The sequence below is a fragment of the Apostichopus japonicus genome, chromosome 16 (genome assembly GCF_037975245.1).
Source record: "Apostichopus japonicus isolate 1M-3 chromosome 16, ASM3797524v1, whole genome shotgun sequence".
NCBI lineage: Eukaryota > Metazoa > Echinodermata > Holothuroidea > Aspidochirotida > Stichopodidae > Apostichopus > Apostichopus japonicus.
In genome coordinates this window covers 16,317,722-16,389,810 of record NC_092576.1, presented here as the reverse complement: position 1 = coordinate 16,389,810, position 72,089 = coordinate 16,317,722, and the positions used below count along the sequence as shown (strand labels likewise).

The 72,089-nt window shown below is 37.4% G+C and overlaps 1 long non-coding RNA gene across 1 annotated transcript; it reads left to right on the top strand.

Moving 5' to 3' along the window:
• The first annotated feature begins 23,878 nt into the window (after positions 1 to 23,878).
• On the top strand, positions 23,879 to 52,890 carry LOC139982967 (uncharacterized). The gene is made up of 9 exons (XR_011798448.1): positions 23,879 to 24,052; positions 30,899 to 31,078; positions 40,590 to 40,694; positions 41,393 to 41,538; positions 41,977 to 42,021; positions 47,325 to 47,434; positions 47,987 to 48,176; positions 49,247 to 49,598; positions 50,547 to 52,890. It is a non-coding gene; the product is annotated as an uncharacterized lncRNA (long non-coding RNA).
• The last annotated feature ends 19,199 nt before the right edge of the window (positions 52,891 to 72,089 follow it).

The window sequence follows — 72,089 nt, the reverse complement described above, 5'->3', positions numbered from 1 at the left end:
TTTCAAGGGTCATTCCAAAACACAAACAAAAATTAAGTAAATGTGATGCAACCTAGCAAGACAGAGAGTAGTGGTTTTTTAACGGTCCACGGCATATCAAAGTTAATTTTGTTGCTAAAGTTATCAAAACACAATACGGGGTATATTCTTTTGTGAATCTCAAACAAAGTTCTGAAGAATCACTCAGTTTCCGGAACTACCTACTATCCGGTATGAGAATTTGCTACAACACTGTTGCTTATAGTGGGACCATATTGACACTGGTATACTTTGGTTTTCTTGCAAAAGTGACATAGATTGAATTCTATATATATTAAAATTTTATCTCATGGTCTTGCCGGCTTTTATGTCTCTAGTATTGCAACGAATATAATGCTTGTTTTGGTGTAGGTTGTGTAAATCTTTACCAATACATTTATATCAAACAATGAGTTTAATTAAGTTCCTGCAAACCCTTGTGAACCACATTACTGTTTGAATGTGTTGCTTAGCTTACCACAAATAACCCATTACAATGAAATCCATATCCCCTTTCAGATTGACAAAAAAAGTCTTTTAATGAATTCGATGGCTCTAGTTTGAAACAGGGTGTTTTGTAATATAAAATAACTATATGGCACTTAAAGGCATCCGTAGATTTACTTTTAGGAGAACAGCGCCTCATCAGGCCACGTATTCAGTGGACGGTGGCTGCAAGCATGCCGGTCGCAGAGATGTTACCACCTCTGGCCAAAGGCAAGGATTCACGCACGCCACCTAGTACGCTTCTGGTCGATTTGACCGACCCTCTGCGAATCCCCCCGGGTTCTTTTGCGACAACAAGGGAGACATGGCACGGGATCCTAGGCCACAAAAAGCACCATACCTACAGCCAATGGTATTATCGCCAGAGGCCTGTTTTGAACCCTAGCCACGATTTACACGACCGACGAGGAATGAGTCTTTCGTCACCCTCTTAACCACATCGGCCACCACATCAGCTAGTAATTTAAATGGTTGAATTAATATATCAAGACTTCAGCGTCGACTACTGAAATAGAAAAAGAAAATTTAAACGTGTTTAACCAACCATTGATGGAGTCGAACTCGGTTCATCAGGGTTACCAGTCCACTGCTCTACCAACTGAGCCATTAGACGAGTTAACTTTCTACGAGCTTAATTTGGTATTGTTGGTTGGCTACAATATATTGGTAGCAGAGAATGACACTGGCTTCAACGAAATCTCTATCAGGGGCGGATCCAGGATTTTGAGAAAGGGGGGGCCGACATCCCGATGGTAGCACTTTAGTAATCTGCGTCCTGGGGGAGGGGTCTAGGGGAGGGGCCCCCTCCCCCTTGGAAATTTTTGGTTAATTGTGAGTGCTTAGATGCAAAATGGTGAAACATTTCGCCAGAAACTAGAAAAACCAGAAACGTTGCAGACACGCTTTTTTGTGCACATATTTTTTCTCGATAGACACATATTTAAGAACGCTCAACAGTGCATGTACAATGCATACACTATTATTGCGTCGATTCGTTTTTTCTTTTGCGCGAAAATTATGACGCCAGATTCACCCCAAGAAAAACATAAAACAAGATATGTTCAATGAGATAATTATGATATACTTATTAATGAAAGGGGGGTGTAGGCGGTTTTACACTATCTAACGCAACGTAGTCGCCAAGAACCTGAAGTATTTTTAAGGGAGGGCCCGATAATAAGCGGAAACGGATCACCGACCGAAAAAATATCGGAATTTGTGGACTATTTCTTGCTTCCTATTCAGGGGCGTAGCGGTTTTTGTTGGGGGGTGTGGAGAATTTGATTTGCCGACGGATCTGGAAGTGGTGACTGAAATGGGGGAGGGGTCTAAGGGGAGGGGGTGTCCCCCTCCCCTTTGGACAATTTTTAGTTTTGAAACGTCCTTAGATGCAATCTGGTGCATATTTTAAGTCAAATTTGATTTGCCGACGGATCTGGAAGTGGTGACTGAAATGGGGGAGGGGTCTAAGGGGAGGGGGTGTCCCCCTCCCCTTTGGAAAATTTTTAGTTTTGAAACGTCCTTAGATGCAATCTGGTGCATATTTTAAGTCAAATTTGGCACCGTAGAATTTCCATTTCGATATTATTTTTATGGCAGTCGGCAGAAGAAGAATTAATTGGGACCAATTATCGAACGTGTTTTCTCTTTCACCGATCGTTGAAATAGTGAAACTTCGTGATGAAAATGTTCAGAAAACTTTCCGGTAATGAGAAATAACAACATTCATTGATATACAAGCGAGAAACGTTAAAAATTGTGTACAATTCGTGAGCCGTGCCCTTAAGTTTTCCACGGAGAACGAATGACATCTGCGATGACGTCATTCTGAACAGAGGATAATAACAACACGTTGCACACGATAGCACGACTCATGGGCTACGGCCTATACGGAAGCCTTTAATTCCATTTCTTTCACTGAGTTGCCGGCGATTCTGGCACTCGCTTAGCTGAGCCTGGCTACAGTAGCTATACTGACGGCCGTGACATTATCAGTTATTTGCCGAGAGGTTTTTAACTTGCAGGCGTCGGGTGATTGGATTAGTGAATGAGTTTATCAGATGAAGAACTGGAAAATCGAAATAACCGATAAAGAAGCTCCGTTCTCCTTTTCTCTATTCAGCTTTCCTTCTTTCTTCCCCTTCCGCTCTCTTCACCTTTTCTCCTATTGCCGACAGACCCAAAATTTGCCGACAGCGACCAAATTATTATACACACTACCCACCCCCCCCCCCCCCCCGCTCGCTACGCCCCTGCACACGGAATTATCCAAACTGTTTCCAAAAGAACCGATTCTAGCCTATACAAAAGGGCCCAAAATCTCAAAGGTTTACTTGTTAACTCAAGGTTTCATACTAACGAAGAATCAGCTGACTCTCAAGGTTCACACGAAGCTCTTTTAGATGCTCTTATAGCTGCACTATGAGTCCATAAAAAATCGTGCACAGAAAATAGATGCATTTTGAGAACGAGACGCCCAGGCCGAATATAAAATATTCAAAGGCTACTACTGATGAAGCTCCTCCTATAAAGTTTGAGAGCAGAAACCGGTCTAGTTGGTCATAAGAACCTACACTAGTCTCTCCTACTATTAACAGTACACTCAATTCACCTAATAGGTGCAGTTATCAGGCGCGTATCCAGGATTTTCTAACCCGGGGGGCGCGAATTACTATCTAAGCGGAGCGCCACCATCGGTTGGCGCGCAGCGTACAAGAAAATTTCTGGTTTTGATACCCCCCAGATCACCGGAAATAGCACTTCTCGGGCTTGAAAATGACCAACCAGATATACACTTTTGCCTGAGAACCAAGTATTTCCCAAAAGTTTTTTCCATCCATAACCTTTTTGAAGATTGTCACCAGTCACACATCATGTTCGACCTGATTGCATGTCCTATGGATCATTGCTTTTGTAGGTGATTGTACGTCACGGCCCACAATATCCGAAAGCCCCACTTTTGAAGGTTTTAAGCCCATTATTTGTTGAGAATTTGAAAATTCACATTTCTCGTGAATAAAATCACTTGAAAACATACCCATAATGTTGCAGAAAATTCAATCTATGGACAAGCAATATAGAAAAACCTCCTTGAACCCCTAACAGACAGGTCAAAGTTGCACGAGTAGAGGAAAGTATGATGAAGAATGTTGGTGAGGAAATTTTGGAAAATTCCGACACAGTTAATTTATTGGTGTAGAAATATTGCAACCTCTTATAATGGCTATTATAAAACTTGGTTGAAGGAAATGCAAAATAGCAGATATTTCCGATATGAGGTATATCGAAACCGAACACTACACACATAGGCGTAGGTCCCGTAGGAGGCGGTGGCTGCAGCCCCCCTCCCCCCCCCCCCCCGCAACCAAATTTTTCCCCATCTTTTTCGGGCACCTACTGAAAGAAAAATAAATAGCAATGAATAGCTTAAAAATGATCTCCTTGGTAATTAAAATAAAGTTTTAAGCTTGGCCGACATGACTACTGTAAAAGAGAGTTTTGACATAAATGGATCTGTATGGTTTTTCTCCATCTACATAAGACATTTGGTTGTTTACATAGCATCCAGCGGTATACTGTGCAACTTTCACGGACCGTGCGGTACACGATGCCATGCACTGTAATGACCGATGCTTGCTTATAACATATATATATGATATGATATGATATTGGCATTAATATGTTGAACGCGCGCAGAGCGCGCGAAAAATTTTGGTTTTTTTTTCGGGCAAGTCATTACAGCCCCCCAAATCCAATTGGGCTCCTACGCCTTTAACTTCACACATAGACAGTTTTTGAGGCTGTTCATCGTGGAACATGCATTTCAATGCTCACTGATATGATGTTATATCTGCTCTTTGCTTTACAAATTCGAACAGGCGTGTAGCGAGTAATTGCCAAGGGAGGGGCGAAGCCTGTAGGCAAACTATCTAAGCGAAGCGCCACCATGAGTTGGCGCGAAGCGTACAAGAAAAATTTTGGCCGAAAATGCCTCCCAGATCGCTGGAAATGGCACTTCCCAGGCCTTGTAAGTTGCATCTAAGCATTGTCTATTTTGAAATTACTAGCGATGTCATAAAGAAAATTTGCTCGGGGGGGGGGGGGGCGGTCGCCCCTTCCCGAAATGCGTCATGTACCCCGACGACTCGGTCGAGTTCAAGACCAGCCACAGTTGGTTCCATATAGCACAATTGTACAATTGTTTAAGGCGTCCATACACACACACACGTTATGATAGACCATATATAGTATTTATATAGATACATTAGTGACAGAGGAAAAATGGAAACGTCAAAAATGGAGTTGTCGGTGTAAGGGGTAGGGTGAGGCGCACACCCCCTCCGTAATCCTTGATTTGTCACTGGCTACCCTGTGTATATTATAGGGATCAGCGCTTTAACTATGACTGTTCCTCTTTCTCTTCCCGAGGTCTTGGCTATCTTCTACTCCCTCCTTTTTTCCTTTTTCTCTCTTTTTTCTTTTTCTTTTCCCTTCCTTCCTCTCCTCCTTTTCTTTTTTCCCCCCTCCTTTTCCCTTTTTTCTTCTCTTTTTTTCTCTCCTCCTTTCCTTACCCGGGGGGCGCGCGCCCCCAACGCCCCCCCTGGATACGCACCTGGTTATGTTTCACCACGAGGAGCATGCTATAAGTTCATGTTCCTTGGGCCCTCCCTTAAAAATACTTCAGGTTCTTTGCGACTACGTTGCGTTAGATAGTGTAAAACCGCCTACACCCCGTTTCATTCAGATAATTATGATATACTTGCTAACTGTGCATTGATTTTCCCTAACAGTAATATTCAGCACTATAGTACTGAGCCGTATCTAATTAATATGTGATGTCGCGTAGGCCTGGTAATTGCCTTAGTTTCAAATTTGGAATAAAAACGATCGCGTTTCAGGGAAGAGCAGCTGGATATATATTAGGCTTTTCTTTCACCAAGTTATGCCTATTAGGAATTTGAAGTACTCCCACATAAAAAAACGCAACTGATTTCCAAAAAGGGGGGGCCGGGGCCGGGTCGGCCCCCCCCTGGATCCGCCCCTGTCTATTCATCCCGTTTTACTCTCATTAGAACAACGGATCTGCATATCTTTATTAACAAGAAGCTCACGCTTCAATGTCTTTGTTTACATTGCAGCAAGTAGTAAGAATGTCGTTTCCTCTCAAGACGTAAATATAAAATAGGCTTATGCCCCGATACTATCGATGACTTCGAAGCAGGCAGTAAAGAAAAGAAAAACGGATTTCGTGAAATCTTCTTATTCACAAAAGGTTGCTTAAGATTATGCTCACAAGAGATTTCTTGCTGTAAGTTGTTTCCCTTTACAACTATATTCAATGCAGGCCATCATGAACTGGGATTAAGCCTAAAATTTCAACAAACAATACCTATTCACATTTCAAGACCTTTATGAATGAGGAAGGGACAATTCTTATTAAGTCAAACACGTTAACTTCATGTGACTAATCTTATTTAAGGATATGATGGGCTGGAAATAACACAGTAATTCGAAACCCGAAACAGGATTCATAGGCCTTTGAGTTTATGCAAGTAGATTTGGGAAACACGGGGATGGGGAATTCGTCAACTACAAGACTTTGTTTAGTCTGCAGTGACTTGATGTGTTTATCGGTCCTCTGAAACTGCGGCATTTGCGTGTACACTGAAAAAATAAACTAGTCAATATTGCCACGGACTAACGTTAAATTAGTCTGTAACGTTAGTCAATGCACACGGACTAGCAAAAATCTTCGTTTCATCGCTGCTTCTTAGTTAGTTTACAATGACTAAGGAAAATATAATCGCAGCTTAGTCGGTGGCGACGGACTAAGGTATTTTAACCCATGGACTAAGAACGATACGGACACCCGATTTACGCCATAATAGTTGCTTAGTCGGTGTCGACAGACTAATGTATTTTAACCCAATTCGATTCACTTCAATTTGGAAACCGAGAGGCAACGGCAGCTTGCTGGGCTTGGCATAGTTTCATATGATCACTCTAAGCAACTTTCAACCGTAAATCACCCAAGAAGGTCTTTAGAAGAATGGAGGTATTAACTGCATCATCGGCCTACCTGTTATTCCTTTAATTTGAAGGTAAAATTAAAGTTAATTGTTAGGCCACTGGCACTAGTACTGTATTATGGTTAGTGTAACGCTACCGTTGTCACGTTGGCGTTTCGCAATACACAAGTGCAATGACAGTGAGTAGCCTATAGGCTTCTACTGGGTACTGCAGTGCATTCTCAACACTAAAGTGTGCATCCTAAACACCAATTAACAATGTGTTATGTGTGTATTGGGCTAGATTGAACAGTGGCACATAATCTTCTTATTTATTCCCAAACAAATGCTGGAACTATAAGGCTCAATAGTTTATTTGAAGTCTACACTCATTTGGTAAAGATTTCCTGTAATTTCCCATGTGAATCTAAATGGGTAGGCTTTGTGATATTGAATAAGCAAGGCTAGACCTTCAAACGTACAGTCACAGTAGGCTGAACAAACTATGTTGGCTAGTCAACGGTATTATATGTTGCGAGCAGTCAGGATGCACGCTTCAGTTCTATTTAACCTTTTCATTTATCATTTTTTAGTATTTAATTTCCGGTCGCGCCCAGGAAACAATTGCGACATTCCTTCACGGTCGACTTGCTTACTGTAAGAAGTATTAACCGTTTTTTCTCAGGAAAGCTTGATAGTCTGAAGTTATTATAACATGTGCTTTTAGTATACTGCCAAAAGAGTAAGTTGTTGTATTTGCATTGATATTTTATGTAGAAGTAACGGAAAATTGAGTATGTTTAGTTTGGTCTAATTGCACGTTTTTCTTCTGTCCAATGTAGTGCAGGGTTCACTTGCGCGAATTGAAATTATTCTGTTTATGTATATGTATATGCATCGATTCTTAGATTATGATGTTTTTTTGACATTTATTTGTAATTCAAGCATATCTGTTTAGTAGCAAAGTTTAAAGGTTAAGATTAATTAGTTTTCTCTTTTTGATCCTAGATTGAATGAAACACATTGGCGTAAATAATAGATCAGATGATACAGTTTAACGCAGTTGCTAAAACTCTGGGTATTCTCTAGTCTTTGCCGGTCCATTATATACTTTAGTACTACTAGTAAGACTATATCAAAACGACCGAAGACAAACTTAGTGTAACAAAGTACTGATTCTCCTCTAGCCTAGGTCTAAACAGGCTTGTTATATGAGCAAGCAAAATAACAACTAAAAACGATTAGGCCTATAAATAAGTTGGCTCAGTGCATTTCTGTTTCTAAAATTTTATATTTTTAAAGATCATAAAAACAAACAAAGATTTAGCCCATGTTTTATTATCTCTGTATTCTTGGCATTTGATTCTGGTTGCAATGGTGATGACACTCTCGTTCAAATTTTCAGCTTTATACAGTCTGCTTCAAACTTTGGGATTGTTTTTTGAGACTATAGTGGAAGCAAATCTCACATAACTTTGTGGTGACAACTTTATTATTTTTTTTTTCAAATGATGAATACTTTGCTATTTCTTTCTTCCAGCAGGAATTGAAAAGCCAAATATCTAAGTCAAGGGTGAGCTTTCCTGTGATGTACGACACCAGTGTGGAGGCAACAACAGAAGAGGAGAACTGTGTTATATATGGCTTAAAGACATGTTTTAAGATGATATATTGGTACCCTTCGCAGAACAAAAGAGTTTATCCAAGAGTCCAAAAAGCAAAGGAACAAGTACCATAGAGAAAAAAGATGGAAGAGTGAGTTTAACTATTGTACCCAACTGTTTAATGATATTTAAGATACTTTTCATAACCTGTTTTAAAAAAAAACCAGTCTAGTATATCATTTACGTGCAAGCTTCATAAGTTTGGTCAAATTTTCACTGATCTGTAGAGCGGGAGTCCAGAGGGTTTGGTTAGCTGGGAAGGTAACCAATTGCCTGGTACATCACAATGTTCACAATGCATTCCTGTATATGAAACCTGACGACTGGCAAACCGACTGTGGTGGATGTGGCTGGGAGAGCAATTTTAAAGTCACCTAATAGCTAACCTAGAGCAGCTTTCATGGTAACCACATCAAAGTAAGAACAATGTGTCAGGTATGGCCCCAAGAGCAACAAATGGCCATTGCCGGTAATTATTGGTTGTGGGGTACCCCTGCCAGTGATCTATAATTGACCCCTCACGGCTGACCTAGGTCAGCTCATGAGGTAACCACTTGAAACCTACTGGAAAATGTTGGTTAGGACTTCAGATACAAGGGATGGGCATTGCCAGTGATTTTTATTGGTGGGGTACCCCTGCTAGTAGACCCCCAATATGCCCATCCCCTCATTGACCTAGGTGAGCTCATGATTTGACCAGTTGAAACCTACAGGAAAATGATAGGTATCACTTCATATGTAAGGATGGGCATTTCCAGTATTTTATATTGGTGGGCCACCACTGCCAGAGTCCGCCCATCCCTTACATGAATCCTGTCAATAATTTTCCAGTAGTTTTCAACTGGTTAAATCATGAGCTGACCTAGATCAATGAGGGGGGGGGGCCTTTTTGGGGGCCTACTGGCAGGGGTACCCCACTAATATAAATTACTGAAAATGCCCATCCCTTACATATATATAAAGTCCTGCCAATCATTTTACAGTAGTTTTCAACTGGTTTCCTCATGAGCTAATCTAGGTCAATGGGGGATGGGCATTTTGGGGGTCTACTGACAGGGTTACCCCACCAATGTAAATGACTGGAAATGCCCATCCCTTACATATGAAGTGATACCTATCATTTTCCAGTAATTTTTCAACTGGTTATCTCATGAGCTGACCTAAGTCAATGAGGGAATGGGCATTTTGGGGGTCTACTGGCAGGGGTACCCCCCCCAATATAAATTACTGGAAATTCCCATCCCTTACATATGAAGTGATACCATTATCCAGTAGTTTTCAACTGGTTACATCATGAGCTCATCTAGGTCAATGGGGGATGGGCATTTTGGGGGTCTACTGGCAGGGGTACCCCACCAATAAAAATTACTGGCAATGCCCATCAGTTGTATCTGAAGCCCTAACCAACATTTTCCAGTAGGTTTCAAGTGGTTACCGCATGAGCTGACCTAGGTCAGCCTTGAGGGGTCAATTATAGATCACTGGCAGGGGTACCCCACCACCAATAATTACTGGCAATGGCCATTTGTTGCTCTTGGGGCCATACCTGACACATTGTACTTACTTTGATGTGTTACCATGAAAACTGATCTAGGTTAGCTATCAGGTGACTTTAAAATTGCTCTCCCAGCCACACCCACCACAGTCGGTTTGCCAGTCGTCTGGTTTCATATACAGGAATGCACTGTGAACATTGTGATGCACAAGGCAATTGGTTACCTTCCCAGCTAACCAAACCCTCTGGGATCCCGGTCTATTGGGATCATTATTAACATGATTAACATAATTATTAAGCTTTGAGAAATAACTTGGTGTTATGCTGTGCAAAGCTAATAATAATTTGGTAAAGCTGCTATTCCTGGCTTATAATTTGAGGGACCTAGATTTAAATGTATACCTCCCAATATGTCATAAAATTTTAATGTAAATGTATGTTTATGATAATGTGAGTTATCATGTGCTATATCTATATCTGTGCTTACACGTATATCATACTTTCTGTTCACAGGTCAATAATGGTGCAGATTTTGGCTTCCTGAAGACAATAGGGAGGCCATTTGTAGTTAAGAGAAACACTCTTTGCTCGTGAAGACTTAACTGGTGTCGATTTGGGGTACCACTTTAAAACGAAAGTCATGAGGAACCCTTGCCCAAGACTCAACTTTGCATTATTGTGCAGTGCTATACTTTTGCGATTCATGTTTGATCCATTAACTTGTCTTAACTTTGTTGGAAAAAAAATCAGATTTTCAGATTTTATTTACAGTGATTTCTTCTCTGTCTGTCGAAAGTCAGCCTTTTGTAGACAGAAGTTTTATCAGAAATAAATACTGCCAACGTACACATTATTTGTGTTTCTTCTGCTCTCTTTTCTTTCAGTGATACTAGTCAGTGAAACTAGTCGGGTTTAATTCTTTCAGTGAATCTAGTCAGTGCAACTAGTCAGTCGATACCGACTAAGAAAGGTTAGTCAGGAGAGGCACCATCCTGACTAATGTAAAACCTGCTATAAACTAGTCGGTGGCTCATATAAATTAGTCGGTAAAGACCGACTAATGTAACCAACTAATGTAACTGACTAATAAACATTTACCGACTAAAAAATTGTTGATCGACTAAGCTGACGGACTAAGATGACCGACTAAGAAATCCAACTGACTAAGGAATAAATTAGTCGGTATAGCAACTGACTAAGGCTATGTTAGTCGGGAGAGGCACCAGATGGACTAACGTTTTGTTAGTCGGTGAACCAATTTAAGTTTTCAGTGTATATGCCCCCTTCAATGACTGTGTTCTACACACATACAGCAGTGACATGGTCGACTCTATCAGCAGCTAAAATCTCTATAAAGTATAAGTTATTAAAATTAAGTTTCCTCCTCCTATTGATTTGAAAAGAGGTATTAGCGTCACCTCTCATAGAGTGTGGGTTTGAATTAATTGACATAATTCATCCTGAACTCTGCTTTAATTTATCATTTGTCTCTCATCCAGAACTCTGTTTTACTAATTTTTAACAAAAATGTTGTATATGTAATTAGACTAAGGGTCAACAGAGATCCCCCTCCCCCCAGCTATCTTTAACTTTATCACCTGACCCAAATTTATTCATGCAACAAATTTAATCTTGATAAAAAAGGACATCATTTTACAAATTATTGTAAGTGTTGCAAGTGTCAAAAGGTATGAAAAGCAATGAGAACAAGTGAACTATAGAAACTTTCTTTGTTATTCCGTTTCAAGTCATGGAGGATTAAAGATTACGTTGAAGCCAAGAACTAACCGCCATGAAAGGGAAGGAAAGCTAAAAGGGAATGCATTCTTATAAAACAAATCCCTCAGAAACTACACTTTATACAATCATAACAGAGCAATATGCTGCTTGGTCCTTTCTATGGATTTAAAACTAACGACATTAGATCGATAACTTTCATGCTTGTACCTGATTTTTGTCATGTCACGCCTATTTCAATGACACAACATCTTTGTTTTTCCCCTCAATATGGGCACTATACTTATAGCATATATCTTACAGTTCTCATTATTTAATTCAGTTGTGTCCGCTGACAGGCTACTGATTTGCTACATTCCACTACAAGAGAATATACAAAACATAAATAAATGGGAACAAACATAACAGAAAGTAAATTTGAATCAATGGTAAATAACATGAAAACAATTGACTGGACTTTACAATATTTCGCATATAGCCACTCATCGATCTTGTAGACATAATTATATCCTCTCACTCATACGCAAAATGGGGGCAGGGACATGTTTAACGTTTTTTCGGCATATCAAAATTGACTTTAACCTTTAATCAGGAAGTCCTACACCCAACCGTCGAAGCGGAAGATAAAAAATGCCATAGACAACACAAATAACAACAAGTACGGTAATTAATTCATAACATGGCATTCATTTCCGAAGAAATATTGCATGTTCCATCTATACCCGTTGATTATGATTGTATCCTGTGTTTTCCACCTCATTGATAATTTCTGATATTAGGGTTTATTTTGTTATTCTGCATTCCATTTTTTTTTATATATTCAATGTTAGCTCGTGATATTTGGATAAAACGTGATATTTGTCACTAATTGGTACTGTATAGTCCAGTGACGTCGATACTTGTGATGTCTTTTTCCAAGCTATTTACTTACTTAAGATTGTAATTGAGTTATCCTTGGTTAAGCTTTAAACAAAATTACACTACCCTTGTTGACACTGTTGAATTGGACGAGGGTTCAGTTTATATATTTATACTCACCGAGTGGACAGCACATCAACTTTACAACCTATCACATTGAAAGTTAAGTGATAGAATTAAAATTATTTCAAAAGGTTTAAAAGGGCAAACTAAATCAAACCTTCGTTAAAAACCCGCAAGGTAGTAGAAAAGAGGGAGAAAAAAGGAGGTAATGCATGCATATTCATGCATATTTGGATGTAGCTATGCTAACTCATTAGCAGAAGTTGATTGTTTTAACGCATTAATTACTGCAAACATGGATCTTCACCGTTTTGTCAGAGGGCGCTGTCATACCGTTCCTAATAGGGTGTGTCTAGGTTCTGGGTCCAAACAGAGCCGTAGATACGGCTCTTGTTCCTAATGCGCAAATCGATCTTTTTTTATTTTAAGTTCTAACGTTCTCAATCTATGAACTGGTTGTGAAAATATATTTAAAGAGATCTATTCTCCAATTAATTACGAGAAAAATCCCAGTTGTACGTCCAGTATATATTTCATTTCGGAGATTGGATACAATTTTAAAGCGGCTCAAATTTGGTTCAGCAGACGTGATTAAATTTATCTCAAAGAAGCCTTCTGATTGTTTGATTACTAGACGTGCAAGTATAAAAGTTGTCAAACAAACGATGGGCAACATTTTGTTAGGTAAACTGTGCTCGTTACATGAGTGGTTAAAAAACCACTTGTTAGTTCGAATATGTCCCACTATATGTGAAAAAGGGAATGCACTGGTACTTTGCCCAGGAGTGTTAGAAATTCCCCATAGACATTCTCAAATATTTCAAAGATTGCAGGTCGTCCACATTGGCGGAACTAGATAATACCGATATGACATCGCTTCACCGTTTATTCTAGGCATCTTTTGGCTAAACACGGGCAAGTATACTTAAAGATTATGATATCACAAAGATATGAATATTTTTTAATTTGGGAATAATATTTTTGAATGCATCTGGCAACAGCAGTGTGAATGATGTAATCATGAAAATTGTGTTAACGTTGTCTTTGTTCTCCTTTATGCATATTAAAAACATGTATTTACAGAGGAATTGCATATGCTTAGAAGAAGAAAGGAAAAAGTAACGTTGCACTTTGATGAATTTTTATATACAGACCAAACCAACTTTGCGAATGTATCACATTTCAATGGTAAATAGACAGAAGATGTAAATAGGAGAGTAATACTATATGGTAGCACAGCTATCGTGATAATATTTCAACACTTCTGACTGCTATTCACTTCCTCTCTGCCCTTCACCCTCCTACTACTTTTGCAACTTTTGTAATATGAAATTATGAATTTTCACGAACACATTCATGGACCCCCAATTTCGTACTCACGATCACTGTTGTTTGAGAAACTAATGTGCGTCACGATATTATGTACGTTGCACCTTTGTTGTTTGGTTGTTAATGCTTCCAATGTTTCTATATCTCTGTTTTAAAAGGCCATTATCATGCAGTTAAATTTATGTGGTTTCGCAACATCAGTTCAGTCTTCTGTTAATGTAAGTCCATAATTGTTTTTGGAATTTTAATTACTCAACCAAAGAACATTCTCATAAAAATAAGGATCACCCTCCCCCGCCCATTCCTTCCATGGATGATATCCGACACCATTTGCCCTTGAAAAATTGTTATTTGTTATTCTCATACTTAATTTGTTCGTTGAAGTTTGGGTTGCTTCTGATGAGCTAAGTAGTCCAGCCGTTTTGATAGATGAGACTTAAACAAGTTTCAGTGGTAATTAACCCAGTCCTCGCTGAGAGTAGTACGGAAGCAAATAGATTCTGGCGTTTGTTACAATCAATGAATTTTAGGTATGGGTAGTAGGTAAAACTATTTAATATACATTAGCGGGTCGACATGCATCCACCACATTTTTGACAGTCATTTTCATTTGTAGTTTGCCATGAATTATGCTTTATACTCCGAGTTTTCCGAGGGCGAAAACCAAGTACCCATAATTCCCAATTGCTCAGTCATTTTGTATCGCTTTGATTTGCCCTGTGCCCGGACTACTGGACACTTGATTGAAATTAAATTACTTGTATAATCCACCCCTGCTTCTCTGACTCTATCGTAGACTATATAGCCACATAACCCATTGGTTATTTTATTTATTACTTTATACACAGTACCCACTGTATGGAATGTGTATTAAGAAGCTCCATATAGACATTCTTCTCACTACTGACATTTGAAGGTGATGCGCGCCTGGCACTGTTTCATGTCGTGGTCCAGATTTCCTAATTACTGGCTGCTCAGTGTATAGAGGAGGTGAAAGCTTTACTGAGAATATTTGGGTTGGTGGTTGATCGATGTGTTAATCATTCTTAACGGGGTAACACATGCAAGCTATTGATCACTGCTTTGTAATTTCCTCGGCGTGTGCTCTCCACCGATAAATGAAGCAAAATCTTCATCTCTGATACAAATAAACACAGTGACCTACCATGCATGGACGCACACAGCATACTCATAGGTGATGTGTATGGGGGGGGGGCGGGGAATTTATCTGCTCTGCCGACAATCGACGTTAAATGAATGGTGTTGGAGGTGTGGGTAGATCGGGAGGGTGGGGTGAGAAAGAGGGCAAGCAAATCCCTCTTGAGGTTATAAAATGCAGTGCGGCGTGCTGTAAATACGGAGAGGACTTTGGAATGCCCTAGTTATGATTTTATAGAAGACATACCATTTAAAATATGTTAATCATGTGAAGGTCAACAAGGAGATTAATAAAGGAAATTGATTCGATCCTCCGCTCCATTCGCTCTCCCGATGACTCCAAAACACCAGTTACTCCCGTATAGAAACAATTCGGACCCTGGGCGATTATGTCAATTGTCCTCCTTTATGACTTTATCGATACACAGTACGTTCATGTTTGCTACGAGGATCGAAAACAAAAAAATCACGGTGGCTCGTAAAGTCCATTTCGTGTCCACCCCCTGCTAAATACTCTATGGCTATTTCGATCCCAATTTGGGTCTCATCAGCCAGACGCAAAATAAATAAATTATGTTGCGTTGTCATCACATTTACAACCAACTCTACGATCATCGTTTCACACGTTCAGTTTGGTTTGAACCAGCCCATTTAACTTCCCGAATCGGTTATTTTACACTTACCAGAAATGTTTAGCTGACACGGTTTATCTTCACTACTCGACGTAGCCTCTTCCATATGTAACCTGTGCAGAAGGGAACTATCTGACCCTGCAGCCAAAACTCTAATCATGAAAAGAAACAGGAACGCAACAAACATCGTTACTGCAAACGAGGTTCTAATGAAACAAAGATTGATTAGTTGTGACTGAAGCAGTACGGTTGGAAAATAATACGGTTGTGATAGGGCTTGAACTCTTTAAACTTTAATATATGGAATTCCTATTGGTTACAGGTACTAGATGAACCGTTAGTGGGTCTCCATATAATTACTTCCATGTGTTACTTCTATGTTCAGTGTTCACGACAAGGAAGTGACGTACATTTTATGCAGATCTATTGTGTCTCGCAGTTTGTAACTCATCTTCGAACGCCATCACCATGCATGGAGAGACCTCATTGGGGTGTTACATCCCAAGCATGCAGATGAGGCGTAGGGAGGTAGTGTGGGCGTAGAGGGGAGAGGGCGATGAGGCGGTTGGGCTTTATGCCGTGTATTGGGTGTTCCTCCCAGTAATCGGGTCCATACAGGCTCACGATTATGCAATTAGAAACAAAGTAAATCAAAGAATTAAAACCAATAGTGAGAATTTCTCCTAAGATCTAAGATTATCGACTGTGACATTAGTTGTACTAAAAAAAAACATAGAATAACAGGAAAACATGATCCAGTTTTGACCACGTTCTATAAACCAATTTGAGACTTACAGTGACACATTTCATTCATACGGACTGGACATGTAGTTATACCGCATTTTTGCAGGCTCGACGATGCTGTTGATGTTGAGTTGCTCACAACACAGTTTACTTTCAAACAGGAAATTTTATAGTGTCTTGAAAATAGATATTCTTGATATAAAGATCGCTCGTGATCTTATTTCATGACAACGTAATGACTAGACAGCGGAATAGTAGGCTTGAATAAAATTAGGGCAGAGGTCCACCGGTGTTAAGGGGACTTGTCAAGAAGAATTTTAACTTTTGTAATATATGCTTCGATTGCCCAAGAGTAAATTTGAAAATAAAGTGGAATATATTAGTAAGACAAACTACTTCTTATCTCAAAAAGGAATCATTATATCTAAAGGAGAGGAGGTTTTGTGGCTATTTCAAACTCGAAAGGGTTCATAGTTAACGAACGTTAATCCCCTTTCCTTAGCTGTTAAACTGGCCTCTGCTAAGATTCTTCGGTTGACAGCTATCTGACTGTATTGGTTTAGAGCTATGGAGCGCCAAAAGAAATAACTGTGGCATAAACTGTGAATTTTTATTAATAAAAAACGGCACAATCTGTGAAGCTGGGATCATTCATAAATTATGTGATATACACTTTTTAATTATCAGTATTTGCTATCCCTTATATGAGATTAAAATACGAATAATATATTTTTAGGTTTGTTTCGTCTTCATGTGAACTTTTTGATTCATGTAACAACCTTTATCCAGAATCCAATAATTTATAAATATGGGAGAATAACAGTAAATATTTGGTATGCTGTCAATTTAAAACTTAATAATGCTTCAAGTCACAAAATAGAGGGAGTAACTAAACCCCTTCCCCCACTTCAAAAAAGAATAAAAGTTTCAGGTTAGTCAACAACCGCTATATCCGAGGTCTTTTCAACCCCGGGAAGATAGGGAAGGAGCCAGGGGAAATATAAGACAAGAAAAGTGTAAGCAAATTTTCATAATAAAATAAATAAAAAATTCTCTGGCTCGTCGCAACAAATTGGATGAAATTTCTAATTTATGTCTTAAAATTGTTTTGTTATGCTTTGACAACAAAACACAGAAATTATGATTCCTATTTTTTTTTTTTTTGAATTACGCTACATCGTTTACTATTATGATTAATCCCACACTAATTGCAACCCTGTCTCGCTATAAACGGCAGAACTTAAAATCGTTTGCGTAGCGTGTAACATGTATACCAACAAGCAGGAACAATCATGGATATTTTAAACACAAATCTTAAAAGGAGGAACTACCTACCACGCACAGCAGTTTTATTAAAACGGTTGTATGTGTCAGTTCCAGCAGAGCGCTCTCTTTCTCCGTTTGGTATGTGTAATGTATAGAGATGTTTGTTATTCGCTCTCATTTGTTGAGTAGAAGAATAAACTGATCGACTGGGTTCTGGCATCATCATACAGACTCCGTGGTACAATAGGTTAAATATCAAAGCAATTTGAACTATACAACGAATTACTCAGAAATCTTGACGACTTTAAAATATATTTACCAAATTGTGAATAGAACTTTACTGATAGTGTGCTTGAATGGCCGTGCGATTCAACTCCACCGTTCTGATTTATATTGGTTGAAATTCTCTGCGGTTAACAACTCAAACACAGCTAGGTTCTTCTAACATTTCTATAACCACTGCAACAATATCATATAGTTACACACATTCCATTATGTATCAAACATCCTTGGACGATTTGTTCTGAGAGTTACAGGTCGCACGAGGTGCGCCTTCACCACATACTGTGTAAGTATCAGTACTCGCCTACACCATGAAGGTAAACTTCCTTACTGATGAAGACATGAAAAAAAGGAAAAACAAAAGAAAATTACAATTATAGCTGCATCTGATTATCGTTTGCTAAAGAACAAGAATAAGGATTTACAAAGCATCAAATAAAGATTCTTGAATTGTGATACTTAGAGAGAATGTTACGGGTGGGTTGGATTTAAGTAATAGCCGCCAACAGGCACCCTCAGATTGCTACGTTCGGCACCAAAGCGGGATCAGGTAAATGGTGGTAGATCAAATAACGACACGGATTTGGAGTAGGTTTGTGTAAAACTGATTAATAATTACAGCGTTTGAAAATATGTGGTCTGATTTCTGGTCAGGTTTTAACTATTTCGGTTTCACCAATGCAGACGTCGAGGATGACCAAGGTTTGGAAATACAACAATATAACGGCAACAGTCGTGGGGAGACTCAATGACGAATCCCACTTAACCACGTATAAAACCCGACATAAACATAGTTTTACGACAAACTACAACGGCTGTGGACACTTTGCTATACTTCTATCGTAATCGATGAAGCTATAGTCACGCCCATTACCCCTCACAAATATTTTTATAGTGACCCGGTTACCTGACCTCAAATACTATATATTCAGAACAACACACACCTGCTCACATAACGCACGCAGCTCAGTTATGCATGGTTACTGGATTGTGCAGTCGTACGTTGATTTGCTAAGCATATTTAAATAGTAATCAGGAATATATTAGTAGTTGCTTCGGTGTAAATTCTTTAAACTTATTATTTACAACACTTAATTGTTACACTCTGCAATTATTATAAAATTATGTTTTTGTTCTTCCTTCCCATTTTGATGTTGAATGACCGTCAATAAGTCAGCCAAAACTTACTTTCTCGTGTTAATCAATAAATCTTATTTCAGCCAAAATATCCTATTATTGAGAAGATACATCTTACTAGTTATAACGCTCATGTTTACATAAGATTCTTCAGGGGGTTTGCAAGAGATAAAGTAAGAAGTTTGTACTGTTCCCTTTTGTTTGTTTGTTGTTGCTGTTTCTCCATATTGTCTCACCATATTGCCCAAATTTTCACAAAAATATTTGCTTAGGGGCTATGTGTGTGGTGTTCGGTTTCGAAAATATCTGGTATTTTTTCATTTCCTTCAACGAAGTTTCATAGTAGCCGTTGTAAGAGGTTATAAGAGGTTGTAATATTTGTACACCAATGAATTATCTTTGTCTGCATTTTCGAAACATCCCTGACCAACATTTTTCATCATACTTCCCTCTACTCGTGCAATTTTGAACGGTCTGTTAGGGGTTGAAGGAGGATTTTGTATATTGGTAGTCCATAGATGAAATTTCGTGCAACATTATGGGTCTGTTTTGAAGTGGATTTATCCAGTTTTGAACAAAATATACGGTTAAACCTTCAAAAGTGGGGCTGACGGGTGTTGTAGGCCGCGGCGTATAGAATCACCAACAAAAGCAACGACCCACAGGAAATGCGATGAGGTCGAACATGACGTGTGACTGGTGACAATTTTCAACAAGGTTATGGATGAACAAAATAGTATTGGGAAATACTTGGTTCTTAGGCAAAATGGCTCACCTGGTTGGTCATTTTCAAGCCTGAGAAGTGCCTTTTCCGGTGATCTGGGGGTATCAAAACCAAAAAAAGGCATACGATCATGCACAGCATCGTTACCGATTGTTTTTATAGCATTATAAAAAGCTAGTGCAAAAACATATTATTTTATATTTCAGATTTTACTTTTTAAAGTCTTCTTCGTAACAATTACTGTAAATATGCATGAAGGAAACTCATTTCATTAGATGTACTGCCAACGTGGCAGGAAACATGGTTGTCTTGTTTTTGAAAGTACATACATTCAGAAAATGTTGTGCACAGGTTAAATTTAACTTGATTTTTATGTCAAAGAAGAACACTAAAACATTTAAGTAAATTTTACTTTACTGCTGTTTTGTAAAGTTTTACATGATCAGCATGTAACGAAACTACAAAATTATTATGTATTATTTTGCCAAGCGATTTCAACATAGAACCCGTTCATTAAGTGTTTTATAGATGTTTAAGGGTAATTATTAAAGGCACCTTGGTTCCTTTTTTTAAAAATTGATCACAAAAGAGAAGCACATTTAAGAGATAACAAAGAGGAATGACAACACAAATAATTCAGAATATTTGATGAATTCAACCTATCATTTCAACACTTAAGAGGGTTTCCTGAGCAGCTACAATCATGCATTAATAGTGAACTACAGTCGTAATATTTTAGATCATGTGTCCAGTTATGGATGGCAGTTTGCATCATATACATTGGGCGGCCGTAACCACATTGATATCATACTTTCAAACGGTTGAAATCTTTCAGTAAATCCCACTTTTACCTATAATAAACAAAAATACAATAACAGAAACATAAACAAAAGGCAAATAACAAAAACATGATCAAAAGGTATGATCTTAAAGATGCATGCTTACGAAAATTTAAATAATTTACTTTTTTAGTTTCCGAGATGCATGTACAAAAAGCATTGGTCGACTTAGGAGTTTTTACCCATCTCCCTCAACAAGTTGAAATAGTTGTAGGCTCCCAAAAAATAACAGAATCAACTGTCTGATTGCAAAATTTGACATATTCAACTCTACCCGCAGCATTAGCTAAAATCGCTTGCATTGATACGTAAAATGATCTGTTCATAGTAACTTTAGTATCAATAACAATAAATAAATCCATGAACATAATCAAGAAACATAATCTATTATATCATATGAGCTTTGCAAATTAAACATGCTGGTATATAATTGAGCATTATAGTACAGTCACAAAATATGAGGAGGTAACTAAATCTACCCTTCCCCCCTTTCTTTGAAAAAGGAGAAAAGGTTCAGATTAGTCAACAACCGCTATACCGAGGTCATTTCAACTCCCGGAAAAGTAGGGAAGGAGCCAGGGGAAATATAAGACAAGAACAATGTATGAAATTTTCATTATAAAATTAAGATAAAATTCTACGGCTCGTTGCAACACCTTGGATGAAATCTCAAATGTATGGCTTAAAACTGTTTTGTAATGCTTTTGACAAACACAGAAATTATGATTCTTAGACATATTTATTTTAAATTTTCGCTATATCGTTTACTATTATGATTAATCCCAGACACCAAGTGGAACCCTGTCTCGATATATAAACGGCAGAACTTAAAATCGTTTTCGTAGCGTGTAATATGTATACAAAGAGATACACCAGAAAGAAGGAACAAGCGTGGACATTTAGTTTATGGTTTGCGTGTGACATGTTTACCAGAAAGTAGGAAAAATCATGGTTAATTTGAACAAAAATCTTAAAAGGAGGAACTACCTATCACGCACAACAGTTCTATCAAAACGGTTGCATGTGCCATTTCTAGAGGAGCGTTCTCGTTGTCCTTTTGTTCTGTGTAATGTATAGATGTGTTTGGTATTTGCTCTCATTTGATGAGTAGAACAAATAAACTGATCGACACGGGTTCTGGCATCATCATACAGACTCCGTGGTACAATAGATTAAATATCAAAGCAATTTGAGCTATACAATGAATCACTCAGAAATCTTGACGACTTTAAAATATATTTACCAAATTGTGAATAGAACTTTACTGATAGTGTGCTTGAATGGCCGTGCGATTCAACTCCACCGTTCTGATTTATATTGTTTGAAGTTCTCTGCGCTTAACAGCTTAAACATTGGTGTATTCTTCTAACATTTCTATAACCACTGCAACAAAATCATATAGTTACACACATTTCATTATTTATCTAACATCATTGGACGATTTGTTCTGAGAGTTACAGGTCGCACGATGTGCGCCTTAGCCACATACTCTGTAATTATCAGTACTCGCCTACACCATGAAGGTAAAGTTCCATAGTGATGGAAACATGAAAACAAGAAAAAACAAAAGAAAATTACAATTATAGTTGCATCTGGTTTTCGTTTGCTAAAGAAAAAGAATAAAGATTTACAAAGCCATCAAATAATGATTCTTGTGACTTTTGATACTTAGAAAGAATGTCACGGGTGGGTTGGATTTTAGTAATAGCCGCCAACAGGCACCCTCAGATTGCTACGTTCGGCACCATAGCGAGATCAGGTAAATGGTGGTAGATCAAATAACGAAACGGATTTGGAGTAGGTTTGTGTAAAACTGCTTTTTAATTACAGCGTTTGAAAATAGGTGGTCTGATTTCTGGCCAGGTTTTAACTATTACAGTTTCTTCACTGCAAACGTCGAGGATGACAAAGGGTCGGAAATACAATATAACGGGAACAGTCGTGGGGAGACTTAAAGACGAATCCCACTGATAGTGCACGTATAAACCCCGACGAAAACATAGGTTTACGACAAACTAGTGATGGTGATTTTAAGGTCCTCCTGCAAGCAGGAACTCGCAAAGAAGCCATCAATGGCTTATCAAAGCCGCAAGCTGACCGAAGACAGTCTCTTAAATTCATATTTAACGTCCATGATTATGAATTGTCAATTGTCAACAACTCTGTAACTAGACGACATACATTAATCTTGGAGTGACTCGAACTCGGGACCTTATGATTGAAAGGCACCGGCGTTAACCACTGAGCTAACACACTGAGCTAAACTACAACGGCTGTGGAGACTGTGCTATACCTCTATGGTAATCGATGAAGCGATTGACACGCTCATTACCTCAAACAAAATATATTTATTGTGACCCGTTTACCTAACCTCAAATACTATTCAGAACAACACTCACCTGCTCACATAACGCACGCAGCTCAGTTATGCATGGTTACTGGGTTGTGTAGTCGTATGTTGATTCGTTAAACATAATCAAATAGTAATCAGGCATATATTAGTAGTTATTGTGTAAATTCTTTAACGTATCATTTACAACACTTAAATGCTACACTCTGCTATTATTATAAAATTGTGTTTTTGTTCTTACTCCCCATTTTGATGTTGAATGACCGTAAATAAGACAGCCAAAACTTACTTTATCGTGTTATTCAATTAATCTAATTTCAGCCACAATATAATACTATTGAGAGGGTCCATATTACTAGTTATAACGCTCGTGTTTACATAACTTCCTTCAGGGGGTCTGCCAGACATCTAGCAAGAAGTATATTCTGTTCCCTTAGGAAACATAAATACTTCAACAAGATATACGTTAGATTCTTCGGTGTACTGTTGAGGTGCCATTCTTTTACAAAGTTGAAGTTGTGAAGGAAAATGACATTATATACTATTGAAAAAAGGAGACATTATTGTTGGAAAAATGCAGCAAATAAATGTTCATTACTTTGTAAAAAAATGAGCACACAAACACAACTATTGAGTTAATTTTTTAGTACTACCTCTTGCAAACATTTACGTTAACATTATTGTGAAAAATTATTTGTTTATATAGCATCTTAAAAAAAGGCTGTTTTATAATTATATATTTACACAGTTTCATCGCATCCTAGTATCATTCACTGCATCGTTACCTCTTGCGAAGATTTATTTACACAGTTTCAATGTAGCATACTAGGCGGCGAGATTTTTTTCCCAGCGCGGTAAAGGCCATAATTTGCATACCTCGCTTCTCATTGGCTGGGTCTTGCACTTTTCATGCTGAATTGGGAAGTTCTTGCTTACGCTATGCATGTGTGTATGTACATGTACATACACATGCACGCAGTGGATCGTGATTCGCATACACGTTCTGTATGAACCGGCGACTGTCTTGAGACAACTTTGTTAAACAATTTGTTAACAAGTATTTCCTTGCTTTTGCGCGGATCTGCTTGTGTACATGTACATTCATAAATACGCAAAACAATACTGCGACTATCGACTGTGAGTGTACACGTCTAATTGTAGATACCTGTCCTTCATTCAAGGTAAGGATTACTTAGGTCTATGATCCAAATCGAAAAGCCAATATATTGAATAAGGTAGTTTTGTCTAGGGTGACTGCTTCGAAGTGATGGTGGAACTTGTTGTACAGAGTACTGCGATGGCAGATTAGTACCATGCGTTTGCTTGCTTCCAAACTGCATAAAAACATTGGACAGCTTGACCGTTTCTGGTTGACTATTTACTTGAGATGCTTTTACATTTTAAACTGATAGACTCTTATTTTTTAGCATATACATTGACTTGATTTTCAAAATTATGCCCCTTTGAAACGATAAATTATTACCCTTTGGCACGGTTTTCAGATAATATAAGACGAAAGATATAGGCCTTATATTTAACATAGATTTTAACATAGGAGCCGTTCATAAGTGTTTCATACATGTTCTAAGTTAATTATTAAAGGCAGCTTGATTCCTTGTTTTTTAAGTAGATCACAACAGAAAAGCACATATAAGAGACAACAAAGAGGAATGACAACACAAATAATTCAGAACATTTGATGAATTCAACCTTTTATTTCAACACTTAAGAGGGTTTCCTGAGCATCTACAATCATGCATGAATAGTGAACTACAGTCATGATATTTTAACTTTTGTGTCCAGTTATGGATGGCAAGGTATCAAGGTACTATCTCTTAAAGGTGCATGCTTACGAATATTTAAATAATTTCCTTTTTTAGTTCATGAGATGCATGTACAAATATCATAGTCGACTTAGGAATTTTTACACAACTCCATCAACATGTAAATATAGTTGAAGGCTTCCAAAAATTAACATAATCAACTGTCTGATTGCAAAATGTGACGAAGATTCAACTCTACCCGCAGCATTAGCTAAAATCTCTTGCAAGGGTACGTGAAATGAACTGTTCATAGTTACTTTAGTTTCAATAACAATAATTCAACCCATGAACATATTAAAAGAAACATGATAATCATTCTATGTCATATGAGCTTTGCAACTTAAACATGCTGGTATATAATTGAGCATTGTAGTGATGCGCCAACGAGTAAAACTGACTATCAACGCTTAGACAGGATTATGATATAATAGTATAAAGCACAATGGATCAATACTTCCTCAAGTAAGTTGAAGGATCTTGAATAATTGATGTCAGCCAGTTAAGAAATTAGTTTCCTTCACTTTACACATAAATACCCCACCTCTTCAACATTTATAGTAAATATCATTTTAAAGCTAAAGTTAAATCATAATCAACTGTCGGTTTTGAAGACAATGACAATGATACAACTATTCCTGTAGTCACCCATATATAAGAAGTATTTTCATAATCTGCTGCAGATAATTGTTTAAATTTAATAAAGAGTCAACAATCAACCAGTACCAAATAAAGAAAGGAAGAATGAAGTGATCCGACATCTTCTTCAAAGAAAATGGAAAAGTAGTGAACTTTGTGACATGAAACATATTTGCATTAAACTGACCATTAGCATTCTTGGGACACAAAATGCTATGACATTATATCAATTTAATGTTACTTTTTGTGAAATAAATGTTACATTCACCATGTTAAACACACAATCATCACATTGATTGGATTTATTATTGTACTGCTGAGTATTAAGTACAATGAATTTAACACTCTTAGTCCTCCGATGTGACGGGTCTAAATATGTAATTACACAGAAACAACTCTTCCTGAAGTCAATTTAAAACAAGCAACAACTTTAGATACACAGTGATTTGTTCATTATTAGTTTGATTTGAATTAGCATGCAAAACAATCAAAACAAGTAGTGGCGAAATGAAGGATATAATCTTGTTAACCGAACAACTGGAAGATTTACATCAAAGTGAAACTTAGAGATGTGAAAACATGTGGAATGCTGACTATGACGACTGCTACACTGCAGTTATATTGTCTTTGTTAGTTGCACGGTAAGCATATACAATCTCGAATCTGGTTGCACTCTACACTACCAGTCCAGATAACTCATAAACAACTTTTTTTGGAAAAATTCCCAGGCATAAAGGCATGCCTTTTTGTCTCCCAGATTATACACATATAATGATTTGAAGCACATATCAATAGCCTTCATAAATGTCCTCTTAGGTAGGGCATGTCTTTCGATGATCAAAAATAACTGCTGATGATGTTTTTTATTTGCTAACTCCAAGAAGTAACACATATGACTGAGGCTTTTCTGAAATAATTAGCAAAAACAAACTGCAATTTGGTGCTTTCCTAGGAAACCAACAGGGACTATCCTTAGGTTAATGGTTATATTTATATCTAGTATTAACTCAAACATAAATATACTTTTTTTTAAAGATTTTGTGCTTACATGCTAATTTGAAGTCTTGGAAAGCTGCACATGATTCCTTTACAGATAGGTTACCCCTTTGCGTCTCCTAGGAAAAGAATGTGGTATAACAAATGGATTTCAAGTGTGTTTTTCTCATCTAAGAAGCAAGTTAAATGAAGCATTACACTGTTTTTACATATGGTTATTGTTGAATATATTCTCAGATAGTACTGTCTACCAACTAGATGAATTATTTAAGCAATCAAAGAAAAAAAAAGAGACATCTGGTGTGCCAACTGCATACATCTAGGCTTACAACTTAAGTTGAAGTTAGACCTTAAGTACAGGTAGGCTTGGCTGCACTCACATTTACAATTATCTGGCTTGCTCCGATTATCACAGTGATAAAAATTCAGAATTTTTAAGCCTTTGTAAACTCATAAGATGATAATGCAATCAACCCATTTTTTTCATAGCACATCCTATAAACAAAAACTAATAAGAGTTTGGATGGGGGTGTCTCTTTTAATGTAATTTAGAATAGTTTGTACAGGAATTTATATAGCAATGGACAGGTGAGAAGTTCAGAATTTCATATCACATGACTCTTATTCATTCTGAGCTCATTCTGTATGCAAATATGCAAATTAGGTCCCAACATGGCATCTCTTCTGTCTATGAACAGTTAACTAGAACTCAATGAATTGGATTGTCATCTGAATTTATGTTATTTTATGATATTTCTATAACATTTCCTTCCTATTAATACCAATAGTGGTGAAATTAGATGATAAATGGCAGAGATATGAGTTGTTTTTTTGCTTTTAGGAGAGTGTATCCTGTGACTGTATAATATATAAATACTAAGTACTTTTGCCGGTAATTTGCAAGATTTTGACAAATATTTCAGGAATGTTGGGGAAATTTCGGTCATAATTTCTGCCACACTATATTGAACTATGCTTGTAAAGGTATCTTTGTAATGTATTTAACTTCTTCTGGAAGATTAGTGACGTTGCTGGGCTGATCTATATTTCAACTGATATGAGGAAAATGAATAGGTCAAAGGTAAAAGTTCAAAGAATTTTAAACGTAACAAAGTTTCAACTGAAGTGTCTGCAATTGCATACACTTTAATGATAAGGGCTAGATCACTATTAAATTATAGCCTTAGTTTGGTTTATCAGTATCACCAATCCACACCAGCCTTGGCCTACTTGTAACCTGCTAAAATGTCAAACCAGTTATTATAAATTGCATTACATGAATACGTTTACTCTAAAAAAATGGTATCAGCGGTACGATAATCCGATGCTCAGGCCATTTTAAAATGTACTGCCTAGTATAGCCTAGGTAAGCCCTACTACGTAAAAAGGACTAAAAGGATACACTAAGTTATGATTAGGCGTAACTGAACTTACGAATAGAATACACTAAGTAACAGTATGAAAAACAGCAGCTAGCCTATTATGTAACTTAATGTATACATTTAACGTTATATCTATGTAACGCAAGCGAATTAAAATCAGTCGTCTACCCGATTTAGTCGTGAGTCTAGAAGCATTTCTCAGTGTTGTCACGTTCAATTATATAATAACTAAACGTCCACGCCACGAGTGGTCGCTAACTGCATGTAGCTTGCGCGCGTATGGCGGTGGATTACAAGTATATTTGGTAACGATACATTTATTTTACAAAATGGTACAAGTTAGGTTGCAATATCTAACTCTGCATCCGTTTATTAACGCTTTGGCAAAAATTACTTGTAATCCTGTTAAATTACTAAGTGGACTTTTACTATAATTTTCGGCAATACGTGATCGCATGCATACGCATACTTTTACTGAATGTTGTGTAATATTTACAAAATGCCATGTATTTTTTTACAACCCGTGATTTACATTATTTTACATATTGTTTTCTGTGTGTAAGATCAACAGTTATTTTACTATTCCCAATAATAATTTTACGACATGTTATCTTAATATTCAAGTACAACATCAATTTTACTAGCTAGTTCTGTATAAATTTCCTTAAGTTTCCTGTCTGTGATTAATAACTCCTAATTGTACTCGCACTACAACATAGTTACATGTAGGCTACTCGCAACATAAATCCGATCTCTGTTTATTACTTGTAATCGTACTCACACCAAGGGAAATTCCTACTTTTACTCGTACTAATGTTGTTTAACTACTATAACACAAGTCTAATCTATGTTTAGAATTTGTAATCTTACTCATACCTAGGAAAAACTCTACTTGTAACCGCAGTCACGTTGTTGTACTCGTAAAATATAAATCTGATCTCTGTTTCCTTTTTTGTAATCGTACTCATACCGACTCACACCAATCTTAGTTAAATACGTTCATACAAATCCGGTCTCTGTTAAGTCATATACAAGTAAGTTAACACTGCAACACACATGAAGAGCTGGTACATGTAATCAACTGTGAGTAAATACTCGTATAGATAGCCTTCATTTGTGTACTCGGGGTCACCTTTTCGTCGTTACATTAACTCTACCCGGGCTTTGCAAAGAAATATCAGGAAATGTCGCACGCAAACATTTGTCTCGTTATCTATAAAAAAAATTATAAATGTACATTTGTATGTGCTAATGACATAACGAAATACGGTATGTCAGGTGATTGTATTCTTAAAAAATGGTCGAATGATGGCGTTAGCAATCAGTTGATAGTACAGTTCTTGATCCTCAAAGTGATTAACGTGTGGTCATCTTGGTTGCAAAATTACGCGATGATTCCGTGCATACCCTTTGGGTGAAAGGAGAGAGAGAGACAAAGTAAGAATCAGTCAGGTAAATTAATCAATCTCTAGTAAGATTTTACCAAACCTTCATCACAAGGAAAAAAAAAATAAGGTTTAAAATCTTAGTACAGGAACACAGATCTTACTCGCACAATATGGCTTATTTGATAAAGTAGTTGCCACTATTTCTCTCCACACCCGCTTTTCGAATTATTTTGTGTCTCACATCACATAACGAGAGTGGGTAGGGCTTGGTTAGGAACCCGGCAAGAGAGCTTGTGAGTAAATTTCCGGAAGAAAGTTCACTTTCCTAGCTACTAGTCTCTTCCCGGGAGGGTGGGATTTTCAGGTCTGGGACAGCCTCCCAATTATGTTTAAGTATCATAGCTTCCTTTCTGAATATTTGCTTGTCTGCCTATTATCATAACAACATTATTTAAAAAAACAATAGAAACGTCTGATTTGATAAAAAAAAAAGTTTTATTTTGCTAACCTGCAGGAGCCGATCAAGCATCGATCATGCATGACACACTTTGATCATCCACGCGGCGGCTGATTATCTGTTTTATTAACAAACCTGCCACGTCGCAGTTATAAACAACCGATACATTAATGCATTACACCACCGGACCAACGGATACTGGAAATGACGTGACGTCATTTATGTCGTTAATTATTCAAGATGAAGGTCTTCGACACCATTATTCAAGAAACTGAGTTGTATACACTAAATGATTGACTAACGCACACCCTTTGCCTCCTGACAAAGATTTAAATACGTTCAATCTACATTTTCTTACTCTTATTAAAGAATCAAGTTTAGAGATATCAATTTTATACATCCGATTATCTACATAATAAACATAATACAATGTACAACATGCAGGGTGTACTTTGTTGTTTAATATGTTTCGATAGTGATAGACTAAGTTCAAAATTCCCCGACTGATTTAAGTTAGGGTCTCAACTCTTATTAAAGGGCATCGAGCGAATGAACCATTTTATAAAGGATGTTTCCATATGGCCATTGAAGCCGACTGCTTTGTGAGGATCTTGTGATCCTTCCCGTATTTATCTAGATATCAAATGATACATTCTTAGGCATAGTTAAATTACTTTCAGTTTCTGATGTTCTCGGCGTCTGTCGTCCATTATACTTGACGTATTATATATAACCTTGAACAATACCTCCACGGTGTGTGACGGGACTTAATTGTAAGGTACTATCCAATTAAATTCATAGAAAATTAAATTGATATTAATTATGATTTTCCTGTATTGTGGTCCTAAATGTAACAGTGAAAACCAATGAGCACCATTATTTTACATATTTTCCATATTTGACTTCAATCATTTATTTTAAACCAGACAATATTAATTTCAAATTTTAATTTATTAGCAACGGAACTAGCTATATAAAGGGAGTGTGTCATCAATGTTTTCCTGTTAATTTATTTTTGTGTTATTTGTAGTCGTCGCTATCCCGTAAAATCCTGAAAGTTCTCAACTAGTTGAGCTGCAAGATCTACTTATAGTTATTCATATTGTTAATTCTGTGCAAGGTTGTTGAAAATGAGTTATATTAATAATTGGAAAAAATCTGAACCCGACTCGAATTTAACTTAGTCTCGGGTTTCACATTTACGTACAATGCAGTTTACGTAGAGGTCAAGTTGCAAACGTGGCGAATCCCTGCCGTAATTCACGTTTTATCAGTATTGCAACATCGTTGATTATATGCAAATTACCCGCATTGCGTTTCACTTTAAATTGCCACATCTCCTCAGTATAAGAGACATTTACACGGTGAAGTCCAATCCAGTTAGCTTTGTTCGGCACCACTTTTCCTGGTCTACTTGTAGTGTGACATGAAACTGCTGTTTTGGGAATCACGTTTCTTGTAAATACTTACGGTCAGCCTTGAAGCTTGAGCCTCACTCAACGGATTAAATCGGTATAAACTAAAGGTAGGCCTATTGTTGACTTTTTTTGTTCCTATAGCATAACCAAACAGGTGTACAATCACTGGCGCTCCCAACGTACTGTTTGACTCTTTGAACAGAATTACATTCTTGAATAAGTAATACATATTGTCATTAATTTACATGAATAAAGTTAATCATCATTTCAAGACGTGAACCATATTACATTGTTATACCAATCAATATTTACATTAGAAGATTCATTTCTTTGGCACCCGGACCTTCTCCATTCCTTCTGGCTACAACTGATTAAGCCCCAGCAAATAGTAAATGGCATAGAATATATATGAAATTTACCTTTAAAGCGATTTATACGTTAGAGGCTTACCCTCGTTGACAAAAAGATCACTTACGACCTTTATATATTTATTAAACAAATGATCATACATTAGAGTACTGTTGATAATACGAATGAAGGAGTTGGTCCAGATTATTTGGTTTCCAAAACTTTGCAATATGTTCTTATCCATGTAGAAATTAGCAGTTCATAGAGCTATGGACGTGGGTAATCTTAAGCCATCCGTCGCTAATCTAATCAATAACAACTGAACTTTTAATTTGTTCGTGATTATCCGACCAAGTAAAGTCAAACATGACTTTTTCTAATAACCTCTCTAGGAGAATTTGGCAAAACTAGAAAGAGAAATAATATTGGGACAGAGCAAAAGTCTTGCCAATTACATTACGAGACGTATAGGCGAATATACATTAAGGCAACTTTTAAGTCTGAGAGCTTCGGCACGTAGTTTAAGCGAAACAAGTCATTTCCATCGCATTAATTTATAGACCGGACGCAAGTTCCAGTCTGTTGAAGGGATACGCAGAGTTTTGTCAATAGATTCTTTGCTACCATCAAGGGAAAACGTAGTATCGTCGGCTTATAGCATAATTGTTACTTCTCTTTTGTTAGTAGTGGTACCTTTAATGATGTTATTATTCTAAATCCTAAAAAGCTAACATCTCAACAACTAGAATAAACAAGTACGGACTTACTGGGCAGCCTTGCCTGAACCCTCTTTGAACAGTGAAGAAACCTGTTAGTGCAAGACAAGTATTTGTATAAACTAGGAAATAATCAAGCCTACAATGAATACCGGGAGCGACATTAAAACTCCAAGTGAAATTTGTAACAGGTGGGATTTTTCTCTCCAAATATCAACAAGATCATGAGTGGCCATGAAATTGAAACACTCTCCCTTGCTTAAAGTTGGTTCTAGGGTTTTCCTCTTCGTTGTCGAGCTCCAAGTTGAGAACTAAGTTTCCCCCACAAATATAATGTTATCACCCTGAAACCTACCTAAGATAATAGACGCTTCCGTTAAAAAGCCGTGATTGTCAGTATTAGGGGCATAAATGAATGCAAGCGTAAAAATACGATTATGAACTTGAATACCTGCTATTATAAATCTACCGAATGGACTACGTTCCTGCTTTATAATGTTAAAAGTTAAACTAGGATTAATAAGAGATACAAACTCTACGACTTACATTAGTCACAGGCAAGAATAGATTATTTCCACCCTATTTCATTTCCAAGTATTTTTCATCAGTAAGACAGATGTGTGTTTCATGTAAGAGAATTATGTCCGATTTTCGCCTGTGGAGGTATGTAAATAGTTGTCTCCGTTTTCTTGCTTGCCTAAGCCCTCTTACATTAAAAGTGATAAACTTAAAATTGGTCCCCATGAATGATAGATAAAATGTCTGTAGTGAGTTTGTAGGGCTCAGCATTATAGAACACGCAAGATACAAAAAAAGAGAGAAAACACTGAGTATCTGTTAAAAAGTTCAAACGGAGGGTGAAAAGTGAATGAATAAAGAATCAATCCAACTTGTATGAATAGCAAAGCAACGAAGGACACGAATCAATGTTGTCACAACTAACAGTTAAAAAAGTACGACGCCATGTTGTGGCGCGAAAAAAGGAGCACATTAGTGGCGACTGGAAATGCGCAGGTGGGAATGTTAAGCGAGGAAATATCTCAGTACAGCAGTAACAGCAAGAGCAAACACACAGGAAACTGTTCACACTTTAATCTAAACTAAGAGAAGAACCTCGGTAAATTTTGAGCTAAACCGTGGGTGGAAGAGGCTTCTACTATTCAAATTCGAGAGGTTTTACATTCGCCTTTCTCTAGCCACCTCCGCTAAAACGTAACATGATCCCCTGGTGGAACATATCACTCACCTTCACTGTTCCACCTTCTCTTTTCCTTTAAATCCATTTTTGTTAAATTGTTAACTATATAGTAGCTCTCAGATTCCAGCGATTGTCTAGCATTTCGAAGAATAACAATTTGACAATGACAACACTTTATTTCTAGCAATTGTACACAGCACATGAATGATTAGCAAAGTATAAATTAATATTTGTTGATATTCAATACAATCTAGAGAGACAGGTACAAAGAAAATATCTTCATGTTAATTGATATACAGTATTTAAGCTATACAAATGCATGAAAAAGGAGAAAAAAGAGCGGAATGCTTATGGAATATTTTTCCTATTTGAATATATAAATTTATACATATACTGGAGAAAACTTGGTGAAAGGGAAAAAAAAAACTCCATAACAAAAATTAGATAATATAAAACAAGCAAAGGAAAGAAATATAAGAAAATGAATTTGTCGCAAATCAATACAGTAAAAACTAAAAGTTAGGAATTAGATTTGGCAAGTTGACAATATTTTTTGGGGTATCTTTTTTAAAAGAGTGCAGTGTTGAGGCTGACTTAATTATAATATCTAATGAGTTCCAGAGTTTAACCAAAATATGGATATGAAAACTGTTTATCACTTGTCCTTGCATAATTTACATAGAAATTATATTTAAATCGCTTATTTTAAACTAAGGAAAAATAATTTTGTAGAGTTGAAGTTAAAACCATGTGAAAAACTTTGAACATAAAAACACCCGTGCTGAATTCTGTAACATGATGTTACTTTAATGCTCTTAATTTGAAAAAAAAGCTCAGAGGTTTGGCCCAGAAATTTAGCATGCGAACGATACGAATAACCCTCTCATGTGTCAATATAAGGGGGAAATGTTGGTTTTATATGTATTTCCCCATGCTTCAACGCAATAATTCAGGTAGGGGAGACAAATAGCACAATATATAGAATATAAGGCATTGGTATTTAACACGTGGTTAGCTTTATGAATAACTGCAATACTTTTAGAGAGTTTTTTTTTTAAATATGAGTATCATGATCATTCCAAGTAAGTTGATGGTCTATAAATACACCAAGAAAAGGTGTATTGTACACTCTTTCTATATTGGAATCATTTATGGAGATGTTTAAGCTATTTTACTCTCTACGGTTTGGGAATATTATAAACTTTGTTTTATATACGTTGAGAGATAATTTATTTAACAAACCATTTACTTAAATAATGAAGTTCGTTGCTCACCAGATTACATAAAACATTGATATTTTCATGACAACAGAAACTATTTGTGTCGTCTGCAAATTCTACAAAATTCAAAATATGTGAAGCACTACAAATATCAATTAAGTAGAGAACAAACAACTTAGGTCTAAGGATTGTTCCCTGGGGTACCCCGCATGAGACATCAAGTAAACCGGACTTGGAATTCTTTATTTGGACATATTATTTTCTATTAGAGAGATGACTTGGGAGCCAATCATGGACTACACCACGGAAGCAATAATTATCCAGTTTCTTGAGTAAAATTTGGTGATCTATTGTATCATCAAAAGCTTTTTTTAGATCCATGAATACCCCCACGGTTATTTTTTTTACTGTCCAGAGATGTTGTCATTACTTCAACCAACTGTAGTATAGCCATTGATGAAGCCCTGCCAGTCCTAAAACCGCATTGGCTCTCTGCAAGAATGTTCTTGTTAGTGATGAAAACATCTAACCGTTTTACAAAAAGTTTTTTCGAGAACCTTGGAAAACTGAGGGAGCAATGAAATTAGCCTGTGGTTATTAAATGCAATTTTATCACCAGTTTTGAAAATAGGAATAATTTTTGCGACCTTCATAGCATCAGGAAATAGTACCATCGGAGAACGACTTTATTACAAATTAAGGTAAAAGGTTTAACTATATATCACATCATATTTTAAACAATAACATGTTCATATCATTACAACCAATTGATGTTTTACTGGAAAAAATCTTAACAACTTGAAGTACTTCATTAACCTCAGTATTTGCGTAAAATATAAGTAATGTTACTTTTGGCAAGATAGTCAAGAATAGACCCAGTTTGTTCAAGAAAATTAGTTGCTAAATTTTGTCCAATGTTTGTGAAGAAATGATTAAAGCCATCAACGATATCAACCTCTTTAACTTCCAAATTATTAGCTAAAAAAGAGTCAGGATAATTACTTTAACTCGATTGTGTTTATTTATGATACTGTTCAAAACCTTCCATGTTTCTTTCAAATTATTTTTGTTCTTATCAATAACTTTTGAAAAGTATTAAGTTTTACAGGATTTGAGAACTGAATTCAATCTATTTTTATAGTTTTTATACCTTTTTTCGGCTTATGCTGTTCTGGTTTTAAGGAATCTTATATATATATAGCCTTTTTCTTTTTACAAGCATTTTGCAATCCTTTGGTCATCCATGGTTTGTCAGTAACCTTCTTTTTATTGATACCAGATGATTCTAATTGAACAATTTTCTGTTTAAAACTTAGCAATTATTTTAATGAAATTACCATATGACACATTGACGTTAGCAGCTCTATAAGCCGTGTCCCATGATTCCTGGCTTAACTTATCATAAAAAAAGTTTCATGGATTCATCATCGCTTTACCTCATGTAAATACAACCCTCACTCGGTATGTGACTATCTCTTGCATTGGGCCCATAATTACATACCAAAAAGACTGGAAGGTGGACACTAACATCATTTATGAGATAACTCTTTCAATGCTAATATTTCTTCCGGGAAGCCTTCAAAGACACCAATTCTTTGTGATGTTCCTCCAATATTCTGGAATAGTCCTTGCGGATTTTCACGAGCTGGAACTCTGATTCTGTGCACTCTTCCTCAATGGTAGGTTGATTTCAACTGCGTAGGCTAGTGGCTTGTTGTTGTTCAGCCAGCTCATTATTCTTTCCCAAATGTTCTGCTGGTCTACCCCTTTGCATTGTAATCGATAAATGGTGTTGATATAGCCAAAATTGACAACAGGAGATCAAAATCACTCTATAATATATGTACTAATGTCGACAAAAGACGTTTATCTAGAGCCCCAAAACGAAAGAACTGCTTAGTCCAGCATCACATATCTGTCCAATGATGCCAATGATACTGCTGCATCATGCAACATTTCTATGAGCTCTATTGAAATACGCTGCTTGATACTGTTATAATATTTATTCCTTTTATCTAAATTTAGCAAACACTTTGTATTTTTGTTCCCATTTTCAAACCAACGGGCCGTAGATCTAATAACAATGCCTTTTAATCTGTAGTCATAGATATCATCCAACGTAGTCCTTAATTCCTCAAGTTGATTTTCAAGATGAACAGATTGAAAATATGGTGTTCAGCTGTTAAGGAAATGCAATCTTAAAAATTAACCTCTTTTCATCAATTTTTCGTTGTTTAGCTGCAGCTTTAGAATAGGCAATTGACACGGATCCTGTGATAATTTTACATGCTTCCCATAGCAGGCTAGGGTTGTGATTGTGATGGTTACTGATTGTCTGCTCAATAGTGTCCTTGACTGAACTGATGTTATTTTGGTCTTCCAACAGCAAAATGTTAAGTTTCCAAAAACCTTAATACCACAGGCATTACCAACGACTGTTTCCATGGTTGTAAGGTATTTATGCCATCTTGATTAAAAAACGCGATCAAGAAATGACGAAAGTAGAATAATTACATTTTCGAGGATATTTTTGTGGATGGTAACACGAAATGTTTAGCAACTGATATGCAGTCTTGGTAAAGAGTTATCATATACAGCCCCATTTGACTGCAAGCACGGCATTAAAACCCTCGCACGGTGTTAAATTTGTAATGTAAAACGGCAGCTCGGGATTGACTCGGGCTCAGTGATGACCAATAACTTTCGTTGTTGACTTGTTACGTGCGTTATTTGTTCAGGGACGCAGCCACCAAATATGTAAGTAGATACCGATAATTATGACGTGCGGGTAAACTGGTAAATGGAGGGTGCTTGCATCCAAAAGTAGTTTGAATTTATCATCAGTACTGGACATCAAAAGGCTTTTGGTTTCGCGGATTGTTTTTCTATTATGAAAACTTGCAATGCAGTTCGATGATCACTGGTGCTTACACCGAGCAAGTTGTCTAATGTAGAAAGTTGTAGAAGTTGTCTAATGTTGCGAAAGCCTGTCCTACTCAATTCAGATAGATCTAAATACTGAACTTTTCCTTTTAGATGTTAAGAGTTCAAATGGTCATACTTAGAACAACTTCAACTAGGGCATCACAATTAAGCCTTCAAATGGGTCCCATCAGTGCATAACGACATACAAGCAGTTGAACCATCTCTAGAAACATGTTATATCTGAAGAACGGTCGCCATGGTAGAAAGTGCTGTCAGTACATCAAAGTCGCTGTTGACAGAGTAAATACAGGGATAGATTCGGTACAATTAGCAGTTGAACCCACTGAACAATTTCTAGCGCTTGTTCAAGTCGAAACAAATGCATACTGCTATAAGCAAGTTCAGAGTTACGAGTGCGCATGCCCGATTCTCACTTGGGGTCAGGTCAACTGAGAATGAAATCCTCGGAAAACGTAAACAATGACAGCTTTTCATAACGATAATCGCACTAAGAATGGGTTACTGCGACATTCGGAATTTATTTCAAGTGCATATTTCGGTGAGTTTAAGACCTAAAAACGTGTATAAAGGAAAAAGTAGGTAACACGGGAACCCCGTTCCCGGGAAATTTTAGTCACTCGCGGGAAATTTTGGAGCAGAGATAAAAAAAATAAAAAAAACAGACAGCTAAAACATGAAGAGGGAGGAAGAAAGAAAGAAAGGGAAAAATGAAAAGAAATAAGACGTGTCCGACAATAAAACATCATAGGTGAACCATTAAATTAGCACATTAACCTCTAGTATTACCGATTTACCGTCAGTCACTATCTGCGGGTCAATATAGGCCTATGTGTACTACGTGACCTAGGCTACACCAAATATCGAACGTTACTTGGGCTCAGCATGTTACGGGACTTCAAAGTTATTCTGAAATTTTCGTTATTTATTTTTCTTCAAACGACGATTGTGAAGGTTCCCATGTACAAAATCTTACCCTTATGCATTTCACCTCATTTTGTTATAATAATTATAACGATTTAATAAATTTTTAGCCAAAACCGCAGGGAGTATATCCAGTTTAAATCCATCTTCGCACGGGACTGTATATTATGATAGCCTATGGTACGGTACTGGTACACACTGCTGTGCGGTACTTGAGAGTAGATGCTGTAATGAATTGGATTCGTTTATTAATGCGGGGGGTTCCACGATGTCAATTATAGTTATCTTTCTCCACTTTTTTAATTTTTTAGATTTTTTGTACGAAAAAATTGATATTGTACGTATTGAAAGTATATTTTCTGGAGTAAACAATAGCCGATTAACGATAGAAATAAATTTGTACTATTCCTATGTATGTAGTTTATAATCCCGTGTTTACGTAGCCCCTATGATACATTCTTATTATCTGAAGTTCCAAACACGTGGTGACGTGTTGATAGTTAAAAACTTTTCATTGTGAACTTTTGAACTTGAAGGGGTTGCCCTATTCCAATATCATGGAATAGTGGGGAACTCCCAATTTCTTTTTGTGTACGGATTACTAGTTTAATCCATGTGCGAACGTGATAATCTAACATCTTACGTCGAGTATGAATGAAGGATGGTGTGGGTTGCTTTTTCCACGGTTTGTGCTTTTCTTTTGGAAGTGTAAAAAACAAAGGTCCTAATATAGCGTGTCATTTTTTATATTTTTTATAACCGTGCGTGTAAGAGTGTATATACTGTAGCCTAGGCTATGCCTATTGAATTTATGACATTGACAGTCTCGTCACTAAGTGCTTTGAACCATAGATGGAAGTTGAGGAAAATACCGGTTGTAGTTACGATACCGGGATTCATGTTGCACCAAAACGACTCATGTGCTACCGTGACATGGTTTAACACATGTGTAGTACACTGGCAATCACTGTAAAAATGGGCCACCAAATCGCGTCATTTGGGTCTTCAATTTTCAAAAAGCTTTAGCTTCTGGTGGGGGACCCCCCCCCCCTACAATGCGTTCCGCGGCGGGAAATCCGAAGTCTAAGTCGGATTTATGTTCCAGGGAAAAAACATTTTTTCTGGCCGTGATAGTCTGCATAGTAGAGGCATTGATATCTTGTAGTTGGCTTTTCATGTTAAGAAATATTAGTTCTTTTCATTTTTATGCGTGATTTAAAATAAACTTAGTCTTATTCTTGGCATATTCCTACTACTTATAGGGTGGGTTCAATTTGTTCAAACAGAAAAAAAAAAATATTTGGTAAGAACATTATAAAAAATATTCAGCGGGTGGGGGAATTTCCAGGCGTTATTCCAAGGAATATTATTAATACGCTGCGATGGTGTACACTCTGCCTTTAGAAAGCACAACATTGACTCGGCAGAAATAGCATTGTAAAAAATTTCCCCGAGCCACCAATACTCCAAATAGCTGAAGGCTTTACCATCTTTATAGTCCGTCATCAGTCTTTGCTTCAGTTCAATGTTATCAATACTGGTAAAATAATGCGCAATATCAATGAACATGCAAGTCGGCTATTTTTCCATTGCAAATTCGCCTTCCCATGCAAGTGGCAAATCCGAAAAAGGATCGACAGGGTCTCTCCTTCAACCTGAAGTACCGATGTGTAGTCATCTGCCTTTTCATTTCGCGCATCTGCTATGTTAACTTCAGCAATGTTCATCTGAACGGCAGCATACGCTAAACCAACCAACTCTTCTTTTCGGCCACTCATCTTCAACTTTCGTTTCTTTAAAATTCCTTCAGTCTGTCAACTTTCCAAAGTTTAAACTGTTCCAAACTTGTAGAAATATCCATCCCGAAGCGAAAAAAAAACAGAGTAAATTTAGACGTAAGTTATGCGATTTCTAATGTTTACTGTAGGTGCTCATTAAGTTAGCGTGGTTACGCGAACAGACAACTCTCGTCTCAACGAGAGTATTCTTATTTGACCTGTTGACCTCGATTGCGCAATGCAACTCTGAACTCGCTTATTGCAATGTCATCTTCGAGTGGGTACATACAGCGTTGGCAGATTGAAGTTGAAACCACTAAACGACTTGAATGTTATCAAAAGCATTTTAACAGTCGTTTGCTGAGAGACACCTACGTAGGTGTTGTTTCCATATATGTTGATTATTCCTGATAAAGTATGACACCAGCATATAAAAGAAAGCTATATAAATCGAAACATAGCCTATCTTCTTTCATTCTTGATTAATATAGTTTTGGGTTTGGATGAGCTGTGGCATCTTCATAATCGGAGCATCATGTTTTTCTCTCACTGCTTGCTGCTTACGTTGATGTTAAATGCATATCCCTCATATTTCGGTGAGTATGTTGATTAATTTAGCCGAATTTAATGGAAAGACTTATATTTTATGATAAATACATGTTAGCCCTGGTAGAGAATTTCGATTTGAATTTGTAATGCATAGAACGCTCAGCTCTTTGGTAAAACAGAAGTTGTAATATTTTCGTTAGGAAACATTTGATAAAGGTTTGCGTAGATAATATGAGTATTTTTCATTAAAGTTGAACAAAAACGTTAACATAATTATTAGTATACGTAATAAAGATAACTGTAATGAAAACTTCCCCAACCAGCTAAAAAATAGCTTATTCCATGTGGAAGATATCACAGATTTGATGTTTGATGTTTGGTCATACATAAGACTTAAGACAACATATTCTAAATATGACGTCATCGAGTCACTTGTGCTACAATTGAAATCATTTTGATTAATAAATGACTATGTTTATTGTGGCTCTTATAATGACAAAATATTGGTGTTTGTTTCAGTGTTAACACTATTACCATACAACCTTCAACATATTATCATCGAGTGTGTTTCCAATTTGAATATATGATGTATTCATCAACGTTTCTGGAATAAACCTATTTGTCCCTAACATGTTAGTTCCATCTTAAATATCCAACAAATAAAGGAGAGAAAAAAGGCAATACAAGCAAACCTTAAATCGTGTGATAATTATGACCGTACTTCATTTGACGTATCCTTCTAAAGTGGAGAGTGCTAACATGAACGCTCGAAATTGGTTGTATCGCAACCTCACCTACACAACAGAGTATGTAAAATACTTGAGACCTGTGAAAGATTCATACCAAACAGTAGAAGTTGGACTCCGATTTGAGCCGTTTATACATTATTTGGTAATGTACACCTTATTTATCTATCCATCCAACAATCCATCCTATCTCTCTTTCCGTCCATCTATCTGTCTACACATGTATATATATATATATATATATATATATATATATATATATATATATATATATATATATATATATATATATACAGGAGAACTGGTAAAACATTCCGCCTTTGATTGAAGCCAAGAAGAAATACCGAATTCTTAATGTAAAATTCAATCAACCAAAACATTGTACAACGAAGAGGATAATTTTGTTTTGCTGATAATGAAAGTATCTGTAAAAATATTTATCATCGTTGATACATTTATTCTTTGCTAGATGAAGCTGATATCGGTACGATACAATAAATTAAAAGTAAAGCTGACTTTGGTGCGTATACTTAACATGTGATTACGGAATGTTTACGGTATTTGTGTTGCTTATTTCTTTCAGGATTACTCCAGTCAGGAATTGCAGTTAAGAGGAACCATGGTCCTGGTTTGTTTGTTTTCATTTCTATGTTAAAACTAAGCAATATTCTTATTTATTTATTTATATATATATATATATATATATATATATATATATATATATATATATATATATATATATATATATATATATATATATATATATATATATATATATATAATCAATAAAGAATGATACACCAGAACAATTCTACTTGACGACCGGTTCTGTCCTTTTGGGACTCATCAGGCGAAGGTAGGAATCGAACCCCGGATCTTCGTTTCACGAAACTAAGCCCGTACAACTAGACCACAGTGATTCTACTGGTATGTTATTCTTAATTGATTTACTATATATCTGTCATACCACTTGCTACACATTCAATTCCTATTTATGACTTATCTTGCCTATAAAGAGTGGTTATTCTGTGTTAAATTGTGTAAAGATTGTCAGATTCAAAGCGCCAGGGGTGAACTCTGTACAATCTTAATACTTGGGTTATACGCCCTTAATGACAGTTATTCATCATACGCTTTAACATATGGAACGCGAAAAGGATCACAACATATGATGATGTTACTTCTGCTTACTGGTCCCGTAACCCGCCGGGGTCGTAGGGGCGCTGCAATGGAGAACTCGTCAGCCGCTTCCATTCCTGTCGGTCGTGGGCAAGAGCTTGGGTTGTAGCAAGGTTCATGCCAGTCCACTCCTTGATGTTGTCGGCCCATCTCTTCCTCTGTCTGCCCCGTCTTCTCTTCCCCCGTACCGTGCCTTGGAGGATGGTTTTCGACAGCCTGTCAGTTCTTGTCACATGCCCATACCATCTCAGTTTTCTTTTCTTGACTGTTGTAAGTAGGTTTTCGTAGTTGGCGATGTGTTGCTTGACGGTTCTGCGTACTTCCTCATTAGTGATGTGGTCAATGTATCAGATGCCAAGGACTCTTCTGGTGCATCTCATTTCTACTGCTTGGATCTTCTTTTGCAGCTCTGCAGTAAGGGTCCATGACTCACATGCATACAGGAAGATCGACAGTACACGTGCATGCAAGAGCTTCAACTTGGACCTGAGGGAGATGTTCCTGTCGTTGCAGATTAGTTTGAGCTTTGCCAATGCTGCGGCTGTCTGTGCAGCTCTTGCCAGGACCTCTGCCTTTGAGCCTTCCTCACTGATGATGGTTCCAAGATACTTGAACTGATTTACTGTCTCCAGTTGTTGTCTACTGGCCACGATATTCCTTGTGAATGGAATTGTGCTGTTTGTCATCAGCTTGGTCATCCCGGCACTGATCTCCATGCCATACTTTCTTGATGTGTCATCCAGGCAGTTCACAAGGTTGGCTAGTTCGTCCTCGTTACCAGCAAGCCCGTCAATGTCGTCGGCAAACCGGAGATTTGTGATGTTTCTTCCTCCAATACTGACTGTGCCATTATGATTTTTAAAGGCATCTGTGATGATACGTTCTAAGAAGATGTTGAACAGTGTGGGTGACAGTAGGCAGCCATGGCTGACTCCGACCGATGTATGGAACCAGTCTCGAACTACGCCTTGTAGAAGTACTGCACTGCTTGCTTTGGTGTATAGCTGCTTGATAGTTTGGATCAGCTTCTGGCCCATATTGTATTTCTTCATTGTGGCCCATAACGACTCATGCAATACCCTGTCAAATGCTTTTTTGAGGTCGATAAAGACATGATAGATGTCTTGTTGATGCTGGCTAAGTTTTTCACACAGGACTCGTATGTTGAAAATCTGCTCTGTGGTGCTCCTTCAAATACGGAAATCAGCTTGCTCTTCGGCGATGATTTCTTCAGCTTGGGCTTTCAGCCTATGTAATAGGACTTTTAGCATCACTTTGCTAGCATTGCATATGAGGTTGATGGTTCTGTAGTTCAGGCATTGTTTTAAGTTTCCCTTCTTGTGGAGAGTGATAATAAGTGATTTAGTCCACAATGTAGGCCAATCTCCTGTCTGCCAGATCTTGTTGCAGATACGAGTAAGGACAACAGTTACTGTGTCTCCTCCATGCTTTGTCAACTCTGCGGGGATGTTGTGTTCGCCTGCGGCCTTCCCATCTTTCAGTGATGGTATGGCAGTTTCAACTTCTCAATTCAATTTCAGAATTAGGTCGTCGTCATCGTTCGAAGATTCCTGTGTTATTAGTACATCTACATCTCCATGAAGCTCGTGGTTGTATAGTTCTGAACAGTATTCAGTCCATCTGTTTAGGATTTCTTTTTCTTCCATGAGGCAATTCCCTTCCTTGTCTTGTAAAGTGTTGCCTCTTTGCTGTTTTTGTTTTGTGAGATCCTTCACAAGTTGGTAAGATCGCCTAGTGTTGTTGTTGCTCAGGCTCTTTTCTATCTCTGAACATTGGTTCTCGATCCATCCTTCTTTAGCCTTGTTCATGTCTTTCCTGATCTTCTATGCCTGTAAGCGTCTGCTCCGGCTCTGGTGGTTTTTCCATTTTTGAGGGCCCTCCTTGTGCCACACATCTCCAGGATCTCATCAGTGACCCAAGGTTGAGTTTTCCGGCGGTGTTTGCCAAGGATGTCGCCTGCTGTTTCTGTCACAACCTCATTGAACCTGGTGGTGAGTGCTTCAGCATCATCATCAAGTGTCAGCAGTGGTGCAAATTTCCCGCCAATAGTTTTTTTGAAGGTCTCCGAGATGGATGGGTCCTTCAGTCTGTCCAAGTTGAACTTCAGTCTGCTGTATTTTGGTTTGGTGATTATCTTCAGTTTGACCTTGAAGTTCATGATGACCAAGTCGTGATCGCTCCCTATATCAGCCACTGGGTAAGTCCTAGTTGCAGCTGTCCCGATGCCTGCTCGAAACCGGTTTTGCACAAGGATATAGTCAATTTGGTTGTGGTGCTTTCCGTTTGCCTTGTGCTTTCCAAGGGTATTTGCGAGCACCATGTCATTGTAGCTGGTGAATTCAAGCAGGCGAAGACCTCGCTCATTGGTATGAGCATCACAGGAGGGTCCGCAGAATTCCTTCCAATCTCGCCATACATCGATGCCCACCTTGACATTCCAGTCGCCCTGAATGATAAGGATATCTTTCTTATCGACCCCATCAATGATGTCCTGGAGCTGATTGTAGAATTCCTCCACTCAGTCATCGTCGTAGTCAGTTGTTGGTGCATAGGCTTGAATTACTGTGATGTCGAATGGCGAAGCTCGAAGGCGGATATTAATAAGCCTGCTGGATGTTGGGCAGTACCCCATTACATAGTTCTTGCTCTTCTTGTTGACAAGGAAGACAACACCATGAATGCGTTTATCGGGGTCGCCACTGTAGTATAGCACATGACCTTCATCTGTAAGGTGCACCCCGCTATTTTCCCATCTCACTTCACAGAGTCCCATAATATGCCAGGTGTAACTCTCCAGTTCGTGCGTGAGTTCCTGATTCTTACCAGTCTAGGCAAATGTTCTGACATTCCAGGTGGCGAATGTTATTATCTCTCTTCCACGGATCTTATGTCGTAAAGTCCCACCAGTAGTAAACGTTTTGCCTCCGCCCTGGTGTATGACGGAAGACGCGGTCCTTTTTATCCCGGGCGGTATGAAAGCAGGTGAATTGTTCATTATACAGTGTGTCTTGGGCATAAAAGCCTGGCAGTGCCCAATCCTCTCGAGGCTTAACCACAGCCGACTTCCTCCAACTTGGTGGCTCGCCTTGGTCATGAACACAAGGCCGTTGATGTTCTACAAGGAACTCTTCCGCACTGGCCGGTAACTTTTACGTGGGAAGTCTTTCGCCCAGTGGTGCCGTGATAACACCACCCTCTCACGTGGTTTAGCCCGCCAGCTGAAGCGGTGTACCGGGGTGTGGCGCTAGGAGCCACACGTGAGAGAAATGGTAGATGGATGAGGTCCAGTGTTGCCAGTCCACACCACCAGGATAAGAAGCAGGATGCAGCATGCCAGACAACAAAGGTGCTACCTCTACCCAGACCCCCCTACACCTACTGATGATGTTCATGATGATCTAATTGTATACGATCTTGTACTGAAAACTTACGATTATGTACTAAAAGTACACGATCATGTTCTAAAAATATACGATCATGTACTACAAACGTACGATGTACATCAAAACAAATACGATAATGTACTAATAATGTTATGTTCAAAAATATAGCGTCTGCATACGCGTATGTATATTCATATTTGGCGTATGCATACGAGTATATATACTCAGTGTAAACTCAATTAAGAACCATAAGGGGCGGGGCTTCGGTATCAACTTTGATATTCCTAGGGACACTTATTTATGGGTATTCATACGCTTATTCAAACGACAATAACGGATATTCATACGACACTTTTTTGTAACTTGCGCTTTTTCATCATCATCACAAGTTTTCAGTACATGATCGTATATGTTTGATGTACATCATACGTTTTTAGTACATCATCGCATGTTTTGATGTACATCTTAGTTTTTAGTACATCATCGTATATGTTTAGTACATGATCGTAAGTTTTTAGTACATGAACGTATAAAATTAGATCATCATTAACATCATCATAGGTTGTGGTCCTTTTCATATTAACACACCAGTAGAATCACTGTGGTCGATTGGTACGGACTTAGGTTCGTGACACGAAGATCCGGGGTTAGATTCCTTCCTTCGCCTGATGAGTCCCAAGAGGACGAAACCGGTCGTGCAGTAGAATTTTTCTGGTGTGTTATTCTTTATTGATTTACTATTTATCTTTCATACCACTTGCTACACATTCTGATGAGCTCCTTTGGTGGTCAGAAAGGCGCTATTAACCTTCATTGTACTGCCCATAAACATCACCTGCCTACTTTTGTTGACCATTGTGCCACCATTGGTAATGAACCCCAGTGGTTCAGGAGGAAGATTAAAGAGAGTCTCCTAGTAAAAGACTTAAATGCTGACCTAAATAGAAATGTAGCGAGCTACGGGTTGAAGCTATTCTAATCCCTATGTATTTTTTATTGCTGGTTGTTCTATTCATTCCTAAGTTAAAAATATTCCCTAAAAAAATGCTGGTTGTTCTAATCATTCCTAGTTTAAAAATCACTCATGCTTATCACTATTGTCGTCTTTGGATGTATATTAGCCCTTGTACAATTGCCTGACGATGGAGTGGTAACCACTCCGAAATATAGCAGTATGTCGTTGTTAAAAATATTCGCTTGTTTATATATTATATATATATATATATATATATATATATAGATATATATATATATATATATATATATATATATATATATATATATATATATATATATATATATATATATATATATATATATATATATATATATATATATATATATACAGACTTGGTATGACTTCCGCCTTTCCTGGAATCCTGATGATTAAGATGATTTAAACTACATAGAACTTCCCCTCACTGAAATATGGCGACCGGAACTGATTTTGTATGAAAGGTAAGACGCCGTGTGGAATACGACTTCTTTCATTTTCTATTCGTGTTGGTCTTCATTAATTCAATGACTGTTATATACCATGCGACATACGTTTCACAATTGGTCAAACATATATCAAGGAATTATGAAGACATAATCTGACAAACTTAATTCTTCACTGTCATCCTTTGAGGCTTGACTCAAACTCTTTCATCAAAATCAACTTATACGTGTGCCTCTATTCTCTTTGAATTACCCTCGGAGGTTATTAAATACTCGCTGACCACGAATCATAATCCGTAGACGTTTTCGTCCGTCTCTTTTTCGTTCTTCTTTTTCATTTTTGAACGTGTGAAATCTTCAAAGCTAAGCATAATTGAAACAAGTACAATTCGTGTACTTTCTCCCAATGCACACAGATAATTGTGCGTGATAAAAAGTTACTCAGCAGGAATGAACAAATATACAGTATACTTTATCAAATCGACCCAGTTTGCTTCAATGAAGTCATTTCTTGTATGCTTATATTTTTGTATCATGAAAGTGTTACCTGTTGCTGTTGTTTGTTCTCAGACTATCAAAACATAGCGATGAAAGTTTCGAAACAGAGACCGATGTTGTAAAAGTATATAACACTGGTAAAGTAGACTGGGTAACCATAGCGTCAACGAGATCGTTTTGCTCGATAAACGTGGAGAACTTTCCAAAAGACAAACACACTTGTGACGTTACGTTTACAACTTGGCTGCACCGGGACAATGAGGTAAACATTGAATTACAAGCGTAATGAACACAAAGAAAGCAATTTGATTGTAAACAATACATAAAAATGTATTACTAGTTGACTAAAATGAGGTACGGTTGCGTAATTCTTCTAGAAATCATGAATATCGCTTTCATTATTTTGCTTTTGCCTTATTGGGTACAATTATTTTTGTTTCATTTGGAACTGTTATTTTTGTTTGCTTCATGAGGAAGAATATTGATACGGATATCAAAATCAACACTAAAGGATCTTATTACTAGAAACACATCTGTAAAACTTGTCTCGTAACATCCTTTTCCGTCGTTGAGATAAAACGTTCCAACTTTTTTTGAAACCTGTTTTAATTCATAGTCGTTTTTTACGCACTAACTGAGAAGTTGGGGGAATAATGTGGTTACACAAACATAATTTGTAGTTCAGTATTGTAGCAATTTGGTTTACAACGTTGTTAAACGTCAAAGTTAATCGGATATTTGCTGATTTTTCCCCGTCCTCTCTTCCCGCCCCCCCTTTTCCCTTCTTCTTTTACTGTTCCAGTTCCTATTCCTATCCCTATTCCTATTTGTATTCCTATACCCATCCCTATTCCTATACATATTCTTGTTCCTATTCCTATTCATATTCCTGTTCCTATTCCTATTCCAATTCCAATTCCTATTCCTTTTCCAATTCCTATTCCTCTTTTCACTCCTATTCCTTTTCCTATAATCATTCTATTCCTCTCTTCACTCCTATTCCTATTCCTATTATCATTCCTATTCCTATTTCTATTCCTGTACCTGTTCTTGTTCCTATCCCTATTCCTATTCCTACTCCTATTCCTGCTCCTGTTCCTATTCCAATTCCTATTCCAATTCCTATTCCTATTCCTATTCTCATTCCTATTCCTATTCTCATTCCTATTCCTATTCCTTTTCCTATAGCTATTCCTATTACTATTCCTATTCCTATTCCTATTCCTGTTCCTGTTCCTGTTACTGCAACTGTTCCTATTCCTATTCCAACATTTATTCCTATTCCTATTCCTATTCGAACTCATTTTGGTCTTTCACACTTTAACTATGCAGCAAAAACTACACATTTTGGGCAAGATGGATTCATGTGAAATTGAGCATCTTACTTGGCGTTTAACATTTACTGGTCTTGGAGGTAATGACTCACTCTACAGATGCCACCAATACCTTCAAAACCAATCATATGTTCGGTACATCGCCACTTTGGAAAGACTTGACACAAAATTCGGCATGTACACCTTAGTGGCCCCAAACATATTGGTATCAGCTTTGAGTTTTTTTACTATCTGCTGTCGAACGGGAGACAACACCGGACCAGAGTTTGGTATGATGTGCCTTCTGGCTCTAATTGTTCAACTTGGGACGCTATACCAAGTGCTTCCTGATACTGCTTTCTCTAAAGTGGGTAAGTACATTCCCCCAATGCACTGTTAACGGTTCCACCTTTATGTGTATCGTATATATAAGGATATTTATATCAGAAATATACATCTACAAAATATATTAACGCATTACATTTTTTTTTAAATTGCTCAAGTTAGACGTTAAATGCTAATGTTTGGAGCAACTTTGAGATCAAGCCATTACATCCGTGGAATAGCACTTGACCACTTCGGAATCTATCATACTACGCTGGATTTGAACATACAATTTAACATAATATATGGCTTCAATAAAATGACCACACTTAAGTTAAAGTGTGTATATTGGGGTTGAGACATTGTGCTCGTTCATCAACTGATAAATAAAGTATCAACAATTCTTCCCACCTTTTCATTGGTAGCACTGACATGAAACTTGACGAATTAATGCGCAGTATTGGGTGTAACAGGTGGTAATGCAGTGAGTGTGCTTACCCGTGCGGAGGTATAGGGTAAAATAAGTTATGTTAGTAAATGTGTTGTGAGCAAAAATTATTTCACGAAGTCTTCTTAAGCCCTAAGACCAAGGGACTTGATTGTTGCGTGTCTGTGACATGATTAACTTCAGACAAAATAGGTACAATTGCATTTTGGTCATTACTCGAAAACCAAATAACAAAATATCGAAACCATTGCGCCTTTCAAAGATATATTTTAAGATAGCCCTTGTTTCCCTTGTTTCGTTTGTGAAAATATAATTTTGACGGTATTTCTCTGATTTTTTCTCGGTTTTTTTGATATATTTTGGCTTGTAATTTTTTTTCTCGAGATATACATTTTGGTGTCTCAAAAATATTCCTACTAAATAAGAAAATGGTTGATTCAGTGTGTATGTCAAGAAAAACGAGAAGATAAAATTTACAAACAAATATGCATATAGCACATGTTTTAACCTTAAATATTATGTATGTATTTTTCTATGACTTTTTCAGGTCAATCCATTGCGAATTTAACTATTGTAGTAGCTTTGGAAACAATTTTTTCTGTAATAAATATGGACATAGAAGATGTCAATAACATTCCCGACAAGGTGAAGAATTGTTGCTGCTCAATCCTCAAAAAGATGTGCTCCTGGCCCAATAAGATTTACACCTGGCTCAATGAGATGTACTCCTGGCTCAACAGGGTGTGGAGAGAAAGATATGAACGCATACCTGATAGTACGAACTTACAAGAGGCAAATTCCGTCGGAGACACCCAAAGCGCAAATCCTACCATACAAAGTGCTGATGATTGTGTAAATGGCTCAGACATTCCTGAAACCGATGTGGTGGGAGACGGATGTACATGCCCTCTAAACTTGATAAAAAACCTATCGTGGTTCAATACCAAGACATTTGTAGCATTTGGCTTGCTCGTAGCCTTAGTATGGATCTACGTTAATATGGTTATAAGTTTGAGCAATTAATAACCATTGTGCATCCAATTAAGATATACAATATGCACCTGCTAGAAAGTGTGAGAGCTTACAAGGCAACTGTTCACAATCTGTTAAAAAAGAACTCAACTTTTTGAAACATTTGCTTTTTTTAAATGTAATTAAAAATAACGAGCCAACAATGTAACTTTCTGTTGTGTTGTGTTGTGTATTTGATGAACAGAGACGTTACACCGCACACTGAATCAAGTAGAATATAAGACCAAGACCTATTATATGTAATATGCATTTAAATTATAAATGGGTGACACTGCATATGTTCATCGGCTAGAAAATGTATTAAATATGTTAGAAAATGACTAATGATTACTTAAGCAGGAAGGTTTGTATTAAGAATAACTTTGTTTTCTTTCTCAGCGTTATATAATTCAGAGTATGCAAATTACTTTATGAGCTACTTGTTATATTTGGCCATAGTCTTTGAAATCAATCAAAACGTACATTAGGAAGTGAAAAGTATCTCATTTATGATTTTCCAGCAATACTTAAATCTTTCCACTTTATAGAACATGAAATATTTTTTGCTTCCTTGAAAATATTCCTTTGTAAATATCATTAATATTTGTTTATTAAATATATTGCTACATTAGTCTACTAAAGAGAAATATCACATTGTTACGAGGGCCCATTGCAGCCTAACGCTAGTCACTGCTAGTGAGGAACCTAATGTTATAATACAGAAAGCATTTGAAATTGCCTACGTGATAAATCAATATTTGAGAAATTAGGTCGGGTTACCGTGTCAGAATGTTAAAATACACGATTGTTCTGGTATATTCCTTATGATGACACGCTGGTCTTGGGACACCGTCGGTTTACGTGAAGTCCTGTTGAACGTTGTACACGCCTCTTCGTGGATTCTCTGGAATGTTTGCGATATATGCAAAGGACTTCCGCGAAATGTAGAAAATGGGTCGAATCGTTACTCATGTGTATCGAGAAAGATCTAGATGATTCTTGACATGACGAATCGTATAAAAAGCCGCCCCAGATCGGAAAGTTTCTCAGTTTCTGAACTAATACAAGCGACGACACATATTATACCATTCTACTATATATCGTCAGTGCTCAACTACCAGTAGTTTCTGAAGGATTGAGATATTGATACCGAGATTGATTCTACACTTCCATTCAGAAGTTTGAAGAGGACTTTTCTTTTAAACATACAGTTTTTCCAGTCTCTATTTCGGAGAAGGTGAAGAAATTCTGTCTCCGTTGATGAAGTTCGTTACGCCAGGAGTTGGTGGCTATAAAGCTGATTTTGGACTGACTCTGGTAATATTTAGTCGGCGAGAAGTTCGACTTGTGGTTCACTCGATTGTGGCTGGAAGTCCGTCTTGTATTTTGAAGCATCGCCGGAAAGAAGGTGACTGCTGTTTCTGGGATCGCGAGAAACTTCGTCGAGGACCAGTGAATTTCGCGGTACAGCGGACCGAGAATCGTCGTCATCAAGGTCGTGGCCGCTGAGGTATATCGCCGTTGGAAGAGACCAGCGTGTTTTAAAGTGTATCCTATCTTGTTAAGTTTGTGAGTAATTTTCTATATATTTGTAATTACCATTTGTTGTTGTTGGTTCAAACTCCATTGTTCAAAATAGTTTACGTTCTCATTCGAATTCTCTAGACTCGTTAATTTGTCTGTGTTCCTTCCAGACACGAACCCAGGCTTGTGTCTCGTTAAAAACTAGTTATCGAGACCTCTCGCATTCCAACGTAACAACATGGAAAGCAGAATGACCAAACTAAAAGCTGCCAAATCAAAGAAGACATGGTGCACTGTTGTTGTCTCTACCGACTCATGTGTCATAACTCATTACGTCTGTCTAACTGTATAAAACTTATGTCCAATATCCCGCCCCCACCAAATCCCTCACCTCCCATTTTCTTTGTTAGAGAGCCGATGATTCCACTTAGTATGTACTGATGTACAATATGTAAATGCACGCAGTTCCACGAAATGTCAGTTTCAAGTGGAAACCCAACATCTTTACCAGCACAACCCTAATATCATTTCTCTGAATGGGACAAACTAGATGATAACACACATGTTCATACCCTAGACTATCAGATTTTCCGAAAAACACCTTAATATCATTGTTTGCTCTGATCAATTGGCCCCAAATTCTACTCTATCTATGATAATAAAGACGATCTTACTACCCTACTATCTTCGAAACCAACTTAAATTAAACCCTAAACCAGGCAATTTTGATTTGTAAAGTGCAAACGGGGGGGGGGGGGCATCACTCTTGGGAACATATCCCTCCAGTGAGAAAACCTTATATTACATTGACAGGTACACCGAATAAATTACCAAACAATTTGTTCAAACCTGCCACAAACACTCCTCTTTTAAGATTCATGAACCTAACATGTGGATATTAACCAAACAAATGATTAATCTTATCAAGCAAGGATAACGCTCTGCATATTTTTCATATGTGTTTCACATGCGTGTTCATGACTCACATACTGAAACAAACATCAATAAGACTAAACATGAAATTAATATGCTTATCACCGCTGACAGGAATGAACAAATCGAAAATCAGTGTAACCATATCACCGATGAGGAACACCAGGACCTTCTGAAATAAAACCAAGAGAATCATTAATCCTAATGCTAACCCAAACTTAGGGAATCAAAACAAAATCGGCAAGATCCATATTAAGATTAAAGACCAAAATTAAACTTCTAAAAATCCATTTCAATAATACCTTTAAACCTCACAAGCCCAACTACTTTGACGATAAGTTTAAACATGAGATCGATCACAGTATCATCATCTCCAACCGCAAATTCATCTCAAATCCTTATGGTAATTTCAGCTTTGACTGCCCCTAAATAGCCCCATAACCGTACAGGACTGGAAAACTGCCCTTAGAAAAAATACTTACTCTTCTTGCTGTGACAGGATTCCCAATATGTTGCTCAAAACTATTCCAAAGAATATAACATATCCATAAAGCCATGATCTACTTCAAAAATTGGTGCAACAGGTGGCGACAACAACGCAGCTGATTGCTGAAAATTTTTAATTCTTCGTCGCTCGCTTGCTTTAAAGTCTGCAAACTCTACCAAACTATTTACTTTTCTTATAGCATACTCTAAAATAAACACTAAACTAAAAACCTCTATATTTAAAACCTCCTTCCAAACTATGATATTACCAACTTTCACTACTCTCCTAAAAATTCTTAGTTCTCCTCATTTACTTCTTAGAAGGCACTCTCGCTAGCAGTTAGCCCCATCCTCTCCCACCACCAACACTCCCCCCCCCCATCCCCCTCTAGTCTGTTCCTTTTTTTTCATTTAGTGGTATGGCTGTTAAAATCAAGTTTAAATAAACATTCCAGCAACTTTACAGGAACTCCAATCTTGAATATCTGTTTCCAATTCCAAATAAAAACATTCTTTTTAATTTAGAGCAGATTGTTTCACTCTACCTATCAGTATCGGCCAAATCCTCCGGAATGATCCCATCGCGGGATCGGACAGGATGAGAATATTTCTGCACGAAAATGTCTCTTTTCCCATTAAGTTGGGATTTGAAGTTATAGGTTCGTGACTATACAGCACAGCCCAGTTGCTGTTTCATAACGCCTTGTTTGTTAGTCCAGTGAATCATGATTGGTCACACATGCTGTAAGGATAATCGGACTTCATGTTAAGGGAAAACGATAGCCTTCAGGTCTAACAACGTAAAGTCTGACACAGAAACCATGGGAAATAGTGTTGAAAGTCCGTATCAAGTACAGGCCGTCGGTACTAGCATGGAGCTGTTTATAGCTCCATGGTAATAGTAGTGATCGCTAAGGCAATTCTCCACAAAAGCACCCAGCACTCACGTATGTAGCAAAATGTCCGTGGTGTGTGTAATTGCAGTAAATTATATACATGACAGATTTACTTTCTACAAAAGTATGTGTAGTGCAAGATTAGTTAGGTTTCAACCACGTTTGCGCTGTATAGGTAAAGCCTAGTAAGGAAGTAAAAGAAATAATAGGATGGCAATCCATTCAGATAGATGCTAATCAAATAAAAAAAATGGTCCAATGATTTTTGTAATGTCATCACTCCGTGAGGACATTTTACAGCCACCAAAACGAAAGGAGTTTTCTTAATGAAAATGCATTCATTTATTCAACACTCAGCAATTTTTCTTACCTGAAAACTTATAGTAACGCCAACCCTCTCTGTGATTGTAGGAGCCTTCTACGATTGATTTGAAGTTGATTAAGGAACTATTAAAGTTAAAAACAAAGCAAAATAAATAAATGGGGATAATCCCGACTTGTTAAATATATGTAAACTGTTAGATTCCACACCACCATTGTGCACTCTTTTTAAATGGTAGAACGTGTGTCATACGCTCTCATTGACAGTGATAGAAAGCTACAATACGTATTCCACCAGATGCGTCACTGTGGCTTAGTAGTACGGACTTAGACATATCAAATGAATGACCAATTTCGATTCCTGCCTTCGCCTGATGAGTCCGTGAGGTACGAAGCCGGTCGTCAAATTGAAGTTTTCTGGTGTCTTATCTTTCATAATTTATTTAACGTATGTTATTTCCAAACAAAGTGAGAAAGTACTCATAGTTGTCAAAGAATGAATACCGATTATTTTAAAATATGTATTGAATTGTATGGTCCCCCTGGAACCTTCTTCAGTAATGGGGCTTGAGTTCAAGTGAAAAGTAAACACCAGTAAAATGAACATAGACGTTTATGGATTGACAATAATACAGAATATCTGAGAGCAACAAGCAATTAAAAGGTAAGCAATACAATAAACTATGGTGAGTTTTCGTGCGCAGAGAAAGAAGGATTGGCTTTTATGCTCTTGATTTATTTTAGTTATTTCTTCGGAATGATATTGACTGAGAGAGGAAGAGTTATCAAAAGTAAAAGAAAAAATGTGTGATCGCCCTACCACCATCCCTGCATCTCTATAATGGTCGAAGGTGGTGGGGCGATCTACCTTGTGTGCTGTTGGAGTTTTGGCTTGAGAAAATTGATATTCTGTTGATCAATTTCGTCAAATGTCGAGCTTTAGAATAAAAACATAGACCTAAGAAGGAATGCTTTTCTTCTTATATTATGAAAACAAGGATGTAATCGGAAGCAAATAATTTGTGATAGAAAAAACCCCATTTCACTTGAGATTTACTCTTTAATAAATGGAGCATCTCTTGTTTAAAATCCTTTGTGCCTTGAAAGAATCAATACTGAAATCCTAGGGTAAGACTATTCTTCATCAGATCTGTAAAGGATCTCGCATTATCTGATCACTTAGAACGAATTGAAAGAAGACGCATTGCTTTCTGCTTTCATTGCAACGAGATGTTTTTTTTTATCCCATCTATCAAAGATAAAATTTAATTAGATAATGTTCAGTGTTGTTCGTTAGCTCAGAGGGTTGAGCAGATGACTAAGAAACGGGTGGGGGGGGGGGGGAGTGGGCGGCCTCCCTTCTATGTATGATTTATGAAAGAACGTGGAACAATTTGATGTTTTTATTATATTTTTGTTACTTTTTATTTTGTTATTTTTGTTGTTCAGAAACTGAAACTAGAAAAAAAATAGCAAGGTACTAAACAATGTCGTTTTGTCGGAAATCTTTGAAAATACTGGAATTTTGCAAGGGCGTTTGGCGGTTGCTTTGAAATACCCCGGCTCCATACCCTCCGATGAAGCCCTCTCCTGCCGCCTATAAAGCCAAGGATTCCATCTTGGGCTGCTTTTCTTGCAAAGTACTTCATATCAAGCTTTTCTTGGCAGAAAAACACAGAGATGCTGTAATTTGCCTATTAATTCGTTTTGGGATATAATTTTCTATGTGTAACTCATGGATACAACCAGTCCCCTTCCGGGGATATTTCCACGTACCCCGATTGCGATAGAATGTGGCTCCTGTGCTCAATAACCCTTTAGAAGAGTGAACCTCCCTCACCCCCGTCAACTGAACCTAACGTTGTTAAAGATGCTGCGATTTACCGTGCTAGATGGTATTTTTGGCTTCGGAAGCTACCCATATGCTCTCAAGAACTTCATTTGATATTAATAACTCTCCAATATTGTTTCTACAATATTGTTTAATAATAAAAGAAAAGACATCCAAGTACTGCCTGGACAAAACAAACAAACTACTTTAACTGATCCACTATGATCTCCAAATCTCTTTACCACAAGACTACTATAGCCATATGATCAAGAAGATGATACATCAATTGTGTATCAGGCGTTCCTTGAAAAAAACAGATACTACACAATATCTTAGACAAGAGGGCCGAGAAATGATCTCTACTTCAGCAGGGTATTATAATTTACAGTCAAATTCTCTTGACTATTCCAACGACTGTTCATCTAGCTTCTGATAACACGATATGCTGTCACCGACTTCTGGTTGCTCATTCTATGAGTTCAATGCAAGTCAATGGGCTTAAATTCTGATGAACGAAGAACAGTTTCTTCTGTTTCAGGAATGCCTATATTATATAACACCCGTTAAACCCAACACGTAAAGTCATGCCCTTTTACGCTCTTTGATGAAGCAAGTTATTTATTCGGAATGGTATTATATATTCATTACTGTACCACCTTTACTGAAACTTATTCTTATAACAGTTTGCCTTAACCGCGAGGGTATACCTCGACGAAAACAATTTTCATGAACAAAAGAAGGCATGTTCCTTCGCACATACCCTTGATTAAAGCAAGAACATTTCTTATGGATATTTGGTAGAAAGGTGATGTCGATAATTGACTGCAAATCCGAGAATCAACACAAATTGGCCGTTCGACAATGATCATGTGTGTCTGTTCTTTTCAGAAACACAGTCCAGTGTAGATTATTGTTCCTCGACATTTGAGCAGGATTATATGAAATATCTCTTCCCTGTCGAAGGGACCCATGAAACGTCTATTGACGTAACACCGTAATGATAAAATGGTTACAGTACTAGTCTTGATGTGGACCGGGGGTCAATGTGGATCAAGTTGTTTAGTTTTCATGTTTTCATGCTGCCTTTTCTTAAAGAGCATCTAAACAGTCGGAGGCTAAAATGGGTAAAGTGGGGACGGTGATTGGGTTCAAATCACAGACGGCTCTATTTAATAACATTTTTTTCTCAGATAAGGAGTAGTTTAATTATATTATGCTGGATTTCTAACCAAAAAGGCTCATTTTAAGTAACAAACGGTAAGGTTTTACGCACCAAAAACAGGAGCACCTTTGAGGTTTTTCACAAACCTGGTGACAGGTGTCCTCCTTTCTAATCCCCTTCACCGTACAGACATTTTTTGAGTAAAGTTACTCCCTCGATCGCCGGAAATGACCCTTTCCGGGCCTTGCTTATTTGCAGATAAACGAAGAATAAATAGGTGTCATCGCCATTTGTCAGAAAATTGCACCAACAAAATGTGACAAATGTCAATAGGTATTTGAGAGCGCAATAAAAAGTCAATAATCGCGAATAAGTAAAAAGTGGTAAAAAGGTGAAACTTCGCCAGCAGTCCATTTGAGTCCGTCAGGGGGGCATCCGCCCCTTTGACTGTATGGACGCTCCGCCACTGGTAGGTGCACGCAAAATTCTCAGCATATTGCCCAAATTTTCACCCCAAAAAATTGGAAAAAAAATGCAAACTATTATTCTTTCAGTAGGTGCCCGAAAAAATTCTCAGCATATTGCCCGAATTTTCACCAAAATATTGAAAAACACATTGCAAATTATTATTCTTTCAGTAGATGCCCGAAAAATTCTAAGCATATTGCCCGAATTTTCACCCAAAAAATTGGTTGGGGGGCTGCAGCCCCCTCCACCCAGCCCCCCCCCCCCCCGCCTCCTAAGCCTATGTCAATTGAGCCCCTTGCAGAAGAATTGTAAAACGATCCCGATGGCCGAGATGTGTCGCTGCAGTGCGAAGTCCCCGAGCAGAACGGTTGGACGACCCTGAACCGAAACTGGTCGGTTGAGCATAAACAAAACCACCGTTATTAAGACCTTCATATGATTTAAATTATCTCGAATGTCGATGATCCTGCTACTTAACTTTGTAGCGAAGCTTCTAGAATTTTGTGTCTTACAGTGCAAGTGAAATGTGACATTCTGTTACAGTGCAACCCCATAGTAGTACTGGTAACATGGCCTAGACCTAACTAATAGACGTTGTAAGACAGGCTAGCCCGTGTAATTGTATCATCCAACTGTTACGTAAAATCACAACACAACGCCAGTTTTACCGCAAAAGAAAACTTGCATATCTAGAATTGATTGTTCTAAAACCAACTGGCTTTACGTTTTGTGCAAAATATTAGGTAACTAACAAAAAATCGTCATTTGATGTATCAAGGAGGCCTAGGCTATGGTCATAACAAGTAATTTAGCAACAGAATATAGGCCTACAGGCACTCATAACGTTGTGTATGTGTAGTGTTTTGAGCGAGTCGTGTTCAAATTCTTCGATTTTTGTCATCTTTTGGAAACGCTTGCAGTATAAATCCGTCTTTACTTGTGGTGGAGCAACCTGATACTACATATCGGATCGGCATATTTAATAGTAACGAGATAAATTTACGTAAAAACAAAACTCCAAACACCAAATCTCAATTATTACGGAGCGCTGCAACAGTGTAATGTTGTGGGTGTTCTCAGACGTTTAAGAATGTAATCATAGCGTCTCGGAAGTGAGCTGAGTTCCTCGACTGACGTCACGCCGCATTACCGTAAATACAACAATTTTTCGAAAGTTTTTATTACCCTAGAATTTTTGATCATTTATTTCTCGAAGATGCAAGCTTCGTTTGACACAAATTAAGTATCATTGGAAAGCTACTAGTATACAGAATACAATGAAAAAGAATTGTTTTCCATTTCATAACCTCTTTAAACCATCACCATGTCCGTAGACACAGAACCACTTATATATCGCTTGTCTGAACAAATCCAAAACCGAGAATAAACACAACTTGGCCGTTTGACTAAGGTCATTTGTATCTGCTCTTTACAGAAACAGTCCAGTTAGTAGGTTATTGTGCCTCCACATTTGAGCAGGATTATATGAAATATCTCTTCCCTGTCGAAGGAACTCGTGATACGTCTATTAACGTAAAACCGTAATTATAAAATGGTTACAGTACTAGTCTTGATGTGGACCGGGGGGTCAAGTTGGATCAAGTTGTTTAGTTTTCATGTTTTCATGCTGCCTTTTCATAAAGAGCATCAAAACAATTTATTCGGAGGCTAAAAGGGGTATAGTGGGGACGGTGATTGGGGTCAAGTCCCAGACGACTCTATTTAATAACATTTTTGTTTTAGTTTCTCAGATAAGGAGTAGTTTTAATTATATAATGCTGAATTTCCATTTTTAGTAACAAACGGTAAGGTTTTACGCACCAAGAACAGGAGCACCTTTGAGGTTTTTCACAAACCTGGGGACAGGTGACCCCCCCCCCCCCTTCGCCCTTCCCCCTCCTCTTCCCCCAGAGCAGTATATGTCTTTATACTGCTCTGCTTCCCTCCATTTTGAACCTGAATGTAGCAATAGTGACTAATATGACTGAAAATCTTCTTGTATATTATGCTGTTGTTCAAAACTCTCAGAAAATACCATATGTTATAATTGACATCCAGTAAGACTAGTACTTATAACGTTTAATGTGTAACAAGGGAAAGCAGTAAACTATATACAGTTTCAGTAATAAGTTTTAGTTTTAAGTCTTCACCAGCTTACGTTTCAATTTGTATGAATAAACTGCAACTTGAGTTGAATTGGTCAAAATTTGGTGTTATACGACAGTAGGTCTCTATAGGAGAGATAATGTCCCTAGACATACTATATTAGTAACAGATCAATTTACCATAACAGCACCGGGAACGTTGAAGTTGACGAATCCTTTCAAGATTTCCAATGAATAGCAAAATAAAATACGAAATATAATTATCGATAACTTATCTTAATTTAATCGTTATCCCGATGTGCTTCAAACTTGGTTCGTGTTTTGAGGCTGGGAGGGGGAGGTAGGTAGGGAGGGGGCCTACAGACTAGGGCCCGAGAACTATGCAATATAGTATATTTTCTTCCTCATTATATACGGTACTTTACGAAAAAAAGAAGACACGCCCCTCAAAAAAATAAGATAGTACGCAGTCCTATGATAGATATATCACGTGACCAGTTTAAGATCAGATATTGTCTGGTAATTACATGTTAGGTTCATACAGGTGAGCATCCGGGCCATTTGCTCGATTGACATGTTTAACTGTATCATCCTAAAAGTCTTCATCAACTGACCTTTTCCATACAAATATACACAACACAACATAACAATTGGTTAAAATGGAAATATTGACATAAGCATTACGTAATATTTGAGCAGAGACATCTATTTTAACCCATATATAAAGTAAGTAAGTTGAGTCAAATTTTATAGCATTGTTTTTCTGTTTCCTCAAATGAAATTTCACTTTCGATGGGGATGAATGTGTCTATGATTTCATTGTAAGCAATAAGCTTCGAAATAATATCTGGATACATCCATAAACAAGGCTTTCTGAAGCGTTCTTCGTATTTGAAAATACAAGGGGATCTCCTCGATTAGGCCTACACTGTAGCAAGCTTCATAATAGTCCTTTCCCCGCTCGGGGTATCCTAACTAACTAGTCAATCAAGGTTGTAGCGTGAACACTTGGGAATCACGCGACTCGAGATTTTCTTTTGCTTGCGCCATCATAGTCACCACTGCAGATAAACAGAGCGATGATTGATGGCGGATGCATCTAAATAGTATAAATAGCTACTTGAGTTGTAATAATTATCGTTTTCCACACGCATGCGTCCTGAGGGGAATCAATATGGTGAAGAATGTGGAAAACATATTATCGATTATGGTTTAGCTTATTACATGTATATGTGTCCTCCCCAGTTAGTTACTCTAACAGGGTATCAGTCAATATGCAAAAGAACAACTATAGCTAGGTTCTAACGTAGGCCTTAGCTCATAACGATATTTGCATTCATCATCCGCAGTTCTTTTCATGGAACAATTTGTTGTGCATTGCCCAATATCTGCGCATCACATGGCTGATACTCCTTATTCTATGATATTTCATTACCATATACCACTCCGTTGAGGTGAGTTACCACCAGCGACCTAGGTAGGATTTCCACTTTCAGAGACACGAGCAGAATAAAAACACACTGTATAACATTGTTGTAGTGCCTCGTAACTACAAACACAGGGCTGTGGGAACTTTACACTAACAAATACGTTTTAAACACTGAATGAAGTGTTGTTTGTCGGCTTCAGGAATATAATAACCCCAAATATTATGTAGAATAGATACAGTAATAAAAGAGAAACTTCCTACTCGTAGGATACGCCTGGTTTTACTCCAAAAAAACAAAAAAAAAACAAAGAGTCAGCAATACTAACGGATACAGTATGATTTGATAGTTGCGGAAGTTCCTGTTACCTCGTCATCACGTGAATCGTTTCAAGGTTCCTCCAATATTTGTTGTAGATTGCTTGGTAATGACACAACCAATACTAAGGCAATAATGTTGACCTGTGTATGCATATGTGCATCCATGGATGGAGCTGTTCGGGCTATGTATGTCTGAGTACGGGTTGAGGGCAGGTGTAACCTAAACATACAATATTAAACTTCATACTTAAACAACATTGAAAGTCAATCTTAGAAAGAACAACAATAGTCTTATACTTTTGTGGGCATAACAACGGTCACATTCTAAAATACATGTGAATAATTAGCATTAATGGAGCATTTCGGAAATTTGTATTTTAAAGCTGAGTACTTGAAAACAATATTGACAAACTAGTACACAAATCATTCCTTTCCAATTAGACTTTAATATTTTAAAACTAAAATTATGTTTTTTACTTCCAAAATGTCTTCGTTGTAAATTTCCGCCATTCCTTCTTAAATTTATATGTTGTATTTCAAATTGTGATATTATGACTATATCGCCACATTGAGATATCATGGATATATCTACAAATGTGATATTATGGATATAACATTTGTTACTATATAACATTTGTCACTTTATAATATGAATAGTTAAATGAGTGAGATATGATGGTGCATTCCATATCATTCCATTCATAAATGTACATTCCCATACTAGCTGTCTTTATTTCTCAACTGCACCACTTATAATTGATATGTATAAATGTTTTAATCCTTGATCATGTTGAAGGTTGACATCTTATTGTGTTTGGCTGCTAGCTTTAAAGCAAGGGAATTTCTTAATAGAACTTTCTGTCAGTCTCTGGTAATACCAATTATAACCTGGTGGGAATATATTATCATATACCAATATTGCCTCATCCTATGCTCATCTAGTTATGTAAAATAAGCCCCATAAAAATAAGCCCCATATACCATATTCTAAGGATACATTTGAAGCATAGAGGAGTGCTTAAATCACCCCATGTTCTCTTGTATTAAATGCTTGACAAAGTTCAGTGGTGCCTCACCAATCTGTTTCTAAAATGGGTTGGATGAAATGGGTCATGTGGGAATGAGGAAAGTGCAATATAATTCATGCTGGATATGATATAGCATTAACGTCTGTAGTGGTTTTGGCGAGCTTCTTCTTGGTATCAAGGGAAAAGTCATCACCAAGAATAGTGGGAGAACATTTGGCGTCATGGAAGGATGGAATGCTGCTTTTGATGGCTTAATCCAGTGCAGAACATTACACTAAGAAACGTATAGCTAGACTGGTGGGTATCGGTAGAGTCTTGTTAACTTAATCGGGCCTTCAATCCTCAGTGCAGTGATTGTAGTTCAGTCGGCCAAACACAATGGCCAAAGTTTCAGGTCTCTGATGTGTCGGTTCAAGCACATGCACACAAATCATTTGTGCATAACGAATTTAATGTTTTTTTTTGTACTGTTTGAATGGGTACAGCTTTGTTATTATTACCGTCTCGTTTCAATCTGCTTGACGTTTCACAGTACCCCGTGTGATTGAACTATCTGATATAATTTGTTTCCAGATTATTTCACTTTCTGTCAAAGGCGATATAATTGTAAATAAACAAACTTTTATAACAGGAAAATCAGTTTAATACCTTGGTTTATAAATGACATAATTTTGTTACTTAACTAACCATGCTGTACATTTCGAAGCGGTTATAGATTGATCAACTATAAACGAGGAATTTAATTTATAGTCTTCAATTTCTCTCATTTGGAACACATTAAAGGGATTTTCTTATATTATCATAACTGGTCCTACCGAGGGGATACCATTACACGGTGCTTTTCAGGGACCTTAAATTTCCTCGAAGCGGTCGAGTTTGATATCCCAGATTGCGGGAAAAAATGCTTGCAAGGTTTATTTACAGGAAATGATAATAATGGATGCAAATGAGTCTCACATGGAGGATATTAATGTTCATGTGCTTAATGTATTTTCGTCGTTATATAGTCATCAATTGAATGTTTAGTACGTGTTACCGGAGGCGGGTTAAAACGCTAAACGTTCACTGTAAATTCTGGACTGCTCACATAGCGTAAACATCTTGTCGTACAGGTTTTAGTAATATGAAAGCAAACTGCACACTTGAATGGCATTAATCTCTCTCTATTGTTATAAACTTGTTTCCAATAAGGAAGATGTGGTTCGTCAATGAGAATCGATAAAGTCCATTAGTGTGTTACGTGTTGGACATAACGGGGGCTACTTGGTATTCCATTAATGGCAGTTTTCTTCATCTTTTCATTGTTTATCAGAATGAAGTCCATTGACTTATTAAACAAATAGAATAAAGAACAGGAATCGGATAACTTTCTTCCGAGATCAAACTAGTTTTATCCTGAGACGTGTACAACGAATAGATAGACCGAAGAGTTGAAGACATCCCCGAAGATCATGTGTAGTATATGTTCCCTTTTAAGGGGAATGATTATACACAGTCACAGTATCGATGTAAGGGGACTGGGGTTGAGAGCGGATCAGACGTTCGGTAGTTTGGTTTTCGTGCCCAGGTTCTTTCCTTACTTTTCTTAAAAAAATACCCCCGGCAATCAATCATGAGAGAATGTTCGACAGGTAGATTTTGCTGTAATTTGATAACTCACTTAAATAACTCAATAATGAATAAGACAGAATTTTAGTCTTGATATGTTATAACACAAAGAAAACAGACAACTTTTAATCCAATAATGTTTCTGTAGCTATTCCAGTATTTTCAAGATATGTATCGTTAAATATACTTAATTTCTGGAATATTCGTTTAGGCTAACTTGATGGTGACGTCGGCTCTTCACTGCAGTGCTTATAGTTAATATACGGTTGTTTTTGAGGTCAACCAGAAAATGTTTGTTAATCTTCATATAAGCAACAGAGCACTCTTGGATGGCAATCGACATCATTTGTCCTTAACAAATTTGTAATAAATTATATACATGTCATTTGAGACCATAAGAATCTTAATATCTCCCATTGAGTTATGCAATGCAACCGATGAACTAGTCTAATGGGCTGTGTAATAAACTAAAAGGTCCAGTCACTTTAAAGAGTGGACCTCAACTATTAAAAGGGTCATTCTAAAAAAAAAAACATAAAATAAGTAAATGTGCTATACAAACCTATCTAGATCGAGAGCAGGGTTTAGTAACGGTCCACGGCATATCAAAGCTAATTTTGTTGCTGAAGTTATCAAAACATAATACAGGGTATATTTGTTTGTGAATCTCAAACAAAGTTCTTAAAAATCACCCAGTTTCCGAAACTAAATATCCTCCATGAGGGTTTGCTACAACACTGCGGCTTAGAATGGGACCGCATTGACACCAGTATACTTTGGTGTTCTCACAAAAGTAATACATTGAATTCTATGTATATTACAATTTTATTTCAAAGTCTTGCTGGCTTGTATGTTTATATAATTGCAACGAATATAATTCTTGTTTTAGTGTAGGTTGTGTAAATCTTTACCAACACATTTATGTCAAACAATGAGTTTAATAAAGATCCTGCAAACCCTTGTGAACCGCATGACTGTTTGAATGTGTATGAATTTGTGCTTGACTTACCACAAAAAACCCGTTACAATGAAATCCATTCCACCTTCAGAGTGACAAAAAATGGGTCTTTTAATGAATTCGATGGCGCTAGTTTGAAACAGTTTTTTTTTTTAATATTAAATAATTATATGGCACTTAAAGGCATCCGTAGATTCACTTTTAGGAGAATAGCGCCTCATCAGGCCACGTATTCAGTGGACGGTGGCTGCAAGCATGCCGGTCGCAGGGATGTCACCACCTCTGGCCAAAGGCAAGGATTCACGCACGCCACCTAGTACGCTTCTGGTCGATTTGACCGACCCTCTGCGCATCCCCCCGGGTTCTTTTGCGACAACAAGGGAGACATGGCACGGGATCCTAGGCCACAAAAAGCACCATACCTACAACCAATGGTATTATCGCCAGAGGCCTGTCTTGAACCCTAGCCACGATTTACACGACCGACGAGGAATGAGTCTTTCGTCACCCTCTTAACCACATCGGCCACCACATCAGCTAGTAATTTAAATGGTTGAATTAATATATCAAGACTTCAGGGTCGACTACTGAAATAGAAAAAGAAAATTTAAACGTGATGGAGTCGAACTCGGTTCATCAGGGTTACCAGTCCACTGCTCTACCAACTGAGCCATTAGACGAGTTAACTTTCTACAAGCTTAATTTGGTATTGTTGGTTGGCTACAATCTATTGGTAGCAGTGAATGAAACTGCCTTCAACGAAATCTCTATTCATCCTGTTTTACTCTCATTAGAACAACGGATCTGAACATGTTTATTAACAAGAAGCTCACGCTTCAATGTCTTTGTTTACATTGCAGCAAGCAGTAAGAATTTCGTTTACAACTGGCTTATGCCCGATACTATCGATGACTTGGAAGCAGGCAGTAAAGAAAAACGGATTCCATGAAATCTTCTTATTCACAAAAGGTTGCTTAAGATTGTGCTCACAAGAGATTTCTTGCTGTAAGTTGTTTCCCCTTTACAACTATATTCGATGCAGACGATCATGAACTGAGATTTAGTCTAAAATTTCAACAACAATACCTTTTCACATTTCAAGACCTTTTTGAATGAGGAAGGGACAATACTTATTAAGTCAAACACGTTAATTTCATGTGACTAATCTTATTTAAGGATATGATTGGCTGGAAATAACACAGTAATTCTAACCCGAAACAGGATTCATAGGCCTTTGAGTTTATGCAAGTAGATTTGGGAAACACGGGGATCGGGAATTCGTCAACTACAAGACTTTGTTTAGTCTGCAGTGACTTGATGTGTTTATTGGTCCTCTGAAACTGCGGCATTTGCGTGTATATGCCCCCTTCAATGACTGTGTTCTACACACATACAGCAGTGACACGGTCGACTCTATCAGCAGCTAAAATCTCTATAAAGTATAAGTTATTAAAATTAAGTTTCCTCCTCCTATTGATTTGAAAAGAGGTATTTGCGTCACCTCTCATAGAGTGTGGGTTCGAAATAATTGACATAATTCATCCTGAACTCTGCTTTTGTTTATCACTTGTCTTTCATCCAGAACCCTGTTTTACTATATTGAACAAAAATGTTGTATATGTAATTAGACTAAGGGCCAACAGAGACCCCCCCCCCCAGCTAACATTAACTTTATCACATGACCCAAATTTCTTCATGCAACAAGTTTAATCTTGATAAAAAAGGTCATCATTTTACAAATTATTCAAAGTGTTGGAAGTGTCAAAAGGAATGAAAACCAATGAGGACAAGTGAACTATAGAAACATTCTTTGTATTCCGTTCAAGTCATGGAGGATTAGAGATTACGTTGATGCCAAGAACTAACCGCCATGAAATGGAAGGAAAGCTAAAAGGGAAAGCATTCTTATAAGAAATTCCCTCAGAAACTACACTTTATACAATCATAACAGAGCAATATGCTGCTTGGTCTTTTCTATGGATTTAAAACTAACGACTTTAGATCGATAACTTTCATGCTTATACCTGATTTCTGTCATGTCACGCCTATTTCAATGACACAACATCTTTGTTTTTTCCGCTCAATATGGGCACTATACTTAAAGCATATATCTTACAGTTCTCATTACTTAATTCAGCTGTGTCCACTGACAGGCTACTGATTTGCTTCATTTCACTACAAGAGAATATACAAAACATAAATAAATGGGAACAAACATAACAGAAAGTAAATTTGAATCAATGGTAAATAACATGAAAAAATTGACTTGACTTTACAATATTTCGCATATAGCCACTCATCGATCTTGCAGACATAATTATATCCTCTCACTCATACGCAAAATGGGGGCAGGGACATGTTTAACGCTTTTTCGGCATATCAAAATTGACTTTAACCTTTAATCAGGGAGTCCTACACCCAACCGTCGAAGCGGAAGACGAAAAATGCCATAGACAACACAAATAACAACAAATACGGTAATTATAACATGGTATTCATTTCAGAAGAAATGTTGCATGTGCCATCTATAACCGTTTATAATGATTGTCGTCTGTGTTTTTCCACCTAATTGATAATTTCTGATTTAAGGGTTTATTTTTTTATTCTGCATTCCATTTTCTTTGATATATTCAATGTTAGCTAGTGATATTTTGATAAAACGTGATATTTTTCACTAATTGGTACTGTATAGTTCAGTGACGTCAATACCTGTGAGGTCTTTTTCCAAGCTATTTACTTACTTTAGATTGTAATTGAGTTATCCTCGGTCAAGCTTTAAACAAAATTACACTACCCTTGTTGACACTGTTGAATTGGACGAGGGGTCAGTTTATATTTATACTCACCGAATGGACAGCACATGAACGGAGCACTTTATAACCTATCACATTGACAGTTAAGTGATAGAATTAAAATTATTTCAAAAGGTTTAATAGGGCAAACTTAATCAAACCTTTGTTAAAAACCCGCAAGGTAGTAGAAAAGAGGGAGAAAAAAAGGTGGTAATGCATGCATATTAATGCATATGTTGATTTAGCTGTGATAACCAATTAGCAGTTGATTGTTTTAACGCATTAATTACTGCAAACATGGAACTTAACCGTTTTGTCAGAGGACGCTGTCATACAGTTCCTAATAGGGTGTGTCTAGGTTCTGGGTCCAAGCAGAGCCGTTGATACGGTTCCGGTTTCTAATGGCGCATGATCGATCCTTTTTTTTTAAGTTCTAACGTTCTCAATCTATGAACTGGTTGTGAAAATATTTTTAAAGAGATCTAGTCTCCAATTAATTACGAGAAAAATCTCAGTTGTAAGTCCAGTATATTTTTCTTTTCGGAGATTGGATACAATTTTAAAGCGGCTCAAAGCTCAAAGTTGGTTTAGCAGACGTGATTAAATTTATCTAAAAGAAGCCTTCTGATTGGTTGATTACTAGACGTACATGTGTAAAAGTTGTCAAACAAACGATGGGAAACATTTTGTCAGGTAAACTGTGCTCGTTACAGGAGTGGTTAAGAAACCACTGTTAGTTCTAATATGTCACATTATATGTGAAAAAGGGAATGCACTGGTACTTTGCCCAGAAGTGTTAGAGATTCCCCAAAGGCATTCTCAAATATTTCAAAGACTGCAGGCCGTCCACTTTCGCGGAACTAGATAAGACCGACATGACATCGCTTCACCGTTTATTCTAGGCATGCCTGATGTTCAATAACCGTCAACATCTTTTGGCCGAACACGGGCAGGTATACTTAAAGAATATGATATCGCGAAGATATGAATATTTTCAATTTGGGGATAATATTTGTGAATGCATCTGGCAACAGCAGTGTGAATGATTTAATCATGACAATTGTGTTGAAGTTGTCTTTGTTCTTCTTTATGCATATTAAAATCATGAATTCCCAGAGGAATTTGATATGCTTAGAAGAAGCAGGAAAAAGAAACGTTGCACTTTGATGAATTTGTATATACAGACCAAACCAACTTTGCGAATGTATCACGTTTCAATGGTAAATAGACAGAAGATGTAAATAGGAGAGTAAAATACTATATGGTAGCACATCTATCGTGGTAATATTTCAACACTACTGACTGCTATTCACTTCCCTATACCCTTCACCGTCCTCCCACTTTTGCAACTTTTGCAATATGAAATGATGAATTTTCACAAACACATTCATGGACCCCCAATTTCGTACTCACGATCACTGTTGTTTGAGAAACTAATGTGCGTCACGATATTATGTACTTTGCACCTTTGTTGTTTTGTTGTTAAAGCTACTAATGTTTCTATATCTCTGTTTTTTCTAAAAGGCTATTACCATGCAGTTAAATTTATGTGGTTTCGCAACATCAGTTCAGTCTTCTGTTAATGTAAGTCCATAATTGTTTTTGGAATTCTAATTACTCAACCAAAGAACATTCTCATAAAAAAAGGGATCACCCTCCCCCGCCCATTCCCTCCATGGATGATATCCGACACCATTTGCCCTTGAAAATCGTTATTTTTATACTGAATTTTGTTCGTTGAATTTTGGGATGCTTCTGATGAGCTAAGTAGTCCAGCCGTTTTGATAGATGAGACTTAAACAAGTTTCAGTGGTAATTAACACAGTCCTCGCTGAGAGTAGTACGGAAGCAAATAGATTCTGGCGTTTGTTACAATCAATGAGTTTTAGGTATGGGTAGTAGGTATAACTATTTAATATACGTTAGCGGGTCGATATGCATTCACCACATTTTTGACAGTCATTTTCATTTGTAGTTTGCCATGAATTATGCTTTATACTCCGAGTTTTCCGAGAAGGAAAACTAAGTACCCATAATTCCCAATTGCTCAGTCATTTTGTATCGCTTTGATTTGCCCTGTGCCCGGACTAGTGGACACTTGATTGAAATTAAATTACTTATATAATCCACCCCTGCTTCTCTGACTCTATCGTAGACTATATAGCCCTATATAGAACCCATTGGTTATTTTATTTATTACTTTATACACAGTACGCACTGTATGGAATGTATATTAAGAAGCTCCATATAGACATTTTTTCACTATTGATATTTAAGGCGATGCGCGCCTGGCACTGTTTCTTGTCGTGGTCCAGATTTCTTAATTATTGGCTGCTCAGTGTATAGAGGAGGTGAAAGCTTTACTGAGACATGGATTGGTGGTTGATCGATGTGTAAATCATTCTCAACAAGGTAAACACATGCATGCTATCGATCACTGTGTTGTACTTTCATCGGCGTGTGCTCTCTGATACATATGAACAAAATGACCTGCCATGCATGGAAGCACACAGCATACTCTCCCCACTGGTGGTTGTGATGTGTGGGGGGATTTATCTGCTCTGCCGACGAAGCAACATTAAATGAATGGTATTGGAGGTGTGAGTAGATCGCGAGAGTGGGGGTGAGAGAGAGGAAAAGCCAATCCCTCTCGTGGTTATAACATGCAGTGCGGCGTGCTGTAAAGACGGAGAGGACTTTGGAATGTCCTAGTTATGATGATATAGTTGCTGGACACTTCCAGCTCAATGGATGGCTGGCAGCATTATTGCTTAACGGTATTGCGGGTTTCAACAGTTCTATAAGACCCATCGAAGGTTACTCATGGTAAGATAGTAATCGTTCATAATAACATACCATTTAAGAAATGTTCATCATGTGAAGGTCAACAAGGAGAATAATGAAGGAAATTGATTCGATCCTCCGCTCCATTCGCTCGCCCGATAACTCCCAAAACACCAGTTAGTCCTGTATAGAAACAATTCGGACCCCTGGGCGATTATGTCAAATGTCCTCCTTTATGACTTTATCGATACACAGTACGTTCATGTTTGCTACACGGATTGAAAACAAAAAAATCACGGTGGCTCGTAATGTCCATTTCGTGTCCAACCCCTGCTCTATGGCTTTTCGATCCCAATTTGGGTCTCATCAGCCAGACGCAATTATCTCGACATTTGTTGATTAATTTCTAAGAAAATAGTTAACAAATATCTACAAT